Below are 71,893 nucleotides of genomic sequence, written 5' to 3'. Positions count from 1 at the left end.
GGGAGAGGGAGCGAGCGGCTTCAAGCGAGCGCGTGTCTCGTCCTCGTCCCCGCGCGACCAACCCTCTCTAAGAGGGCCCTGGTCCTTCCTTTTATAGGCGTAAGGAGAGGATCCAGGTGTACAATGGGGGGTGTAGCAGAGTGCTACGTGTCTAGCGAAGGAGAGCTAGCGCCCTAAGTACATGCCGTCGTGGCAGCCGGAGAGATTTTGGCACCCTGCTGGTGTGATGTCGTGGCCGTCGGAGGAGTGCTGGAGCCTGGCGGAGGGACAGCTGTCGGAGCGGTTGAGTCCTTGCTGACGTCCTCTTGCTTCCGTAAGGGGGCTGAGAGCCGTTGTCGTCACAGAGTATGCGGGGCGCCATCATTGCCTATCTGGCGGAGTGAGCCAGATGGGACGCCGGTCTTGTTCCCTGCGGCCCGAGTCAGCTCGGGGTAGGGTGATGATGGCACCTCCCGTTGACGTGGCTGGTCTGCGCCCTAGGTTGGGCGATGTGGAAGCTCCTCCGAAGCCGAGGTCGAGTCTGTCTTCTGTGGCCGAGGTCGAGTCCGAGCCCCTGGGTCGGGCGAGGCGGAGACCGTCGGCTGAGGTCGGGGCGTAGTCCGAGCCCTGGGGTCGGGCGGAGCGGAGTCTGCCGTCTTCTGGGGCTGAGCCCAAGTCCGAGCCCTGGGTCGGGCGGAGCGGAGTTCGCCGTCTTCCGGGGCTTAGCCCGAGTCCGAGCCCTGGGTCGGGCGGAGCGGAGTTCGCCGTCTTCCGGGACTTTGCCCGAGTCCGAGCCCTGGGTCAGGCGGAGCGGAGTTCGCCGTCTTCCGGGGCTTAGCCCGAGTCCGAGCCCTGGGTCGGGCGGAGCGGAGTTCGCCGTCTTCCGGGACTTCGCCCGAGTCCGAGCCCTGGGTCGGGCGGAGCGGAGTTCACCGTCTTCCGGGACTTAGCCCGAGTCCGAGCCCTGGGTCGGGCGGAGCGGAGTTCGCCGTCTTCCGGGACTTAGCCCGAGTCCGAGCCCTGGGTCGGGCGAAGCGGAGCTTCCTATGGTGCCTTCGACCGGGCCTGACTGCCTGTCAGTCTCCCTCTGTCAAGTAGCACCGCAGTCGGAGTGGCGCAGGCGGCGCTGTCCTTCTGTCAGGCCGGTCAGTGGAGCGGCGAAGTGACGGCGGTCACTTCGGCTCTGCCGACTGGGGGGCGCGTGTCAGGATAAAGGTGTCAGGCCACCTTTGCATTAAATGCTCCTGCGATTTGGTCGGTCGGTGCGGCGATTTGGTCAGGGTTGCTTCTTGGCGAAGACAGGGCCTCGGGCGAGCCGGAAATATGTTCGCCGCTGGAGGGGGGCCTCGGGCGAGATGGAAATCCTCCGAGGTCGGTTGTCCTTGTCCGAGGCTAGGCTCGGGCGAGGCGTGATCGAGTCCCTCGTATGGATTGATCCCTGACTTAATCGCACCCATCAGGCCTTTGCAGCTTTATGCTGATGGGGGTTACCAGCTGAGAATTAGGAGCCTTGAGGGTACCCCTAATTATGGTCCCCGACAGGTGTCTTCGCCCGTTGTCTTGTCTCTGTTGGACCGACGACCACGGCGAAGGCTTCGAGCGGAGGGTGACGTCTTCGCCTTCGCCCCAACATTTGCCCTCCGAGGGACCAGTTCGACTAAGTCATCTGGTGCCGAAGACGTCGCTATATGGTGGAGACGCTGCCCTCGCTCGAAGTGGTTCCGCGGGGGTTTTTGACATGACTGTTGATTGACACCGTACTGTTGGACTGCGGGTTTCCCGAAGCGCCGCGCCCTGTGTATAAAAGGGGGCGGGGGGCGGCGCGTTTTGAACTTCATCCTTCCGCGCTCCGTGAAAACCCTAGCCGCCTTTTCCACCGTCTTGCTGCTCGTCTGCCCTCCTTGTTCCTGTTCGCCGGAGATCTAGCACGAGTGAAGCAAACCGCCCGCCGCCGTCGACGGTACGTAGCGATGCCGACCTCCTCTTCTTCCGCTGCCGCTACGCCGCCGGCCGACGCGTCGTCTGAGGAAACGCTGAGCACTTTGGCGGCGGAGGAGTTGCGCGCCGGCGATACGGTGGATTTTGGTGTGTCGCGGATGTCGTCGGTCCGCATGCAAGATATGCAGCGGCTGGGTTACTTTGGCAGCGGAGTCGCCCGTGTCCCAGGGACGGAGGAAGTCCCCGCGCCGGAAGGTGAGTTGATTGTGTTCGAGGCGTTCTTCGCCGCCGGTCTCCGCCTGCCTGCGCACCGATTTGTTGGAGAAGTTCTGCGTAGATTTAGCGTTCAGATCCATCAGCTGACTCCGAATGCCGTGGTGGCACTGTCGAAGTATGTCTGGGCGACGACTTCATACGGCGGGCAGCCATCGGTCGAAGTCTTCGCGAAGTACTATTGCCTGCACTGGCAGAAGAGGATGATTGGGGATGAAGTTGCCCAGTTTGGGTCCTGTACATTTACGCCGAACACCGGCAAGACCACGATGGAGGTAGTGGAGTTGGTTCCCTGCGCCCGCAACAAGTGGGGCAATTGGCAAGATTTTTGGTTCTACATTGCGGAGGGTACCGTCGAAGACCATCTGGGGCTCCCCGTGTCTGAGATGTGCTCGCATTTCTACGCAGCATACCCGCCCTTTGAAGTGGCGGAGGAGGATGCGGACGAAGGGGCCCTTCGGTGCGCCGCCGGCCTGAGCAGTGGGCGGGATTTGGTTGAGGAATTTATTGCATACGGGGTATGGCCTTTGGCGCATGGCTGGGCGTTGGGCGAAGTGTGCCCTCGCCGGATGCCTTCCCATGGTGGGAAGCTGGTGCGAAGTCCTGTCTTCGCGCTGGATCTGCATAGCCGCGATCCGGCTGCCTTTGTGCGTGAGGCGGAGGATGGGGCGGTGCGGATCGTTGGTCGGTACGTGCCGAGGACAGAAGGCCAGCGTAGCTGGGATATCCGTGGGTCGAATGACCGTTTGAACAGGGTTTTTGAATTGAATCGACTGTCGTGTGGCGGTTATCCCGGCCAGGACGATGTGGATCGTCGCGGGAAGAAACCGGTGGTAGAGTCTGGAGACGACCCCGCACCGGCGGCCGCCCCGTCCTCTAAGAAGAGGAAACTAGGTACTGCTATGGGAGGAATTGGGGTTTCCGATGGTTTTGCTAGAGAATTGATGAGGACATGCGCGGCCCCGGGGGGAAGGATGTCTTCGCCCGAGCTCCGGGAGTCTTCGACGCGGATGCTGAGGGTTACCGGGGGTTGGTGGCCTAGGAATGTTCCTATCCCCCGTGCGGCCGGCGAAGACTTTTTTACATCTCGCATGGTTTGTGAGTGGAAAGTGTTTCCTTACGGGCAGAATATTGCTGCTGTTGTGTCGGCAGTGATGGACAAGGATCGCCAAGGAGCTGCACAGAAGCGTCAGGCGGTCGTCAGGCTTCATGAAGCCAGGCCGAAGAGGCAGCGGGGGGCTGCGAAGGCTACGGCCCCCGGCGGAGGTCAGCCGCCGTTGGCGGCGAAGTCGGTCGTCCCTGCATCCAGCAGGGCGCCGGAGGCTGCGGCTGCCGCCGGTGGTTCCAAGGCTGCGAAGGCTGCACCGGCGTCCGGCAGGGTGCCGGAGGCTGTGAAGTCGGCTCGAGGGTTGCCGCCGCCGGGCAAGCGCGTCGCTGACTTCACCACCGACATTAGTGTGGACGAACATCTTGTTGGTAAGGCGCTGGCTCGGTTTTTTTTTAATTTGTTGATACGTCGCTGGGTCGGACGAAGGCCAACTTATCGTTGTTCCGCCTGCCGCGGCGACCACGGAGGCTGCCGTAATGCCAAAGGTGAAGGGTGGTGCTCTTAGTGCTGGCGGCGAGATGCCGGCACTTGCTGCTGTGAGGGACGAGGCGGGCGCTGTGTCCCGCCGGCTGGAGGAGATGAAGGAGGCACTAAGTCAGGTACAATGAGCTAGACTTCTGTTTGGGTTTTTTTGGCTTCGTTGGGGCTGTGGTCTTACGTGTGTTTTGCAGAATTTGTGTGCTGTGTCTTAGGCGGCGCGTGGCGAGAGGGTGGACGATTTCGGGGCGTTGAACAGCGCGCTGCCTGACCCGGAGTCGAACCCGGCAGAGGCCGTGTCCGAGGCCGCCCTGGAGCCGCCCCCAGAGACTGCCAAAGGCGTTCCTGATGCCCCCGCAACCGCTGCGGCCGGCGAAGGCCCACCCCTGGAGACCGCCGAAAACGTTCCTGATGCCCCCGCAACCGCTGCAGCCGGCGAAGGCCCGCCGCCAACTGCTGTGCCGAGGGTTGAAGATCCTGCGACGGTGGCGGTGGAGGCGACGGCGGAGGCTCCCGCAACGGCTGGGTCCTCGCAGGTGGCGTAATGGGTGTGGGTAGTTAGGGAATTTTGGATATGTTGCTGAATCTTGGTTGCTGCGCAGGTTCAAGATTTTGGGCCTGCGCACGCAACCGCCACTACTAATTTTTTGGCGGCTTCGACCGTGGATGATGTTAATAAATCGGATGGGTCTACATCTAAGTTTTCTGATTTTGGTGACTCCGGGAGCTCGGTTGAGTGGACTGAGGAGTCGTCGGATGAGGATTTGGACTACTTTGCGGCCTTGGATGCGGCAGCGGCGGAGGCGTCACCACGCGCTGCGGATGCAGAAGATGTGCCTGGTCCGAGTACTGGGCGTAGGCGGCGAAGGGCGGTTGCGAAGCGTAGAGTGAGTGGGGCGGACGGCGGTCGACTTCGTGTGAGTAGGGCCGGCCGGCAGGAACTGTTGTCCTTGCCGGCCGCCGTGAGTACGGGTGAGGGGGAATTGTGGAGTCTTTTTGCGGGTGAGGAGCTTAGGATAATGTTATTCAACTATAGGGAGATGGGAATTATTCCGAATGCTGAGCCGATGTAGAGTGTGATGCCCTCGCTTGTACATGTGTAATGGCTTGTATGATGAAGTTGTGTGCCCTCGCACATTTGGTTATGCTAGCGAAGGCGTTACGCACTTGGTCGGGTGTAATTGCTATGCTGGACTGGTGTGCGTGTAGTCGGTCTTTGCGCGGACTGTTGCACGGACAGGTGTAATTGTTATCGCGCTAGCCCGGCTGCGCCCGTAGGCGACTTTTGCACGGATAGTCTCCGCGGTAGACTTCGGTTTTTTCGCACTTGTTGTGCTAGTCCGGCTGCACCCTTAGGCGACTTCTGCACGGTAAGTCTTCGCGGTAGACTTCGACTTTTCGCACTTTTTGTGCTAATCCGGCTGCACACTTAGGCGACTTCTGCACGGTAAGTCTTCGTGGTAGACTTCGATTTTTCGCACATTTTGTGCTGATCCGGCTGCACCCTTAGGCGACTTCTGCACGGTAAGTCTTCGCGGTAGACTTCGATTTTTCGCACTTTTTGTGCTGATCCGGCTGCACCCTTTGGCGACTTCTGCATGGTAAGTCTTCGCGGTAGACTTCGATTTTTCGTACTTTTTGTGCTGATCCGGCTGCACCCTTAGGCGACTTCTGCACGGTAAGTCTTCGCGGTAGACTTCGATTTTTCGCACTTTTTGTGCTGATCCGGCTGCACCCTTAGGCGACTTCTGCACGGTAAGTCTTCGCAGTAGACTTCGATTTTTCGCACTTTTTGTGCTGATCCGGCTGCACCCTTAGGCGACTTCTGCACGGTAAGTCTTCGCGGTAGACTTTGGTTTTTCGCACTTGTTGTGCTAGTCCGGCTGCACCCTTAGGCGACTTCTGCACGGTAAGTCTTCGCGGTAGACTTTGATTTTTCGCACTTTTTGTGCTAATCCGGCTGCACCCTTAGGCGACTTCTGCACGGTAAGTCTTCGCGGTAGACTTCGGTTTTTCGCACTTGTTGTGCTAATCCGGCTGCACCCTTAGGCGACTTTTGCACGGAGTTGTCGCACGCGAGGGTGGCTAGCGCTGAGCCTCGCGGTGACTTCGTATTGGTCGAATGTCGAAGACCGTCGTCGCGTTCTTTTTTTGACGCATGTTTTTGCGGGGGATTTTTCACTTGTATATTACATGGCTCCGCCTCGTTAAAAACCTCACCCCCCGGGAGGAAAAGAGTGCGGGCCAGAATAAGATTGTTTTTGCGAATTACAAGGGCGAATCAGCCCTGATGAGTCAAACAAAAAATTTGCGGAGGTTGTTGATGTTCCAGAAGTGCTCCAGGTCTTCGCCGTTTGGCGTTGTGAGCCTGTAAGCGCTGGGGGAAGCTTTCGTCTTGACTATGAAGGGGCCCTCCCACCTGGGCTCTAGCTTGCCCCTGGACTATGTCCGAGCTGTACGGACGAGTACGAGGTCCCCTTCGTTGAATTTCCTTGGGATGACTGCATGGTCGTGCCATGCTTTTGTCTGGGCTTGGTATTTGTTTAGAGCTTGTAGGGCGAAGACTCAGTCTCCATCGATGAGATCCTTTGAAGTGGGCTCGTCCACGTCGGGGACGGCTGAAGGAACTGTTCGCGGGGACCCATGTTTTGTTTCTTGTGGGGTCATGGCCTCCGATCCGTATAGAAGGCGGAAAGGAGTGAACCCGGTCGCCCTGCACTCAGTCGTGTTTAGTGCCCAGACCGCCTCGGGTAACAAGTCGGCCCACCTGCCCTTTTTTCGTCGAGGAGCATCTTTTTGACAGCTGTGAAGATTTTTCCATTGGCGCGTTCCACAACTCCGTTGGACTGCGGGTGATAGATTGAGGCGAAGGCGAGCTTGGTGCCGATGGAGAAGCAAAAATCCTTGAAGTCTTGGCTGTCAAACTGCTTGCCGTTGTCGACTGTTAGCTCGGATGGTACTCCGAAGCGGCAAACAATGTTTTGCCAGAAGAATTTTTGGGCAGTCTTTGATGTTATTGTGGAGACAGCCCTTGCCTCGATCCATTTGGTGAAGTACTCGACAGCGACGAAAGCGAACTTAAGGTTCCCCTGAGCCGTGGGTAGGGGCCCGACGATGTCTAGGCCCCAGCGCTGGAGAGGCCATGTGTGGGCGATCAGCTTTGTAAATTGCGAAGGGCTACCTGATCGAGGGGAAAACTTCTGGCAGGCTTCGCAGGACCTTGTGACCCAATTTGCGGCGCAGATCATTGCGGGCCAGTAGAAGCCTTGGCGGATCACCTTAGCAGCTAGGGCCCTTGGCCCTGCGTGAGAGCCGCAGGTACCACTGTGGACCTTGCGGAGGATCTGGATACCTTCGGTTTCAGTGACGCATTTGAGCATTGGCTGACTGACCCCCTTCTTGTAGAGTTGGCCCTCAATCAGTGCGAAGTCCCGGCTTCGATGTTTGAGACGCTTGGCCTCATTGATGTCGGTTGGGTGATAATACCCCTGTAGGAACAGAGTTATTGGTGCCCGCCAGTCTTCGGTCATGATAAGGTTGACTATTCGGTGGCCCTCGCTGTCATTGGTTATTTGGAGCCCTTCGGGGCTCCGGACGGCTGGTGTGCCGATGACGTGGTAGAACACGTCGGAGGGCAGGGACTCGCCTCTGGCGGCAGTCTTGGCCAATGCGTCGGCCTCTTCATTCTTGGCCCGGTCCACATGCTGCAAAGTGAATCCCTTGAACTGTCTCTCGAGACTTCGGATGGTCGCGAGGTATTGCATGAGTGCGGGGTCCTTTGCTGCATAGTCTTTCTCGACCTGGCCGGCAACTACCTTGGAGTCTGTTCTAATGATGCAGGTGGTGACCCCAAGGGCCCTCAGCTTGCGGAGACCGAGGATGACTGCTTCGTATTCTGCTATGTTATTTGTGCATCTGTCGGATTCCAGAGCGAAGCTAAGGCGAGCCGCATATCTGTGCTTGACTCCGGTTGGCGAGGTGATGACTGCCGCGGCACCTGCCCCCGTATGGCACCATGCGCCGTTGCAGTGGATCATCCAAACCTTTTCTGCGGATGGGTCCGGCTGTGTTATTGGCCCAGTCCAGTCGACGACGAAGTCTGCCAGGACTTGTGACTTGATGGCTGTCCTGGGCTCGAAATTGATGTGGTAGCCGGAGAGTTCGGCCGCCCACTTGGCAATCCTCACTGATGCTTCCGGGTTTCTGAACAATTCGCCGAGTCCCCTGTCTGAGGTGACCTGGACCTTGAATGCTTCAAAATAATGGCGCAATTTGCGCGAAGACATAACGACTGCGTAGGCAATCTTCTCCAGTTCCGTCATGTTACATTTGGACGGCGTCAGCACTTCGGAGACGTAATAAATTGGGCACTGCCTGATCACGCCCTCAACTGCCTGCTCCTGCACCAGTGCCGCGCTGACCGCATGCGGCGAAGCCACAACATAGAGCAGCAGAGGTAACGAAGAGTCGGGGCTTGTAAGGACTGCCAACTCCGACAGGTACTGTTTTAATGAGGCGAAGGCCGCTGCCTGCTCTAGTCCCCAAGCGAAGTCTTTTGCACCACGGAGAGTTTTGAGGAAAGGGAGACTTCGCTCGGCGGACCTGGAGATGAATCTGTTGAGGGCGGCCAATCTCCCCGTCAAGCGCTGGACATCTCTGGCGGACTGCGGAGGCGTCATGTTTATGATGGCTTGAATTTTGGTTGGGTTGGCCTCGATGCCGCGGTGTGATACCAGGTAGCCCAATATTTTGCCTTGGCGAACGCCGAAGACGCACTTTTCCGGGTTTAGGCAGAGTCGTGCGTCTCGCATGTTCGCGAATGTCTCGGCGAGGTCAGTGAGATGGTCCGCCTTGCTCTTGCTGGCGACGACGATGTCGTCCACATATGTGAATATGTTTCTGCCAACTTGCCCTTCGAGCACTGTCTTGGTAAGCCTGGAGAAGGTGGACCCGGCGTTCTTGAGTCCCTCCGGCATTCTGATGAAGCAATATGTGCCAAAGGGTGTTATAAAACTGGTGCTGGCCTTGTCTTCCTCCTTCATGTATATCTGGTGGTAACCGGAGAAGCAGTCGAGGAGTGACATGACTTCGCATCCCGCCGCGCTATCGACTATTTTGTCGATCCGCGGCAACGGGAAGTTGTCCTTTGGGCAGGCTTTATTGAGACTGGTGAAGTCGATGCACATTCGCCACTTTCCACTCTTTTTCTGCACCATTACAACGTTGGAGAGCCACGTGGGGTAAGCCACCGGCTCGATGAATTTGGCTTCCAGGAGGCGGTGTACTTCTGCCTTGGCGGCCTCTGTCTTCTCGTCGGACATCTTGCGAAGCCGCTGTTTTTTCGGCCTCACCGAGGGGTCGATTCCCAGGCTGTGCTCAATTATGGATCGGCTGACCCCGACCAGGTCGAGGGCTGACCAGGCGAAGACATCTTTGTTCTTGGACAGGCAGCAGAGGAGCTTCTCCTCTTCATGCGAAGTGAGGTCTTCGCTGATAGTGACTGTCTGCTTGGGCGTGGCCTGATCGAGGGGGACAGTCTTGGTCCCGTCGTTGCTCTGGAGCTGTGCCTTGTCGTGCTGTTTATCGGTTGGGCTGGCGGGCGCGGGGACCTCGCGCTGGGCCGTGAGGCAGTGCACGTTTCTTTGACTGGGCACGAAGTCCCGCTCTATGTTGCGCGCAGTCTACTGATTGTCGTAGACCGTAATAACGCCCAACGGACCTGGTATCTTCATGCATAGGTACAGTCCGTGAATGGCTGCTTCGAACTTATTGATGGAGCCCCGGCCCATGATGGCGTTGTACGGATATACCATATCCACAATATCAAAGGTCACTTGCTCACTTCGGGCATTGGGTGCTACACCGAAGGAGAGAGGCAGTTCTATTTTGCCGACAGGAAAGGTGCCCTTGCCGCCGAAGCCATACAATGGGTTGTCCGAAGGCTTGAGCAGGCTGTGGCTTATGCCCATGCGATCGAAGGCGTGGAGGAAGATGATGTCCGCCTGACTGCCATTGTCGACTAGGACTTTGTGCATGTCCCAACCTGCCACGCTGCAGTTGATAACCATGGCGTCGCTGTGGGGGGCGCTGCGCAGGTCGACGTCTCGTGCGTCGAAGGTTAGCGGTATGTGGGACCACTTTGTCTGCACGACTGGGCCAGTGATGGCGACGTGGTTGACGCTGCGGTAGTGGTCCCGCTTCTGCCGCTTTGTGTCGAAGTCAGTGCTGGACCCCCTAGTTATCATGTGAATGACTCCGCGATACGGCTGATCCGCGAAGTCTTCCTGCTTTGGGGCGTGGGGGATGTTTTGATGTTGTTGGTGTGGTGGTGGGGGTGGGGGAGGTACGATTTGTACTTCCTGATGGTGTTGGTAAGCGTGGTGCGGTGGATGCGGGGCGGGGGCGTGGATATATGGTGGAGGGGGATGCTGATAAGTGTGCGCGACAACTCTGGGGTTGTCGGCTGGCTGCGCCCGTGCCATCCTGTCTTTGGTGGCCTTCGTTTCTGGGCAGTCTTTGGTTTGGTGGGCTTAGTCTTCGCCATGGAAGAGGCAGTAGAATCGGCGCGGCGGCTGCGCACGCCCCCGACCCCTACCGCGAGTTCCATTTCCGCGGCCCTGGGGGGGATATTCCTAGCGACGAGGGGCCTCAGCAGCGGGGTGCTGGTTGGCGATGTTGTGCACTTGCTGTTGATTGCGGCCGTCTCGACCGGAGTCTTGCTGCGGAGTCCTCGTCCACGTGCGGCTGGACTGTGGAGCATCTTTAGGCTTCCTTTGGGACTCAACCTTGCGCTGGTGGAGCTCTTTGGATTTGGCGTATTTTTCAAACAGCTGATATAATTCCTGGAGGTTCTTGGGTGGATCTCTGATGCAGTGGCTATAGAGGACGCCAGCGCGAAGGCCACTGATAGCGTAGTGGATAGCGATCTGGTCATCGACTGATGGCAGCTGTGACTTGAGTGTTAAAAATTTGCGGTAATACTCCCACAGAGTCTCCTTTTCCAGCTGCTTGTAGAGCGAGAGTTCGGCCAAGGCGTCGGTGTCTGGGCGGTACCCTTGGAAGTTGAGCAGGAACTTGTCCCAGAGACTTCTCCAGGAATCAATGGACAGCGGAGGCAACCTGGTGAACCAGGTGAGAGCTGGGCCTTCGAGGGTGATGATGAAAGACTTGGCCATTGTGGCGTCGTCCCCTCCGGAAGATGCAACGGCGACCTGATAACTCATTATGTATTGCGCTGGGTCGGTGCTGCCGTTGTACTTGGGATAGGTCCCTGCCCGGAAGTTAGTGGGCCAAGGCATCACTTGCAGGTGTGGCGCCAGGGGACTTCGCTCGTCGAGGTAGTTGACCCCTTGGAATGGCGCGGAGTGCGGGAAGGTGTGGTCGCGCTGGGGGAAACGCGGGTCTTCCGGTTGTGCGCGCTGTTGCGGGGGTGGCCCATGTTGCAGGCCGAGGTGGCCTTCGCGCGTGTCTTCCAGTTGTGTGCGCTGTTGTAGGGGTGGCCCGTGCTGCAGGCCAAGATGGCCTTCGCGCTGCATCAGCGCGATCTCCCGTTCGAGGTCCTGGGCCTTCTGCTCTTCGTCGCGTATCATTTGCCGCACCTTGGCTAGTGCGGACACGCGCTGGCGCTTGGCCTCCAGTATCTCTTTCTGCCTCTGGAGATTGCGGTTCTTGAGGCGCAGGGCGCACAGCTGTAGCTGTTCTTCCGCTGAGACGCCGAGGACTTCACCGTCCTCGGTGAGGTCCGCGCCCTCCAGTGGGGCGAAGCCTGTGGGTGGCTGCGATTGTCCTTCAGGGCCGCAGGTGCGGAGAGTGTCGTCTTCACAGGTGCGGCGAGTGTCGTCTTCAGTGGCTTCTTGGTGGGTGGATTGGGTGAGGGCGAGGGCCTTGCCCTTTCTTGCGGCAAGTAGCGCTGCCTTCGCAGCCTCGTCAGCCTTCGAGTTAGCTTTCTTGGGTGCCATCGCGGGTGGTTTTTTCGTAGCACGAACGGTGGGCGCCAAATGTTGGAACTTGCTCTCTGCCGCAAGGGGATCCAACGGGGGGAGTAGTGACGTAAACAGGGTTCTCGCGTAAGATGGCAATAGCTCTGTTAACCTAGCCTCGCACGGGCACTGTGCGGGAGTATTTATAGGTATCTGAGCGCCCTGCGTCCTGTGCTAAGGACGCATGTGCCCTCAGACACCTAGGTTATCCCCAGAATATTCCCATAAAGCAGGGTTACAGACTGTAATTACAGGGATGCCTTTACAAATTAGGCCCGTAACATGCAGCGGCCACGCAGGGCCCGTTACAATGGGCCGGATCACACGTGGGCCTCTGCGCTGGACAAGGCCGCACGGTGGGATGACCTCGTCGCAGGTCTTCGTCTGATGCCGTATGGGGCGAAGGGTGTCTTCGCCCGTTGTCTTGTCTCTGTTGGACCAACGACCACGGCGAAGGCTTCGAGCGGAGGGTGACGTCTTCGCCTTCGCCCCAACACCTAGCAAGATATGGACAGATCTCATGCTCGATTTTGAAGACAAAAACGAATGTTGATCTCTAAAGCATAATGTTGATGATATAATGCTGATCTCTAAAGCATTCGACAAAAGGAAAGGATGATTTCTAAGGAAAAAAAGACAGCATGAGACGAGGACCTTCGAGCGGATTATTTTCAAAAATCCACTCAAAGCTCGGGGGCTACACCCATTGGGTGCACCTTCGGTGCACCCAATGAAATTCGAGTCCTCAAAAATCAAAATGCTGACCTCTAAAGCATAAACTCAAGGCAGAACACCAAGTTTTGAAGAGTAATAACGGAAGAAAACAGTAAAAGATCGTTTTTACTGGGTCACTCAGAGTTCAGGAGCAATGGCCTAGCAGACTTACTTTCGAATTATTCCTTATCAAAGTTAAAAAACGGCAAGTTGGACCTCGGATCTTTGGGCCGGTTATTTCAAAATCAACCCAAAGATTGGGGGCTTGTGGGGGACAGATATCCCCCGGGTCCACCAGAAGGATAAAAGACCTCACGAAAGGCCCGTGGGCCCAATAATTCGCGAGATCATCCCTTCATGGGCCTGGGAAAGAACGCCTAGTGAAGTGGATCGACACAAGATCAGATCGACGCAAGCCCAGACGGCCCGACGAATTCGAGCGGTGATCACAACAGTGACCCGACCTTCCCGCGCAGGAGCCCCATACATCAAAACCGAGCGAGGATGGGTCGACTGAATTATAGGAAGATAGACTCAGTCAGTTCACTATTACTTAGGCACACGTTGTTATCATATTCACATGTAATGCCCCACAGTCGAGTATATAAGGCCTAGGGGGCACCCCTTCAAAGACATCTACCTCATTTACTTAGCCACCCACACCGGCTCTCTACGTTTCCAATACTAGAGAACCTCCTTGTAACCCACCACATAAAGAGCTCACGCCAGGACGTAGGGTGTTACACATCTCAAAGCGGCCCGAACCTGTACACAACTGTCCACTGTCTCTCGTGCATCTAGCACGAACCATCGAGCTACAGTCGGTAACACCGTCCTACTCCAAAAAGCACCTTGAGGGGCAACCCCGGGTGCGCGGTCGGACCCAAAACACCGACAACATGCACCATGCACCTTATACCCAAACCCCTAGCCCACACACACCCCGTGAAACTGAGGGTCGTATCTAATACCATTTGTAACACCCCGTCCACTCTCGGACCGGTGTTACTTACTCCTAGCAGCCCTCTAGCACCATAGACCATCCCCACATACCAACATGAGCGTTTTGTGTGCACTTTAACCTCACTCATGCGCACCCGAGAAAACTTCCCGGTCGGTTACCCATCCCAAGATTGCTCTAGGTCAAGCACGCTTAACTTAGAGGTCCTTTCGAGACATGCTTCCGAAAAATAAGATACACCTTGTTGGTATGAGTACTCTATTAATTCTATTAAGCCTTGAGCCAGGATATCACCATCCACTGGGGCCATGATATCATAGTTGTGCTCCATCAAATTCAAAAAGTTACCATATGATTGAAAGATACAAAATATAATTTTGTACGAAGATGTACTAAGCTCGACCCTATAAATAAGTGAACGGTGTGACCGCTACAGAGGTCGGTCATTTGCTAAAACCACGTTTGTTGTTGTATCTATAGTGAGCCTCCAGAGGTATAACAATAAAGTTGAAGCATATGAATGTACATGCATATCTGAAGTTCATGTTTATTCATATAAAACATATATGTTTCAAACTATGGATTAATCTTATGATATCAAATCTTAGTTTGAATAGGGTTTAACAATCATATTCTAATGCTAGACTTGCCAAACATATATTGTAAAAGGATAATTGTTGGGGGCCTTTGGCTTACGAAGGTCCTCAAAAACAGGATTTAACAATATTTCTGGAAGTATAATGTGTGAGCAGGTGCCTTCGGACTCAAGTCGGTATCGCGGCAGGAGAAGACCAGGATAATACGAAGGTCGATACAGCGCCGAAGATTTGAACAGGAAAGCTTCGGCGTGGCAGCAGAAAATGAAACCGACTTAAAGATGAAAAGGCTATTTAGACCTCGATAGACTACTATAGAATTATTATCAAATGTAAAGGGCATGAATGTAATTTTTGTATGGGCTGTGTCCCGTGCCTATAAATAGGTGAACAGTACCCCCGTACTGGGCAGGCTGATTTGGCATTCGCTTTTGCGTCACGCTTGTACTTTCATCTCCTTCAAGTTGAAGGTACAATTGTAATCCAACGTTATTTCTGTTTACACATGATAATAATATATAATTGTTTATGTTGCTCATTATATTCCTTACAATTCATCCTTCGTCATTATATGATGTATTTATGAAGGTACGCCCTTCATAACCTTCGTCCAAAAACCATTATATCCTATGGGGAATAATGCTTCGAAGGACGAAGGGCTTTACCGATTAACATTTTCTATGTTGCCTTGTTCTTGACTCATAGCATTTGAGAACAAGTCCTCAACATTGGCGCCCACCTCCAGTGAACTCGCTTCCACACTCTGAGTTTTTTGAACACCTTCGGCGATCATAAACCTTCGTTATGGCGCCGAAGAAAGCTTCAGCAACTGGCACTGCAGCTCTCCAACCGCTGGACCACAATCAGGAGACTGTCTCTCTTCGGGAGGCCCGAAGCCAGAAAAGGAAGGCTGTCAGCCCGACACCACCAGAAGACGAGATAGATCAAGAAATCAGAGACATGGAGATGCTCCATCAACAGGTGCAGAGGAAGAAAGAAAAGATGGCCAGGTTAGCTGAACTGCAAAGGCAGATAGACGAAGCCTCTGAAGAAGTTCGTCATCTTGCTCAGGATGAGCAGCACCGAAGGCCTCAGCACCAAGACCTTCATCAGGAGGGTTTCCTCAACGAAGATGACTGGTATGATAATTTCCATCATGGGAATTTTGTTTTCGATGATGCTTCTCCTCTGTCCGTGAGCTGCAGGCTACACCTTGGCCCCCGTCCTACAAACCGCCTCAGCTTCCCGTATTCGATGGCCACTCAGACCCGAAGCAGTTTTTGATGAGCTACGAAGCAACAGTGTCTTCTTATGGTGGCAATGTTGCAGTCATGGCCAAATCTTTTGTTATGGCTGTCAGGAGTGTTGCTCAAACCTGGTATTCCTCCCTTCGACCAGGAACGATCACTTCATGGCAGAAGCTGAAGGACTTGCTGTTAACTAGCTTCCAAGGGTTTCAGACGAAGCCGGTCACTGCTCAAGCTTTATTCCAGTGCACCCAGGATCACGAAGAATACCTTCAGGCGTACGTCCGAAGGTTCTTGCGGTTGAGGGCACAGGCACCAACGGTGCCCAATGAAATTGTCATTGAGACCATGATCAACGGGCTTCGGCCAGGACCGTCAGCTCAGTACTTCGCTAGGAAGCCCCCTCAAACTTTGGAGAAGCTGCTTCAGAAGATGGACGAGTACATTCGGGCCGATAATGATTTTTGCCAAAGAAGGGAGGAAGCTTTCAGGTTTTCTGAAATGACCAGGGGATTTGGAGGAAGGTTCTATCCAAGGCATGTTAGATCAATTCACAACTCTACCCAAAATGATGATCGAGGAAGCCAACAGCAAAAGCCACAGTGCTCCTCACAGGCTTCGGGGCAACAGCAAGGCCCCTTCCGACCACCAGCCCCAAGAGGTAGAGGCGCCAGGGGCTTCGGCGGAAGATTCGGAGATCAACCAAGAAGAATCTTTTGCTTGTTTTGCGGTGAGAACAAAGGCCATACCACCAGGATGTGCCATGTTACCATCCAGAAGCAAAAGGAAATAGCTGAAGCCGCAGTACAGCAAGCTCAGCCGAAGCAGGTCATGCATACTGCTTCGTATCATTCACCTTACATCCCAGAATATGTGGGCAACCACCCTGCAGTTTCTGTTGCTTCGGCGAGTCAACCTCAAGCTTCCTGGCAACAGCCTCCGCCTCCACCTCCGCTACAACAAGGCCAGTAGCCAGAAGGGAGCCAGTATGCTCCACATCAAAGGGACTTCAGAGAGCAGTCCGAAGCTCGTACAGTAAACAGCACTGTGCCAGAGTCAAAGCACATCTATTGACAAATATCCTACCTTAATAGCAGTCTTTCTTATTCAGTCTTCTTTTCTGTGTAATAAAGGACATTGTTTAGATTTCATGTAAATAATTTCGTTGTCTGCCACAAGGAAAATATATTTTCTTCACAGGCCTAAGTTGTTGAAGTTTAAAGATTCATGATAACAGAGAGGACCTTCGGATTATCGAAAATTCTTCGAAGCAACAAAAAGTCGTTCTAAGGAACGCAGAGTAAGTTTGCCGAAGTCATAAAAAGCCGCTCCAGAGGGAGCGCAGTGTAAGTTTTCTGCTCCAAAGTCGTTCCAAAGGGAATGCAGAGCATACAGCGAAAAGTCAACGCTGATACCGCCTAAGTAAAGGGCGAAGCGCGAAAAGTCAACGCGAATACCGCTGAAAGTAAAAGGCGAAGAAGCTCCTAAGGGAGGCTTACAGCGAAAAATAAACGCTGATTCCGCTGAAGTAAAAGGCGAAGAAGCTCCTAAGGGAGGCTTATAAAAGATTGTGTTTTATTGCAGGGATGCGTGTGCATCTTCGGAATAAACATCACCTCACATAACATAACATCATCACATCATTTCGCATAGCATAAGCATCATACATCATGTTGCATATGGCACAAGAGGTGGACACAATATCGATCTATAGAAGAATGTTTTGAAAAAAAGGGAAAAATCATAATGTCACAAGGAGATACATTATTGATCTTCGGAAGTATAGCTTCGGAAAATATCTTCACGAAGCCTGGATATTATTCATCAGAGCACTAGATATTGTTGTGACAAAGAAAGATTTTTCTTCACGAAGCATGAAAAGAAGGGAAGGTGTTTTTTCGTCAAAAACTCAAAAACGGTACGTATAAAATTTCATGCATCATAAAGAATTGAACAATGAAAACAGGTATATTACATTCAAGGTTACAAAATGTTACAATATATCACATTTCAGAAGTTTTTACAATAGTACTTAATCTTCTCTCAAAACGACTTCTGCAGCCTCGTTCAGGAGCCGATTGACGACTTCGTCCATAATAGCTTCAGCCATCTTTTTAATTTCGTCGTCTCCTTTTAGCTGAGGGCCCGAAGACGCTTTAGCAGGATCTGAAGTAGGGCAGGATACGGCTACATTGCTATTACAAATTGCAAATGAATCTTAAAACTTAAAATTGCAACACAATAAAAACTATTAGTTAATACCTAATTGACCTTCGGGCTCTGCGCTCTTTTCAGCAGCCTCAGCCACTTCTCTAGCATCGTGAATGCCCTTTTCACTTTTTCGAATAATTTCTCCGGCCATTTCTCGGCCACCATTATCCCAGATATCGGTGAAAAATTTTCCACCAATCATGCTAGCTTCGGCCGAAGGATCTCTTGCATCTTCGAAGGACAAAGCAGCTTCGGATTGTGCCAAAATTTTTATATGTTCGCAGCCCTTTTTCTCTAAAATGGTGGCAATTCCTCTGGCACCAGAGAAAGCACATATATCTCCACGGCTATTTAAAATTTCTTCGAAGGCCTCAGCTTCGTGGTCGATCCATTCGATGGGACCTTCGGGATTGCCTCTCGTAAAGTTTTCTTCGCTTGAGAAGGCGCCGACCCTGGCGAAGCTAGCCTTTAACTTCTTAACACACTCTATAGATTTGTTATAGCATCTCTTCTTGGACGACCGAAGCTCTTCAACAGTTCCTTCTAAATGATCTGCTCATTGGTCGCTGAGTTCTCGCTTTGTTTCTTCAAGTATGCGTTCTTCCTTGGCTCTGGCTAGTTGTTTACGAAGATCTTCAATTTCGCGCTTCTGTGCTTCAGCTTGACCTTTAAAAGCAGCTTTGTCTTCTTTTATTTTATTTATCAATGAATGTAATATCTTATCTTTTTCGATACCTTCGTTCCTCAGTTCAATTACTTCGGAACGAAGGTTGCTCAGGGCTATAGCGCACCCTTCGTCTTCAGCATCCTTCTGTGCCCTGAGGGCATTGCTAAGTATCAGGCCCTGTAAAGAAAAATTTGTGTGTGTCAATAGATTTAAACAAAGATGGGATCTTTGGTTTCTACAAAGATGCAAAGATCTCATTTGTTGCACCTTTAAGCTATTATAGGCCAGGCTGTCGGCCAGATCATTCTTCGACAGCACCGAGAGCCCGTCTTCCAATAATGGGAATCCGAAGCTCTTGCTCATCTCCCGACAGACAGAGATCTCCTTACTGTCAGGGAGACAATACAAAAAGTCTTCTTCTCCACTGCCATTGAATATTAACGCCCCCTTTGGATACTTCAGTTTTTGGGCGTAGCGCTGGGCCTCTTGCTCTTCTTTTTCTGATAGTACTTTCCCCGAAGCATGACGAACAATGTAATCAAGGACTTTGGGGGATGCTTCGGGGGCAATATCACTGGTTTCTTTAACAAAAGTTGGCTCTGTTACTTTTTCTTCCTCGGTTTCCAAGGATTTTATCTTCACGGGCTCTGAGGACCCAGCTTCGGCTTCAGTTTCTTGCTCTGGGGTTTTAGTATCAGAAATTTCACTTTTCGCCTCGGGAATGGCAGCAATCTTCTTCGGAGGTGTGCTTGAAGATTTAATTGTTTCCAGTACATCTAGCACATTAGCCATTCTCTTTCTTTTCGGAGTCACTGCCGGCACTTTTTGATTTTTTATTGTCTCAACATTTGCTGCAGGACTCACAACTTCTGATGCTTTTTCTTCAGTTGGTTTTTTCACTTCTTCCATTTTTTCTGGGGATGGCGCTTTGGCCATCTCTTTGGTTTCTGGTAGCAGAATCTTCGGTTCTTCCAATTCTATCCTTGTTGGCGCTTCGGCCATTTCTGCAAATTCTGGCAGCAAGGTTGGTTTGGTTGGCTTTTCAGCCTCGGTGGCCGAAGTAGTTTCTCCGGTGAACTCAGGCACCGAAGCTGGTTCAATATAGCGCGGCCGATGTGTGAGGACCTTTATCCTCTTTCTTTTCGGTTCTGGCTCGCTAGGAGCAGTTGCAGCTTCTTCTTTCGCAGAGGTTGTGTTTTTTCTTTTCTTTCCTCGAATGGGATAACGATAATCAGGGTAGACGAACCCGATTGCGTCAAACACCCGATTCAGCCTTTTCTTTTTTCGGCCTCCGAAGGCTGCTGACAGTGCAGTATCTTCGGCCTTCGAATAAGCTCCAAGCAGTTCATCACTTAAATTTTCAATGCTTTTTAACCAGTCATCATCTGGCTCGACGAATTTATCTCCGAACTTAAAAGTGTACTTCAGCCTGATAAGTCCACCTTCGTCGGCCTCTTTTATGGTTTCTTGTGGCATTTCCCATTTCTCCGCAAGTGGCCATACCCTGAAGGCGATGTGCTCTTGTACCAAATCTCTCGATCCAATAAAAGAGCAGATAACGCCGAAGGCTCTCTGGCATTCTTCGGCAGCTTCATTCATTTCAACCTTCGGCCTCCGAAGGCCGAAGCTTTGCCAAATAGGGCGCATAATTATACCTTTGATATCTTCTCGTACTGACAGGTCATTCTTCACATAAAACCATTCTGTCATCCAGTCTCCGGGCCATCTCTTCCGAAAGGTTGGCACCGGACAGCTTGACCCGGACCGAGAAACGAAGCTGTAGCAGCCAAAATTATTGTGATACTGTTCCTTACCCCAAGGTTTTGTTTCGTATGATAATTCATGTATATGGCAGAAGCTTTTTGCATCAGGCTTCAGACCTTGGCTCCTCATGGCCCACACAAAGATATTCAGCCTTATGATTGCCTCGGGGGTAAGTTGGTGAAGATAGACTTCGAAGATTTTCAGCACCTCCACGACGAAGCTGCTCAAGGGAAATCGCAGTCCAGCTTTCAAAAAGCTTCGGTACACTACGACTTCATTCTCTTCAGGGTGTGGACAAGTCTTCTCCCCTTCGTCGGCTCTCACAACGGACAAATCCCGGAAATACCTTCCTCTCATGTTGACAAGATGATTCTCTTTGATAGTTGATTTACCATAAACTGAATGGCTTGGTCGCCAAGGATGATCTTCGGAGTCTTCACCACCACTGTCCACATCATAACTGTCACTGTCACCAGTATCTTCAGATAAACCTTCCAAAATTTCCTTGGTGATTTTTTCTGTATTGGTCTTTGACATCGCTATAAGAAACCCCAAGTTTTTCTCTTCGTCGAGACTCAGCTTCATTTCAGCAGCAGCCTTCTTATCTCCAGACATCTTCGGAAACACTAAAAACTATTTTCAAAGCCGAAGCTTCAAAACTGAAAACTTAGCAAATCTTAGTGCACAAGAGCTAAAAATTGAGTGAGCGGGAGCAGATGGCCAGAGAGCGTGCCAAATGAGTTTGCGGTATGACTGTATTTATACGCTCAATGCGTTGAAAATTGAAAGACCCCGCCTGTCAGTGAATGTTGCTATTCTAGCAAAGGGAAGGTGTTTTTTCGGACCTTCGGCGTAAAGCCTTCGTCCATGTCGCAATTTAAATTTATTATTTTAAACAAATTTATATTGCGAGGGGCTACTGTTGGGGGCCTTCGGCTTACGAAGGTCCTCAAAAACAGGATTTAACAATATTTCTGGAAGTATAATGTGTGAGCAGGTGCCTTCGGACTCAAGTCGGTATCGCGGCAGGAGAAGACCAGGATAATACGAAGGTCGATACAGCGCCGAAGATTTGAACAGGAAAGCTTCGGCGTGGCAGCAGAAAATGAAACCGACTTAAAGATGAAAAGGCTATTCAGACCTCGATAGACTACTATAGAATTATTATCAAATGTAAAGGGCATGAATGTAATTTTTGTATGGGCTGTGTCCCGTGCCTATAAATAGGTGAACAGTACCCCCGTACTGGGCAGGCTGATTTGGCATTCGCTTTTGCGTCACGCTTGTACTTTCATCTCCTTCAAGTTGAAGGTACAATTGTAATCCAACGTTATTTCTGTTTACACATGATAATAATATATAATTGTTTATGTTGCTCATTATATTCCTTACAATTCATCCTTCGTCATTATATGATGTATTTATGAAGGTACGCCCTTCATAACCTTCGTCCGAAAACCATTATATCCTAAGGGGAATAATGCTTCGAAGGACGAAGGGCTTTACCGATTAACATTTTCTATGTTGCCTTGTTCTTGACTCATAGCATTTGAGAACAAGTCCTCAACAATAATCATAATCCTTCATTGTACCTTCTTCCCTCCATAATCTTTGAAGGGGAAAAGCCTTTAACAAGTTAACTATGTTGCACGGTTGTCGTTCTTTCATAATTTTGATAGGTCCTCAATATTTGGCGCCCACCATGGGGTAAACTCATAAATGACTACGATCATGCCTCCATGAAGAGAAAAGATTGTTAGCATAAATGATTATGCTAACAATGCTGAAGAAAGACCACAACGATGATGTCAATCACCGAATCCAAGAGAAAAGGGAAGCCCTAGAGTTATTGGTTGACTAAGATGATGTTGATGCAGAAATTAAGAGGCTGGAATCCATTCAAAGGCACATGTAAAACTCTCCTCATCGAAGTTTCACTATTCACTGATATGAGCTTGACCATATCTCTTCGTCTTGTAATAGCCCTTGCTCTTCTCTCATTTCTTAAATTTGTCCTTCTTGTATTCCTTCTTGCTCCCTTGGTCTTTCTTGTTTGGGCAGTCCGCTATGAAATGGCCAGTTTTGCCACACTCATAACAAGCGCTCTTCATGACTTTCCTTTGAAACTTGTCACTTACTCTGACAAACTTCTTGAAGCTTTTGATGAACATGTAAGCATCTTCATTAAGGTCATCGCTTGAGCTCTCAAAGGCCTTCTTGCACTTGTGTGTCTTGACTTCTTCCTTGCCCATGGATGCTTTCTTGGTTGAATCTTGTTCATTTGCAACCAAGGCATTTAAATATTTAATTGGTCTTGTTGGCGCTTCTTCGGACTCATGTTGTTGAATCTTGGCAAATAGTTGATGAGGAGTCATTGCCTCATAGCCATCTCGATTCCTAATTATCCTTGTGAGACCTTTGTTCTTTTCTTTGTAGGCTCTCATGAATAGCTTATTGACCTTTGAACCATTCCAATCATCGCTTCCAAGCACCCTAATCTTGTTGACTAATACCATTGGCATATCGAACTAGGATTGAAGTGACTATTCCTTGATCCAATCATACCTAGCCAACTCACTTTCCAAGGATCTGATCCTATGCCTTTTTGCTTTTGGGTCACCTTCATGTGACATCGTCAATATGTTCTAAATCACACAAGTGTCTTCTGAAAGGGAAATGTGCCCTTGGGCCATTTCTATAAGATTTTGGTGATTAAGTGCCCAACACACATTAAGGGAATGAGTATATGCCAAAGGGTGGACAAAGTGCAAATCAATACCAAGGTATGATTCTAGACTTAGTACATTGGTTTTTGTGTACTAACATATTTGTCTAAGTGCTAGAATCAGAGAAAAGACAATTGGAAAAGACTTGGCTCGAGCAGCCAAGACTCTGCTCAGTCTGGTGCACCGGACTGTCCGGTGGTGCACCTGACAGTGTCTGGTGGTGCACCGTCAGTGTCCGGTGTGCCAGGCTGGCTCTGGTGAAAAGGCCGCTCTCGGGATTTCGTCAGCGGCGTACGGCTAAAATTCATCGGACTGTCCGGTGAGCCAACGGTTGGCCGAGCCAACGGTCGGCCGCGCAATCCGCGCGTGACGCGTGGCCAGGCCAAAGGTATGAAAGGGGCACCAGACTGTCCGGTGTGCACCAGACAGTGTCCGGTGCGCCAACGGCTCCAAATCTTCAATGGTCGGTTGTGCCAGAATAGGAAAGAAATCCGCACCGGACAGTGTCCGGTGGTGCACCGGACTGTTCGGTGCGCCAGTCCATAGAAGGCAAGAATTGCCTTCCTGGAATGCTCTCAACGGCTCCTAGCTGCCTTGGGGCTATAAAAGGGACCCCTAGGCGCATGGAGGAAGACACCCAAGCACACTTTGAGCATTCTTGATCATTCACACTTCGTTCTTGCGCACTCATTTGACATTCTTAGTGATTTGAGCTCCGTTCTAGTGAGAACTTTGAGATATTCATTTGAGCTCAAGTCTTGACCGTGTGTGTGTGCGTATTGCTATGGACTTGTGTGTGTTGCTCATCCCATCCTTACTTACGTGTTCATTTGTGATCATCTTTTGTAAGGGCAAGAGACTCCAAGTTGTGGAGATTCCTCGCAAACGGGATATAGTGAAAAGAAGAGAAATACTGTGGTATTCAAGTTGGTCTTTGGACCACTTGAAAGGGGTTGAGTGCAACCCTCGTCCGTTGGGACGCCACAACGTGGAGTAGGCATGTGTTGGACTTGGCCGAACCACGGGTTAAACCATTGTGCCTCTCTGTGTTGATCTTTTGTGGTTATTGTGTTTCTCAAGAACTTCTCTCTAGCCACTTGGCTTTATTGCTGTAACACCTAATCAAGTTTGTGGCATTAAGTTTCAAGTTTTTACAGGATCACCTATTCACCCCCCCCCCTCTAGGTGCTCTCAATTGGTATCGGAGTCGTTCTCTTCAAGAAAGGGACTAATCGCCCGAAGAGATGGATCCTAAGGGAAAGGGGATGGTGGTCAACGACAATGAGAAGGAGTCCATCTTCAACGAGCCAAGGGACGACAAAGTCAATGACTCCGGCTCAAGTCAAAAGAAGAAAGATGGAAAGAAGAAGAGGCGCATCAGGAAGGTTGTCTACTACGACAGCGACGAATCTTCCTCTTCTCAAAAGGACAAAGAATACGAGGAGAAAAAGAAAACGGTTAACTCGAACTTTTCTTTTGATTACTCTCGTATTCTGCATAATTCAAATGCTCATTTGCTTTCCATTCCACTTGGTAAACCCCCACACTTCGATGGAGAGGACTACGGATTTTGGAGTCACAAAATGCGTAGCCACTTGTTTTCTCTTCATCCAAGTATATGGGAGATAGTAGAAAATGGGATGCAGTTTGATAGTTTCGATAACTCCATGTTTATCAATGAACAAATCCATAAAAATGCACAAGCTACTAATGTTCTCTTAGCATCCTTGTGCAGGGAAGAGTACAATAAAGTGAGCGGCTTGGACAATGCCAAGCAGATCTAGGACACCCTCAAGATCTCACATGAGGGGAACGACGTTACCATGCTCACCAAGATGGAGTTGGTGGAAGGTGAACTAGGAAGGTTTGCAATGATCAGGGGGGAGGAGCCAACCCAAACATACAACAGGCTCAAGACCCTCGTCAACAAAATAAGGAGCTATGGAAGCACGCGATGGATGGACCACGACGTCGTCTGACTTATGCTAAGGTCCTTCACCGTCCTTGATCCTCATCTTGTTTACTCTATTCGTGAGAATCCCAGGTACATCAAGATGACGCCCGAAGAAATACTTGGGAAGTTTGTGAGCGGGCGAATGATGATCAAGGAGGCAAGATACGTTGATGAGGCGCTAAATGGCCCAATCCATGAGCCTCAAGCCATTGCTCTCAAGGCAACAAGTAGCAGGGAGACGCTACCTAGCAAGGTGGCGCAAATTGAGGCGGTCGGGCTAAACGAGGATGAAATGGCCCTCATCATCAAGCGCTTCAAGACGGCGCTCAAAGGTCGCAAGGAGCATCCCAACAAAAGCAAGACGAAGGGAAAGCGCTCCTGCTTCAAGTGTGGTAAGGTTGGTCATTTTATTGCTAATTGTCCCGATAATGACAGTGACCAGGATCAAGGAAAGAAGAGGGAAAAGAAAAATAACTACAAGAAGGCTAAGGGCGAGGCACACCTTGGCAAGGAATAGGACTCGGATTGTTCATCATCCGACTCCGACAATGAAGGACTCGCCGCCTCGGCCTTCAACAAGTCGTCCCTCTTCCCCAACGAGCATCACACATGCCTAATGGCAAAGGAGAAGAAGGTAAATACTAGAAGTACTATTACTTATGCTTCTTCAAGTGATAATGAATCTTGTGATGATGAAATAGACTATGCATGTTTATTCAAAGGATTAGATAGAACTAAAATTGATAAGATCAATGAATTGATTGATGCTTTGAATGAAAAGAATAGACTTTTAGAAAAGCAAGAAGATCTTTTATATGAAGAGCATGATAAATTTGTAAGTGCGCAAAATTCTCTTGCTTTAGAAATTAAAAGAAATGAAATGCTTTCGTGTGAATTGTCTACATGCCATGAATCCATCTCTAGCTTAAAAAGTATCAATGATGATTTAAATGCTAAGCTAGAAGTAGTTAACAAATCTAACTCTTGTGTAGAACATGTAGTAATTTGTAATAGGTGTAAGGACTTTAATATTGATGCTTGTGTTGAGCACCTTACCTCTATTGCAAAATTAAATGGTGAAGTGGCTAGTCTTAATGCCCAACTTAAGACTAGCAAAAGTGAATTTGATAAACTAAAATTTGCAAGGGATGCCTACACGATTGGTAGACACCCCTCAATTAAGGATGGGCTTGGCTTTAAGAGAGAAGTCAAGAACTTAACAAGTCATAAGGCTCCCATTCCCGCCAAGGAGAAAGGGAAGGCTCCTATGACTAATAGTGCTCAAAATAATCATGCATTTATTTATGATAGGAAATTTTCTAGAAATGTTCATCATGATAGGAGTTGTAATGCTTATGATTCAAATGCAATGTTTGCTTCAAGTTCTTCCTATGTGCATGGTAGAGATATGCCTAGGAAAAATGTCATTCATCATATGCCTAGGAGAAATGTTGCTCATGTTCCTAGAAAAATAGTTAATGAACCTTCTACAATTTATCATGCCTGCAATGCTTCGTTTGCAATTTGTAGAAAGGATAAAAAAGGTGATTGCTAGGAAATTAGGGGCAAAATGCAAGGGAGATAAAACTTGCATTTGGGTCCCTAAGGATATTGTCACTAACCTGGTAGGACCCAACAAGAGTTGGGTACCTAAGACCCAAGCCTAAATTTGCCTTGCAGGTTTATGCATCCGGGGGCTCAAGCTGGATTATCGACAGCGGATGCACAAACCACATGACGGGGGAGAAGAAGATGTTCACCTCCTACGTCAAGAACAAAGATTCCCAAGATTCAATCATATTCGGTGATGGGAACCAAGGCAAGGTTAAAGGACTAGGAAAGATTGCTATTTCATCCGAGCGCTCTATTTCTAATGTGTTTTTAGTAGAATCTCTCGGATATAATCTGTTGTCTGTTAGTTAACTGTGTAATATGGGTTATAATTGCTTATTCACAAATGTAGATGTGTCTGTCTTTAGAAGAAGTGATGGTTCATTAGCTTTTAAGGGTGTACTAGACGGTAAACTTTATTTAGTTGATTTTGCAAAAGAGGAGGCCAGTCTAGATGCATGCTCAATAGCTAAGACTAGCATGGGTTGGTTGTGGCATCGCCGTTTGGCACATGTGGGGATGAAGAACCTTCACAAACTTCTAAAGGGAGAACATGTGTTAGGTCTAACAAATGTAACCTTCGAAAAAGATAGACCTTGTGCAGCTTGTCAAGCAGGTAAACATGTGGGAAGCTCTCATCATATCAAAAATGTGATGACCACGTCAAGACCTTTGGAGTTACTTCATATGGACCTCTTCGGACCCGTCGCCTACCTAAGCATAGGAGGAAGTAAGTATGGTCTTGTTATAGTTGATGATTTTTCCCGCTTCACTTGGGTATTCTTTTTGCAGGACAAAACAGAAACCCAAGGGACCCTCAAGCGCTTCCTAAGGAGAGCTCAAAATGAGTTTGAGCTCAAAGTGAAGAAGATAAGGAGCGACAATGAGTCCAAATTCAAGAACCTTCAAGTGGAGGAGTACCTTAAGGAGGAAGGAATCAAGCACGAGTTCTCCGCTCCCTACACACCACAGCAAAACGGTGTGGTAGAGAGGAAGAACAGGACACTCATTGACATGACAAGGACGATGCTTGGAGAGTTCAAGACCCCCGAGCGGTTTTGGTCGGAAGCCGTGAACACGGTTTGCCACGCCATAAACCGGGTCTACCTTCATCGCCTCCTCAAGAAGACTTCGTATGAGCTTCTAACCGGTAACAAACCCAACATTTCATACTTTCGTGTATTTGGGAGCAAATGTTATATTCTAGTGAAGAAAGGTAGAAATTCTAAGTTTGCTCCCAAAGTTGTAGAAGGGTTTTTGTTAGGTTATGACTCAAATACAAAGGCGTATAGGGTCTTCAACAAATCATCGGGTTTGGTTGAAGTCTCTAGCGACGTTGTATTTGATGAGACTAATGGCTCTCCAAGAGAGCAAGTTGTTGATCTTGATGATATAGATGAAGAAGATGTTCCAACGGCCGCCATACGCACCATGGCAATTGGAGATGTGCGACCACAAGAACAAACGGAGCAAGATCAACCTTCTTCCTCAACAATGGTGCAAACCCCAACTCAAGATGATGAACAGGTTCATCAAGAAGAGGCGTGTGATCAAGGGGGAGCACAAGATGATCATGTTATGGAGGAAGAAGCACCTCAAGTCCCTCCAACTCAAGTTCGAGTGACGATTCAAAGGAATCATCCCATCGACCAGATATTGGGTGATATTAGCAAGGGAGTAACTACTCGCTCTAGATTAGTTAATTTTTGTGAGGATTACTCTTTTGTCTCTTCTATTGAGCCTTTCAGGGTAGAAGAGGCCTTGCTAGATCCGGACTGGGTGTTGGCCATGCAGGAGGAGCTCAACAATTTCAAGAGAAATGAAGTTTGGACACTAGTGCCACGTCCCAAGCAAAACATTGTGGGAACCAAGTAGGTTTTCCGCAACAAACAGGACGATCACGGGGTGGTGACAAGGAACAAGGCACGACTTGTGGCAAAAGGTTATGCCCAAGTCGCTGGTTTGGACTTTGAGGAGACTTTTGCTCCTGTGGCTAGGCTAGAGTCAATTCGCATATTGTTAGCCTATGCCGCTCACCATTCTTTCAGGTTGTTCCAAATGGACGTGAAGAGCGCTTTCCTCAACGGGCCAATCAAGGAGGAGGTGTACGTGGAGCAACCCCCTGGCTTTGAGGATGAACGGTACCCCGACCACGTGTGTAAGCTCTCTAAGGCGCTCTATGGACTTAAACAAGCCCCAAGAGCATGGTATGAATGCCTTAGAGACTTTTTAATTGCCAATGCTTTCAAGGTTGGGAAAGCCGATCCAACTTTATTCACTAAGACTTGTGATGGTGACTTATTTGTGTGCCAAATTTATGTCGATGACATAATATTTGGTTCTACTAACCAAAAGTCCTGTGAAGAGTTTAGCAGGGTGATGACTCAAAAGTTCGAAATGTCAATGATGTGCGAGTTGAACTACTTCCTTGGGTTCCAAGTGAAGCAACTCAAGGACGGCACTTTCATCTCCCAAACGAAGTACATGCAAGATTCCAATGGGAACTGACGGACACGTCGACCTCAACAAAGGAGGTAAATCCGTTGATCAAAAAGCATACCGGTCTATGATAGGTTCCTTACTTTACTTATGTGCTAGTAGACCGGATATTATGCTTAGTGTATGCATGTGTGCTAGATTTCAATCTGATCCAAGGGAGTGTCACTTATGTGCTAGTAGACCGGATATTATGCTTAGTCGCTACGCCTTGCTTCGGAATCTGGTATCCAAAGGGGTCTACCTTTGACTTGATTGGATATTCAGACTCCGATTATGCTGGATGTAAGATTGATAGGAAGAGTACATCAGGGACGTGCCAATTCTTAGGAAGGTCCCTGGTGTCCTGGAGTTCTAAGAAACAAACTTCCGTTGCTCTATCCACCATTGAGGCCGAGTATGTTGCCGCAGGACAATGTTGCGCGCAACTACTTTGGATGAGGCAAACCCTCCGGGACTTTGGCTACAATCTGAGCAAAGTCCCACTCCTATGTGATAATGAGAGTGCTATCCGCATGGCGGATAATCCTGTTGAACACAGCCGCACAAAGCACATAGACATCCAGCATCACTTTTTGAGAGACCACCAGCAAAAGGGAGATATCGAAGTGTTTTATGTTAGCACCGAGAACCAGCTAGCCGATATCTTTACCAAGCCTCTAGATGAGAAGACCTTTTGCAGGCTGCGTAGTGAGCTAAATGTCTTAGATTCGCGGAACTTGGATTGATTTATAGCATACATGTGTTTTATGCCTTGATCATGTTCTTTATGCATTTTGTTGTTTATTTATGATGCTCAAGTTGTACAAGCACTCCCAGGACCTCACAAGTCCATCTGCAATTGATGCACATATTTAGGGGGGAGTTATGCTACAACTTGATCCTTTGAGACTAACCATGTGCTTGAGTGTTCTTAAATTAGTCTCAAAGGTGGATTGAAAGGGAAAGGTGGGCTTGGACCATGAAAGACTTCCACTGCACTCCGATAAGAGGGTAACTTACTCCAAGTTCATCTCCATGACTCTTATTGCCTTTTGCTCTTAATTGACAATTTTGGTGAGGCAATGGGGTTTAAAGGGCCAAGATTGATCCCGTTTTGGTGCTTGATGCCAAAGAGGGAGAAAATAAGGCCAAAGCAAGAAATGGATTAGCTACCACTTGTGAATTTTGAAAATAATAGAGTTAGAGTTTTTGTTTTGGCAAAATTCTCTTAATGTCTCTTCTTGTCAAAAGTTGGTCTCTTGTGGGAAGAATGTTTGATTATGGGAAAAAGGGGGAGTTTTTGAATCTTTGATCAATTTCTCTTGGAATACCTTTCTCTATGCCTCAACAAGTAAATTTGACTTAGAGATAGGAAATTGAATTTGATTTGCAAAAACAAACAAAGTGGTGGCAAAGAATGATCCAAATATGCCAAATTTGAATCAAAACAAATTTGTGTTCTCATTTGCATTGATGTTGCACTTCTTTTAGTTGCTTTTTGTTGTGTTGGCATAAATCACCAAAAAGGGGGAGATTGAAAGGGAAATGTGCCCTTGGGCCATTTCTATAAGATTTTGGTGATTAAGTGCCCAACACACATTAAGGGAATGAGTATATGCCAAAGGGTGGACAAAGTGCAAATCAATACCAAGGTATGATTCTAGACTTAGTACATTGGTTTTTGTGTACTAACATATTTGTCTAAGTGCTAGAATCAGAGAAAAGACAATTGGAAAAGACTTGGCTCGAGCAGCCAAGACTCTGCTCAGTCTGGTGCACCGGACTGTCCGGTGGTGCACCGGACAGTGTCCAGTGGTGCACCAGACAGTGTCCGGTGTGCCAGGCTGGCTCTGGTGAAAAGGCCGCTCTCGGGATTTCGTCGGTGGCGTACGGCTAAAATTCACCGGACTGTCCGGTGTGCACCGGACAATCCGGTGTGCACCGGACAATCCGGTGAGCCAACGGTCGGCCGAGGTAACAGTCGGCCACGCAATCCGCGCGTGACGCGTAGCCAGGCCAACGGTATGAAAGGGGCACCGGACTGTCCGGTGCGCCAACGGCTCTAAATCTTCAACGGTCGGCTACGCCAGAATAGGAAAGAAATCCGCACCGGACAGTGTCCGGTGGTGCACCGGACTGTCCGGTGCGCCAGTCGACAGAAGGCAAGAATTGCCTTCCTAGAATGCTCTCAACGGCTCCTAGCTACATTGGGGCTATAAAAGGGACCCCTAGGCGCATGGAGGAAGACACCCAAGCACACTTTGAGCATTCTTGATCATTCACACTTCGTTCTTGCGCACTCATTTGACATTCTTAGTGATTTGAGCTCCGTTCTAGTGAGAACTTTGAGATATTCATTTGAGCTCAAGTCTTGACCGTGTGTGTGTGCGTATTGCTGTGGACTTGTGTGTGTTGCTCATCCCATCCTTACTTCTGTGTTCATTTGTGATCATCTTTTGTAAGGGCAAGAGACTCCAAGTTGTGGAGATTCCTCGCAAACGTGATATAGTGAAAAGAAGAGAAATATTGTTGTATTCAAGTTGGTCTTTGGACCACTTGAAAGGGGTTGAGTGCAACCCTCATCCGTTGGGACGCCACAACGTGGAGTAGGCAAGTGTTGGACTTGGCCGAACCACGGGATAAACCACTGTGCCTCTCTGTGTTGATCTTTTGTGGTTATTGTGTTTCGCAAGAACTCCTCTCTAGCCACTTGGCTTTATTGCTCTAACACCTAATCAAGTTTGTGGCATTAAGTTTCAAGTTTTTACAGGATCACCTATTCACCCCCCCCCCCCTCTAGGTGCTCTCATCTTCTCTACCTTGGACCTTGCAATATTCTTCCAAACTCAAACTTCCTCTGATTATGATCACCATTTGAGCATTGCGGTGCAAGTCTTGCATCATCTCCGGTGTCATACCTTCACCTTCAGCGGGTTTGTACACACCTATATTCATAATCTCCTAAATACTAGGATGTACACCGATTAGATGGGACTTCATCTTGTTGGCCCACTCGTCATAGTTCAACTCATTTAAAGTTAGAAGCTTTCTGAGGGACGCCGAACAGAAGTTGGGCATAAAATTGCGAGAGTAATCAAATTGCACTCTATGGAATTCGTTACCCTTGCTCTTGGATGATGACTCTTCGGTGTTGAGACTTACTTTCTTCATTACCTTAAACACCAAGAGTTCAACCAAGTCGCCGGTGTAGTCCAACTTCTTCTTCCATTTTCTTCTTCTTCGACCTTTCTCCTTTTTTATTCTTCTTCGGCCTTTTTCTAGGTATCTTCTTCTTTGGTCTTTGGGTTAGCATCTTCCTATTTCATCTCGAGGAACATCTTTTCGGCGATCTTCATAGCAAGGTCAAGGATCTTAGGATCTACTTCCTCTCCACTGGCCATGGTTAATACTTCCTCGAGAATAGGATCTTCGTTGTTCCTTAGAACCATCGACATGATCATTTTCTCACATAGTTAAGCACTAAAAACAAGGATTAGGCTTCAATACCAATTGAGTAGCCTAGAGGGGGTGAATAGGTTACACCTGAAATTTTCACCAAAACTTCGAACTAGTCAAATTATCAGTTCAACTGGTGCAGGCTGGTTCAACCGCTACCAGGGGTGGTTGAACCATTCTGAACTAGCTCAACTGCGAGAATAGATCTAAAATGAGAACAACGCAGATATTAATGAGAGATTCTTTTAAAACAGCAAGTTCTAGGAATAATCTCGATATAAAGAAGATGGATCAGAGTGGAGCAACTCCACAAGACCCTCACACACAAAGAACCGCTTGAATCCTTGCTTGCTAATATGAAGTATATAGGAAGAACAAAGCAAGAACACAAGATTTTTCCCGAGGTTCGGCCACACCACAAAGGTGCTCTATTCCCCGTTGAGAAACCCACAAAGGATCGGATCTTTTCCAACCCTAATCCTCCCCTAGCCGACCATAAAGGTCAAGCCAATCACTTTATTAGCTTTGCTCAAAGAGCGGTGAAACAAACTTCTTGGGTTGTCCACAAATCCGGAGACTCCCAAGCAACCTTAAACTGTCAAGGAACACGAGGTTCCAAGAGTAACAAATCCGCACAAGTTGATGTTTGCAACAATCTCAAATGAGGGAGAAAGAAAGGGGAATGAAAACCAAGTCACGGAATCGAAGAACTCAAACCTTGCACCAAGCGCTCCTTCAATCAATCCAAGAGGGAGTGATTTGGAGTGTGAGAGGGAGAGTTAGAGCTAATATTTGAAGTTAGGTCAGGAGTAAAGGCGTGGAGTGACTGGTGTAAATGAAGAGAGGGAGCACAAGGGATATAAATAGGTGCCTCTCAAAAGCTCCTGACCGTTTGGACATTCTGTGCAAAAGCCAGTTGAATCGCACCTAGAGTCCGGTTGAACCGAGTTCTAACAGAGACGATCCAGGCTCAACTCACCGGCTTAACAACTAGGTCAACTGTCTTAACAACTAGGTCGACCGACTGAACAACTAGGTCGATCGTCCTCACCCCGATTAAGCTGCCCTTGGGGACCGACGAACCAGTTTTGACCAAAGAGGTTCTTGGTCGAAACCTTGGCTGAGGAGCCAGGTCGACCGATGTCACCCCGGTTGAGCCGGCATCAAGGGTCGGCTGAGCCAGGTTTGGTCACAGAACAACTTGGTCGAAACCCTATGAGAAGCTGGTCAGCCGACCTTACCCTGACTGAGCCGCCCCTGGAGGCCGTCTGAGCCAGTTTTGTCCAGAGAACTCCAATGGTCAATCCTGGCTGAACTGTCCCTGGGGGCTGGTTCAGTTGGTATTTGCTAGAGATGTTACTCTTGCCAGTGATCACTAGCAGGTCAACTTTGCACATCACAATCCAAACATTAAGACTTCAAAGTAGATTTTGAATGGGAGAATTTTTTAGCTTAATTGCAAACACTTTACCTTTTATGGATCCCTCTTTATTGAACGATGATTCCTACGACTCAAAAGATATAAAATTTAAATGTATCCTCACATGGAACAACTAGAAAACATGTTGAGATATATAAAGAATGGTGCGGTTCCTTTTAACAATGTGCTTCTTTTTTTCTTTACATTATCACTTGTGCTCCCTCCTATTTGGCAAAAACTGAGTACATACTAGGAGCAAACGTATTAGAGTCTATATTTGTTTTGTCATTTGATCACCAAAACCCTCTAGAGGTTGATTGCACTTATAGTACCTTCGCCCAAGAAGAACAAGGTTGTTCCATCTCATCTATGACAGTGTATCTCCACTCTTAAGGGATTTGCAGGCAATCCCATGGCCTGCTCCATATAAGTTGTAATTGCTTGCTTCATATGATGGATAGTTGGACCCGAGACAGTTTCTCATGAGTATACGTACCAACTGTTATATCCTTCGGTGAAAACACAACAATGTTGATGAAATCATTCATCGTGGTTTTGTAAAAGGCATAGCTCAAACCTAATATTCATACATTCATCCAAGATCTATTATCACATGGGGACAGTCGAAAGAGTGAATTGATTGCAATTTTTCAAGGTTTTCAAGCTAAACCAATCATGGCACATGCATTGTTCCTATGTGTCTAAGAAGTAGACGAATCCCTTCATTGTTGCAAATAGACCACTTGGCCAACCTTGATTTCCATCGTTGCACTCCATACTCTTGTGAACACCTCTTGAGGCTAGAGAAATACACTTCACTTACTTGCATCTTGTAGATCATAAATTGGGTGGGATTGGAGAGCTCTTAGTGTATCGCATTGTTACATCTTATGGCACTAGGTGGGCAACTTGGGTTGGTTATACTCTTGCTACTCCTAGTATTTGTCATCACCTAGATGGTCTAGAGTTAGGGTTTATAGGATCGTTGAACATTTTTTTAGATATTGTTGCTAACCCCAATCATCGTTTGTGAGAGGCTTTTATGCTCATCCCTAGCAAGAGATTCACGAAGACCAACTCCACAAGAATCATGGCTTGTTGGAATGCCTCTCTAGTATGATGTCCATTAGCGCATGAACCATATTGTTTGGACTCACCATATAACAAGGACGTAGGTTACCAACATACAATCGAACCTTATGGATACATCTTGTGTCATCCCTTATCCTCCCTAGTGATTTGCTACTATACTTACTCTTGCAATCACTTTCAATTACTTGTTGCATGTCAATTGTTCAATTAGCCTCATGTAGAGTATAATTAGAGATATTTGCATTTGTGTGATATTTCTGACTACAAAGTAGCTTGCCTTGATCAACACATACACACTCTAGCTTAGGCGACATCAACGTTGGTGATTGGCCCTTGGAACCAGAAGCGGGCGTGGAGCACCCACGAGCCGACGCTGAGCAGCAGCACGCCGACGACGACGACCGGCGCGTAGTTGAAGGTGTCCTCGGCGACGGGGTACGCTACGGGCAGGGAGAAGAGCACGGTGACGGCGGCCACCCACGCGACGGCGACCCAGCCGACGAGGAGGCCGTATCTCCCGAGGTGGAACGGCCCCGGGACGAAGGATCTCCGGGCCGTGGTGACGCGGAAGACGATGGGCAGTCCGTAGGCGATGTACGGCCCGACGGTCGCCACGGACAGCATCGCCTGGAATGCCACCTGGCTCCCCAGCGACTGGTGGATAGATAGAGAAGATAGATATGGACACCAACTCGTCAAGAGTTATGACATCATGCATATATAATCGCGCGCTTGGATTGAATTGAAGTAGCCGAGATAGAGATGGTGAGGCGACGCACGCACCGTGAGAGCCATGGCGAACGCCACGGACACGGAGAGCCAGACGACGTTCAAGGGCACCTCCTGCTTGTTCACCTTGTACCATACGTGCGAGAATGGCACCGCTCCGTCCCTGGAGAAGGCATACCCCATCCTACACACGCACTAGGCGGCCCTCTCAGTACAGTGTTGTACCTACGCTAGCATTTTTTTATAGGGATTAATTACCTTGAGTTGCTGGTGACGCACGCGGAGCCGCAGAGGAAGGTGGTGACGGCGACGATCCCCAAGCAAACGACGCCTCCGACGCCGCTGCCGAACCTCCTGCGGAAAGCGTCGTAGAGGGCCTGCGCGACGGCGTACCCGCCGGCGTCGTTGCCGGGGTCCAGGAGGTACGGGATGTCCGTCATCAGCGACGCCAGGGCCACCAGGTAGACCCATCCCAAGACGCTGGACAGAGCGACGGAGGTGACGATCCCCATCGGCCCACTCCAGTCCGCGTTCTTCGTCTCCTCCGTCTGGCAGGCACACATTGCTTTGTTTGTCAGATTGGACCGGCCGGGATATATACGTAGCGTATTAGCCGTGTTGTACTGTACCATCCCCATGCATGCATACCATGTGTGCAGATGCGTCATAGCCGATGAGCGAGTACTGGCTCATCAGCAGCCCCAAGGCAAGGATGTAGGCCTTGCCGTGGACGCCCATGCCATTGTCTGTGTTCAAATGCGTGAAGATGAACTCCGTGCTCGCCCTCTCCGTCGCAACGGCTGGGATGATGATCACAAGAGCAAATGTACCTACGTATGTATATATGATGATATAGTTTTATCACCAGCATGCAACTAATATCGTATATTTGGTGTTTATATATACCAACCTGCGGTGTTCCAGAACGCTCCGAGATGGCCGAACCATGCCAGGTGTTCATTAGCCCGTGTATGACCAGGATGGCGCCGTAGATGGCCAGCACGACGTACTTGGATGCCATGTAGCCGCCGCCGTTGAGGCCTCCGGTGGCAAGCAGGACGATCACCTGCACAAGCTGCGCCAGCGAGAAGTCGACGCTCGTCGTACCTGCCCACTGTGTGTGTGACATAGTTTAATCAACAAGACTATCATCGGGTGCAGACTCTGCCCTTCGCCGCCAGAGCTGACTGTGCCCAAAGCACGCAAAACCAGGTATGTAGTGTGGACTGTGGAGTACTCTGGCTGGCTAGCTAGCTAGTACTCTCATTTTTTTTACACCGCATTAATTGGAAAAAAGTTTAATAATATAGCCGACTGAGTCTATTTGCAGTCTCTCTCAGTTCATCCGTATAATTATAGTTAGCTCTTCAATATTTTTTGCAAAACCAGCACTTACCATCTCTTGTAAAGTTTTTTTTGGTTCTTGTGTCTAACCCAGCTGCAGTCCGTTTTCCCTATGTCTCCTCTCCACTCCTCTCTCTCTCTTCTGCATCGGCATTTAGCCTGCTTACCACCTCTCGTTATACTTGCTCTTATGTTTGTAATATAAGACAGAAATTTCTAAATTTGGCTCTCGATTTCAAAGAACCTATGTGTAATGTATTGCGTATTATGGAAGTACTTGACTAGATTATGAAGAATATTTTAATTTCAGCATGGATGAAAATACGCAGTGTATACTATATGTGTTGCAGCTAGCTAGTCAGCTATGCACGCATGAATCTGTGAAGCAAGATTGATCAGGCCGGCGTACGACGTACGTACCTGTCCCACGATGTTGAACCTGCACATGCAAGATCGACGGGGCGGCACAATATAAAAGATGAAACTTGGTTAGGCACAGCACAGACGACACGACACGTACGCTAGACGATTGGAAATGTCGCCTAATAAGTAGCTATATATATATCATATTAACAGAAGTAATAAATAATAAAAGCGGAACGCATTGTTTATTTGACACGTACCATCCGGTGAGCCAGGAAGCGAGGGGAGCCCAGTCCTTGCCGGCGAGCTTAGCGCTCCAGTAGTAGAGGCCGCCGGAGGTCGGGTACGCCGAGCAGATCTCCGCCATGGACAGCGCCACGCATGCGTTGAGGGCGGAGACGAGGAACCAGCCCAGCGTCATGGACACCGGCCCGCCGTAGCGCAGGCCGGTGTTGTAGGTGATCGTCACGCCCATCAGCACGGAGATGATGGAGAAAGACAAGGCGAAGTTGGAAAGGACGCTGTACAAGAGAGAGAGAGAGAGAGAGAGAGAGAGAGAGAGAGAGAGAGAGAGAGAGAGAGAGAGAGAGAGAGAGAGAGAGAGAGAGAGAGAGAGAGAGAGAGAGAGAGAGAGAACAGAGCTCAGAACTCCAATCCAGTTCAGAAGCGAAAGAATTAATCCATAGCATATGCAGTTAGCTTACGAGAGGCCTCGCTTGAGCTCCTGCTTGTATCCCAGCTGGTGCAGCCGGACTTGGTCTGGATCCGCCGCCGGGTCGGCGACTGGGAGCTCAACGGAAGAGCGGCGAGAGGCGGCCATGGTTAGTTTCTCCTAGCTGCTATGCTAGCTCTCTCCTGGCTGCATGCACTTCCTCCGCGCGCGGGCGCCGGCGGTGGCCTGCAGGCACCGCTGATAGTTGTAGACTAGTGCGGCCGCAGTGGTGGACAAGACGGATCCGTGACGTAGCTTCTTAACACTACTGTGCTACTAGTAGTAGTAGAGCAAGGAGTCAACACGGAGGACTGGAAATCTGAGGGTGGTTCCAGGATATCATTGGGTTGGAATTTATTTTTGACTGAATCAAAGTGGGGGTATTATCAGCATGATGTCGATGCTCAGGACGAGTTGTAACCACGTGTTTGATCTATGCTATTCCTCCATTTTTCCAGATAGTTTTGCTATGTGTTTATACACAGTATATCTAAGATGGGCGTTTGTTAATGTTTTGTGCCGTAGACTGCAATACTGAGTAAAGTTTTAATATATAGGGATAGAAATAGGTAAGCTGCTAGAGATAGTATCATTTCGTTTACTATGAAATGGTTCCAGCTGGAATGATACATTTATTTACGTTAACATTGATTGGCTGGAATAGTCTCTAGCCTCAATCTAATCTGAGATAAAAGAATGTGATCTTATGCTCGCAATAAGGGGGGAAAGTCGGCGCTGCCATGAGATGAGAAATGTCCTCAGTCTGTACACACACAACCTTTGGAGCGAGTAACAGATGCAGTAACTAGCCTCCCTACCTTGTAACTAGGGCGCCAAAATAGATATGTACACCGACGTCTACACGACAGATGAACGTATAGGGGAGGGTACAAGGCAGGGAGGCAAATTACACGCTGGTACAAAAAAGACAACACGTGGTTGTTGGGATTGTCAAGAGGTCTCTATCAACTGTCTGTCCCTCTCTCTCTCTTTTATCAGAGCTAGTTTGGAAACTCAAATCCCCTCCAGAATTAGAGGAGATTGAGGAAGAAATTATTGCATTCTCCCCTCAATCACCTCCAATACCGGAAGGGATTTGAGTTTCCAAACTAGCCCTAAGTGAAGCTTAATAACCAGGCCTGGTGTTAAAACTGCAGGGTTGGTGGTTACCTGTGCACGCACTATCGGGAGCTTTTTCTCTGTTGGTTGTTACTGTGAGAAACGAAGGAAAATGTACGGCTATATCATGAGGTTTATCTCGTTGATGTCGTCCATGGGGATCTCGAGGCCCATCAGGTCGAGGTCCTGGAGGGCGTCGTCGTCGTCCAGATTCAACCAGCCGCCAAAGTCGGCGTCCAGTCCTGGCAGCTCGAGGTTAGCCAGGTCGGGCATTTCGGCGTCATTCGAAGCATTCGCCGCCGGATCACCACCATGCCTGGCAGCAGCAGCTGCTGCTGCTGCTGCGCTCTCCTCCTTGCCGTTCCCACTGCTGGGAGGCGTTGTTTTCGCTGGAAGCTGTAGACCTCCTGAAGGAGCAGAGATGTTGGCTGCCTTCTGTCTGAGCTTTGTTTTGTTCTTCCTTTCACCCTTTGCGTTGGACGGCGACGGACGGCCGGACCTGAGGCTGTCTCGGTTGTGCCCCTTCCCTTCCCTCTCGCTTCTCTTCCCTTTCGTATTGCTGACGAGGGAGATACCAAGGACGGAGGAGGAGGTTCTCAGAGCTCCTCCTGTTATGCTACCTACAACCTCGTCCAGCAACAGTTCCCGCTGCTTTACGTTGTTTGTCCAGGGATCCTCCTTTGCAAACGACAGGTCCGTCGGGTGACTGCTTCCTCGCGAAGCGTCTGGTGCACCGGCCCTGTGGACTGGTCTCGCTGTTGTATTGTTATCTGCAAATAAGATGCACATAAATCAGGTCCCATACTCCCTCTCTCAGTGTGACTCTCGCCCTTTTGAGAAGACAAACCAAAACTATACCCAAAAAAGTTGAAATTGCTGAAGTTTATCAAAACTATCATAACAAATAAGCACCATCAAAATTAAGGAACCAAACTCAGAATTGCATCCTTTTTGGGACGGAGGTTGTATAAACACAAGTTGCCACAGACAATGCCGATAGTTATTGTTGTGGTGATGCAATACCTTGTGAAGCAGTATCTAGACTGCGTCTGTGAGACGTCGCTGATAAAAACATGTCCTTGAAAATAGGCTCATCAAAGCAACTTGTCCCCGCCTCTTCGTAGTTTTGGCATCGCACTAGTACTCGTTTGACAAAACTTAGAGCAGCATGTTTGCCAGTTCTATTGACATTTTTGCTGCTTGAAACATTTGGACCACAGAAGGCCTGGAGATTAGCAAGAAACGGTCAATCATTTAGCTAAGCATGTGAAAGCATATTAAGCTTCATAACCCAAAGAAAGCAGAGCTAACGAATGTCGAAAAGAACATATTTTTCCTTAAAGAAAAATTATGTCCAGTGCAGACGTATTCCACTTCCTAGTTATAAAATTATATAAGTTCATTAACACTTGGACATCAACCGTAAAACTGGGATGCAAGTTCCAACTAATGACACATTATTCAAGCTGCCCCACTTTCAGTGGTCTGGGAACATCATCCACCAAGCAAATCAAAGTCCTGGACATCGGCCAAGCAAATCAAGGTGAGAGTAGCAAGAACCATTACTCAGGTGCATTGCACAAACTGGTCAGGGTTACGCTCACAGCACAACAATTGTCATTGTTCGATCTCAAGCAAACCATCCAAGTAACTGTGCATGCCAGGCCAAGCAGGCTGAGATACTTTTCAAACTAACATCAGGAGAAAGTGAATAGACATGAACTAAAACCATATTAGGGCATGCACAATCCGTCTGATTGGTTGCCCGCACTATCTCGTCCTAAGCCATCACATGCGTTGACTTTGTGCGAGACGTGTTTGGTTGTCTGCATGCGGGAGACATAGCCTACATGAACAGATTTTAAGGGTGTTTGGCTGCATCCGGCCATACGACTGAAACGGGCGTACCCGACCGCCCAGGCTCCAGCGATCGAGGCTTGGCGCGCCCAGCCATCCAATCAGCCGCAATGTGAAACGACCAAACAAACCTTAAATGTGGGACCCATTGCAGATGGCATTAGTTAAGTAACACGCCACAAAGATACTGTTTCTAGTAGGACATTAGGCAGGTCCCACAGTAAAAAAAATCCCACCATGCCCAACCTCCCCTTTCCACGCAGAACCCTTGCTCGATCCCCAACTTCCCATTCTGTGAACACTCATTCGATCCATCAATTCTGTACACCTTCAGCCCCTCATGCATGGAATGTGGCCTCGCATGACAGGCTCCAGTCCGGACTAGTAACGAGCAGGGCAGCAGGATGCAAGCCTGCAGCAACACGGCAGGGTCGCATGCTGGCCACCTTGCGATCCTGCGGTTGGGACCCAAGGCCTCCATCCAGCACGCTAGCTGCTCTGCGCGAGGTCAAGCTCCTCCCTGATCCATGTCCCAGTGCCACTGGACAAGCGACAGAGGCAGTTCAACGCTCAGGCGTTACATGGTAGATTGGCTCACCGAATTATTGACGCTGTTCGGCTGGTGGCCTTTGCAGCAGCAGCTGCTGCAGCCGCCTGCTGCTTGCTGCTGTAGCACAGTGCACATTTGCAGCTGCAGCTTTCTCAAAAACGGCAGCCGAACAGCTTCATTGTCTCTGCTCTTTCCTCATTCCCGTGGTTGAGTGATTAATTTGATGATTTGTCTGTGGATACCTGCAGCTATATTGTCCTCACCACTGACCACATCCCATCCGTGGACTTCCGCCGGTAGATGGATTTGATGAGGCTACTCTCCCTCTCCCATTTGCAGGTTCTAGAGGAGACGGACACCACACAGCTTGAGGTCCTATCACCAACCACTCTGGACCACATGCTGACGCTAATGCTGCACCCTTCCTGTACACGAGTTCACCTGGCCCTAGCAACCATTCTGGAGGTGACCAACCAACAGTCGTCTGCTCCATGGAGGGAGGAGAAAGGAGAGGGACAGAGAGAGAAAAAAGTTCACTTCTTAGGTGCACTCTAAGCTGAGATCGACTGAGGAAATTTTTCTTTAAGGTGACTTCCCACAATGTTTGTGGTTTATTTTAAGAATGCAATCGTTAACTTAAGGTCACCTTTTAGCTATATTGTGATTGCCCTTAGCTGCACAGCTACAATGTCTAACATGACAAATAAAATGAGAAATAGTTCATATTGGAGATTTGAGGGAGTTACCATATATTTCTCATATGCTCTCAGGAGAAGTCTATCCATGGCAAGGCGTGAGAATTCCCTATTATAAAGTGCACCAAGTTTACATAAGAGTCTGCAACATGAGAATCTGTTTCTATAATAGGTGCAAATGGCCTGAAAATACCTATGCTGAGACTCTTTTGCAGTTGCAACAATGCCATCCAGTTTCAATAGCAAGTTTTTCTTCTCCACAACCTATGATATCAGCAGAAATACTACCATTAATTATGGGAGTGTTATATTGTAGACAAGGTTCAAATACATCAAATGTAATAAAACAAGTCGGTCAATAAATGAAATGTGATGCATTAGCAGAAGTAAAGCAATTAAAACATTATGCTACAATGTAGACATGAATTGAAGAGATTAAGAAAAATAAAATATGTTGATCAAGAAATAAGATACGCGTTCATGCACTTATGAGTACCTCTTTACGAAGTTGGCCTTCTAATTTACAGATTTCAGCATTAATATCCTCGTCCTCACTCTGTGCAAGATCAGGCTAAAATAGAAATAAGTCAAAACCCTGGAAAAAGTTTGCTGATTTCTACATTATTCGAGTAAACCAGGATGTTCAAATTTGGGGATTCATCGAGCAAAGGGAAGTTACAAACTGGACCAAATTAACAATATTACTAAGAATAAAATGCTTTAAACAAGAAGCACATCATCATGAAACATTTTGGAGGTCAGCACAGGAAGAAACTGGTGTCCTAATAAAAACCATGTAATATTCCATATTACATGTTCTTAATCAATTTAGACGCAAGGATAAATATCAAATCTAAGGTGAGAAAACTACCATGCACATGCAATATTCCACTTTCCATATTCGTTAATTAATTCAGAAGAAAAGATAAATATCAAATCTAAGGAAAGAAAACTAGCATGCAATATTCCGCTTTCTTTAATCAGTTCAGACGAAAGGTTAAATATCGAATTTATGTGAAGGAGAGTAGAACAGAGAGGGCTGTGGTGAGAAGATATCAAAATATACAAACCTATCTGGTTCAGACAATGAACAAGCGTACTGTAGAAAATTATTCACATCTTAAGATGACATGTATTATGGCCCTGTTTGGCACAACTTATTTTCAGCTTCTTCACAGATTTAAGTAGAAGTTGTGCCAAACAGGGAGCTTTTGCAGCATATTATCAGTCCAATTGCTTCTCAGAATGAACTAAAAGCAGACAATGGCCCTGTTTGGCATAGTTGTTGTGTGTTGAAAAAGCAGCTTATCTTTTTTTTCTCGAACGCGCAGGAGAGCTGTGCATCGTTATATTAAGAGAGAGAAAGGTCCGAAGTGGACCACAATACAATGCTCGAAGAAGGCAAAAGAACACAGGAAAAAAAGAAAAAGACCAGAACCTTAATACAGACAGGGAACTCTATCCTTATCTCATGCTGTAATAGGACGACCTCAGCTGTCACAGCATTAAGCGCTAGAAATAGCCCTGACCCTATTAAAGGCAGCCAGGAGACCAAGGCTTTCAAGTTGCTTTGCCCCAGGCCTACTCCAACACTCCACTTCATCCATAAACAGTCTTTGAATGGTGCTCAAGGAAGGACTTGTTCCATCAAAAAGCAGCTTATATGAGAAGCTGGTGAAAAGCGGCTTCTGCTTATTGTCTCCTTTTAGTTCATTTCTGCTTATTGTCTCCTTTTTAGTTCATTCTGAGAAGCAGCTGAACTGATAAGCTGCTTCAGAAGCTCCCTGTTTGGCACAACTTTCGCTTAAATATGTGAAGAAGCTGAAAATAATCTATGCCAAACAGGGCCAATAAGCGGAAGCTGAGCTGCTTTTTCAACAAGCAGTAGCTATGTCAAACAGGGCCATATTATGGAGAGTACACATACACCAAGAAGCGAAACTTAGCATTAATATTACCTTGGTGCACTGCTCTATAGCACATCAAAGAACATAAAAAGATTACATGGTGAAATCTCAATTTAATAATAGAAAAAATATTCACTATAGTGTGTTGGCATCAGAGAAAATAAATGTGGCATCACCCCTGCAAACACCTATCCAAATAATTTTCAAATCAACAGAGAAGCAAGCAAGTAAATATATTGATATGCTTGCTTACATGGATATCAAGGCAGTAAAGCGAGGCATGGCGGTCAATACCGTCTCAAGCAAGGCGGCGACAAATGTTCATACCAAGGTAAGGAAATGCAAGACATCAGTGTGAAGGGGGAAGAATAGGAAAAAAGAAAAGAAAAAGTAGTAGTGGGCTGGCCTAGCGGCCTAGCCCACCAGGCAGCCCATGTGTGATGTGTCCCTCCCCTGCCTATATATCACAATCCAGAACATTACATAGCCACCGCCCTCTCACGCCTCTTTCGTTCTCCAGAACCGTCTTTCAGCCTCCGCACCTGCCCCATGCTGCCGCCACGATTCCCGCTTCCCTCTGTCCTCTAGATGCGCCGCCATCGCTCACCTCTCCGCTTCCTTTCACTTCCCTAAGTCCCTCACTGCTGTGTGCCCTCAGACCAACCACGACCACCGTCCCCTTCCAGATCGAGCGATTGACAAGCAAGGATGGAAAAAAAATCAAGCGAACAGCAGCGAAATCAGGCAGATGGCACAATTGAGCTGGATAGAAGCAGAATCAAGTGGGAAATGGCGCAATAGAGTAAGGCGATGGGAAGTAACACCATCATTGTAACAGAATGTGCATATCAATAAGTAATAAAGCTGAGAAGTAACATAAAACCCATAACATGGTAACTAAAACATATAGTAGAAACATTATGGTTGTAGTAAGAAAACAACCTACCACAGGTTCAATAGATACACCAACTTCACTCAGCTCAATGATAATCCTATCATTGAAGCACATCTCACTGTACTGAAACTCAGGCCACACCTTGGTTTTATCCATGACATTGCCACTTCTATTTGACACATCATTATATTTCCAGTCAGAATCCATTGTCAGACCATTTGGGCCCCTCCTTGAAGCTTCAAAATTCGCTAAAGGTTCTAACTTATAATTATTTGAGTGAGGCTTCCATCCTCCTCCATCAAAATGAATTTCATGTGTATCAAATGCATAGCCCTCGCTTATGTAAGTGTTGTTGGTAATACTATCGATCCTATCTTCATCAATCAATGCTTGAATAAGTCTTTGGCCAACTGAAGACCATCCTGGTACCCCAATCCCATGGACAAGTTGATCGAGGATAGGTTCAATGCAGCTTGCCTCCCAGCCAACCCCTATGTCATTATCCAACTGATTCAAGCCAAAACCATTTGGAAGAGCAGCGTGATCATCTTTGTTGCTAGCGGCTGGAGTTGAGGGGTGTGAAATGTATTCAAGACCACCCTGTATTGGGAAAAATATCAAGCATAAAACTCAATTGAAATCAAGTGTTGAAATGACTTCTACCATTTCTACAAACAGAAACTACCAGAAATGCATTGACACCAGGGCAACTTTGTTAGTACAATAATACTGCACGGACAGAGTTATGAAAAGGTACCTTATATTTTTGGCATTCACCCCCTTCCATTGACCTACTTGAAGAGGAATCATCTGGTAAATGTATCTAACCAACAAAGTATTGACCAAGGAACAATTAATTAATGTAGTGAAGAGTAAAATACATCTGTTGGCGCAATAGAAAATCACCCACATTACCTGTTGACTAAGATATGTGATGTCTTCTGCAGTCAAAAATGCGAAGAAAGGTTCAACCTGCCGCCAGAACGTGCTTGCACAAGCAGATCCTGCAACAAGAAAAATAACATTCAAATATTCAATAATTTTCCAATGAAGGAAGATAAACAGAATGTGAAAGTAAAGTCAATACTTAGGGCAGCATTTGCTGAAGCAAGAAGTTCCTCATGATCATCTTCAGATTGCACTGAAAAGTGAACAGCACAAGTTCAAGGGTATGGTTCAAAAGGAACTGTTTCAAGTTGCATAAAGCACTCTGATTGATACCAAGAGACGCTATACCAGGAGAGTCTGACTGCACACTGCTACTTGTATGCCTAGGCCGTGCATTACTTTTGCGCTCAGATATTTTCTTCATCAGTGGTCTCCCAGATTTACTACAGGGAGAATTCAGGGTTAGAGTATTTAGCCACATAAAACTGCTTTTCAGCTAAGGAAACAAGTTACCTCTCAGTTCTCTCTGAGACTGTCCTCACACTTCTTTGTTTTGTAATCGGAGCATTTTCAAGCTTGTCAATGGATACAGGAGTCCCAGGCCTGGTCAGAGTAAAACCCGGGACAACTCTTGCTTGTCTCCTTAAAGCATCTCCAATATCCTCATCAGCAGGCAACTTATTCCTTTTGGAAGGATGCCCAAGCATAGCAATCTTCTGAAAACCAGAGCCATGCCCATCATCCAGTTCACCAGCCCTTTTGCCCTTGTCCCTTAGCTTTTTCTCAGCAACTACAGGCTCATTGCCTTCAGGTCCAGTTGAGAGCCCATGATCTCCTCGTTTTGTTTGTTGAAGGCTATTTACAGATGCACGCCTCGGTAAACCTGCACAATCTTCATTGACAGGACTGTCCAGCGAACCTGGTACCAGTGCACTATCAGTAGTGATTATAGGGACTAAATTTGACTTCCTTGCTGAACGGGATATCTTCTGAGGCCTCTGCCCACCCCATTGGATCGGAGGAGATAATGAATGTGTTGATTTTGTACGTTTATGAATGCCAGATCCACCAGCAGAAATTAACTTATTTGTACCAGACGGATGTTCCCAATCATCAGAACTAGCTTGTGATCGATGAATGTTTGGATATGACTTCAATATTGACCCTGAATTTGATCGGGGTCCCCGCGCAGATCCATTCGCCTTCGGTAATGATGCAATGTTACATCCACTGTCGTCTTCATTAGGCCTGAAAAATCAATGTGTCAAGGCCTGATTTTGTTCATTCAAGTGTGTGAACTGAGTTGGCGGTGAAGGTGAAATACTAATCACAGTTATGATGAAAGAATTAGGACTCAGTGTGCAGCAGAAGATAACTTTCTTAGTTTAATGTGGTAAATGATAAAATAGAGGAGCATAGAGCAGAACAGGTAAAAAAGCACATCTTACTTGTTAATGGTTCTCGGGTTGGGCGTTTCTTTATCTAATGCAGCTTGACGTTCCCTTTTGTTAGTAGGATGGAAACCATTGTCTTGATCACTCCTATTTAAGGGTCGCATAACAAGACCATTTTGTGTAGAAAGCAAATCTGCTTTGGTTGTGCCAGATGCAACAGTTCCAGACCTGCACAGAGTTTCATATAGTGATACCCAGAGAACAGAAAGCAAAATGGAATCGTAACAAACTTTTTCATTAATGATTTAAGGAACTGCCCCCTCCATCCCAGAATGATAAGCGTATTTTGAACAAGAAGTAAATTTTACAAACTTTGACCAACAATTTGTTAGATTATATACAACTTGCACCAATAAGTTTGTATTCAAAGTGCTTCTAAAATGGTATTAACTCTTTAGCAAATGACAACATATTTTAAAAGAAATTAAGGTCCAAAGCTACATTGTATGACTTTCCCTGATCAAATATGCTTATCATTTCAGGATGGAGTATGTCCCAAAGCTTTATTAATTTAATCACGCTGCAGAATCTTCAGGTATAAACTTCTTAAAATGTTCCCCACTATCTTCGTGCGATAACAGTTAAGTTGCCTCTCAAAAGAAGCTTAAAGGGATAAAATATCAGAATCAATATAGAACTAGAAATATGAACTCCGAGCCTAGTTGGTTAAATTTCTGACCTGAAACTAGAACTTGTCATTCTCGCCCTACCGTCATTAGTAAACTTGTGCTGCATGCCTTGTTTTGACTCTCGGTCTACATCAACAGTCCTCAAAACACCAGCCAGTGACATGTCTGCCTTAATGGTAGAACGCTTTTTCTTCATTTTTGGCTTTTCCCAACCATCGATAGTAGTTGCCAAACCTCTGATTTTTTCTTCTGGAACTGCAGAACTGCCATTGGTGGCTTTACCAGGATCTGAGATCCTATCAGTAGGTCCGGGGCCTCTTGATGGACCAGCTGTTCTTGCATCCATCTAACAAATCAGATGTACATCAGGTAAATGGTACAAAAATCCCTGGTAGGCTAAACAAGGGCACAAGGCACCTAATGACATGATCTATATGTACAGGAAGTAATGAAGTATCATCAGTTGCAAATTAACAATGGCAATAGGATAAATTTACCATGCTAAAAACAGCAACTAAGCCACATTGCCAAATAAGGCCTAGATTGACACGCAACAAATTTCACATATATAAATGAGTTCAAAACTTGCAAAACCCAATTGTATCATTTCGCAAACAACACTAACTATCTAACTTAAGATAAAAGTAAAACACTAAAAAAGGGCAGACTCAGTATCGGAGGCTCCCAACATGAGTAGAGTCTGGGGAAGGGATAAACCAAGGCAAGTCTCCCCCCACAATGCGGAGAGGCCGCTTCGAACCTGCGACCTGGAGACTCGGTGAGACAGCTCTCACCACTGCACCAAGCTTGCCCTTCATACAAGTAAAAATAAACTACATGAACATTTGGAATCAGGACCAACCTCCACCATGGATGTACGTATTCTCCTATTTTGTCCTGCATTCTTTGTCCTCTCTTCTCTCTGAAGCCCAGCTTCCATATCATCTGCATTTAAATGGCTCTGAGGAACATTTTTAGGGGTAACTCCTCCAGATGATAACACACTAGATCGTTCATTAGATGAACTGTCTCCTCGAGAACGTTTTCGCACAATATTGGGACAAAGTTTATCAATCTTCGCCATAGCACCACCAAAAGCTCTAGATCTTTCCCTGCAAGAGAATTCCACAGTGGACAATTAGACAGGAGCACATAATTTATACCCCACATAAATATCACCATATACTGGAAAACTTTCCCCATACAACTTTCCCCAGAAGGTAAAAACAGCATCATTATAAAATCTTGTGTTGATAAAAGTTGTGTTTCTTTGTAAAATTGATATTACATTCAAGTATCTGCTACCCCGTTTCATCAGATAAGTTCATCGCAAAAGAACAAAGTAACTAATGAAATAATACCTGGCCTTATTTGAATTGTCGTTAAGATTACTCCTCATACGTCTGATCTCTTCGATAGCATTTGGTAAATTTCTCCCTAGAGATGGAAGTGATGTTGAATCTTCTGCAGAGGTTCCAAAAATGGAACTTATTGATTTCTTTAGATCTAACCGAGATGTTTTGTGATCCACAGTTGCCGGTCTCAAGTCCAGTGCAAGTGACTGAACTAGATTGATAGAGTTCACTGCCGCTGACCTTGATGAGTTTGATGCTGAAAACATCGCATAGCCATCACCGCCTTCACGGAAGCTTCCTGACCTTTCCAATGAAGCAGCTGCATAGGACCCACGTTGTGCATTGAAGTATCCATGCCCATCAGGGCTACCAGACACTAAATCTGATTTTGTACTAGATGCCATTGCCCCCAATTGAGGCAATTTTCATGCCACTAACATGTTGAACACAACCTCAGGTGAAAATAACCAGGTCTTGCAATCATAAAGCTAGGTAGTATAGAATCCCAAATCACTGTACCTGTCAATACAAACTTGAAAATGATTTATTTATGTCATTCCAACTATTCAATTACACAGCATACAACATGTCCAAAACTAAGAAGTAAAAGCTAGCTTTCAGACAAAAAAAACTTTCATAAAATTTGTACCAGCATTCACATTTAACATAAGGTGTCAGATGTTATAGCTTAATTTATTCCTTTTTTGTCTACTAACCTAGCAAAAAATTGTTTTCCCAATACTGCCACCTTCTAACTATGAACTACTTGATTAATGCATGCAATCTGCAAAAATAAACTGAATCCATTCTAATATGCCAATGCAGCACTATAAAACTAAATGCATCCATCAAAATTCCATAACTCTTAACAATTATGACCAACGCTGCATGAAATATAGAAGGATGCAAGTTGTGCAAGCAGCTCCGTGAGGCATTGACCAACCCTGCTGTTTTCCATACAGTGGTGATCATAATTGTAGTGTCGTGAAATATAGATATAGATGGATGCATTTAGTAACATACTGCTGCATTCGTGAAACTAGCCTCAGTAGAATTATACAACTTAATTGCTTTACATAGGCATATATAAGCAAAGCAGCCGTGACATTCGGTTTCTTTTAGCAGATTGTGTGCATTTATCAAATAGTTCATAGACAGAATGTGGTAGCATTGGAAAAATATATCCTTTTTTGCTAGGTTAGTACAGGGGGGTAGAAATAAGTTAAAAGCTACAACATATGTTACTTTATGTCTTAAATAAACAAAGTCAAAAGTCCCTCTGCATATCCACCACGAAAGTTTGCAAACTGACAGCTAATTGCTAGTTCAGAGAGAACCAAACAAATAACTAACTTTATGCTACTAACAACTGGCCTGTTCTAGTGCTCAATCCAAATGTACCTCCGGTGGATCAACAAATCATGGTGAAACTAGGAAGACAGATATATGTTATTACTACAAGTACTGATCCAAATAAGTACTTATTATCATTCATGAATAGAAGCATGAATTCAAATTAGGAATAGAAAGACACATATCAAACTCAGGTGAGGAATGGTCAACACACTGGCATTTCTAATTTAGAAAATGGCTCAATAGAAGTATATACTACATGATCATTGTGTATTCAGAGTTACCCCTAGTAACACAAGAGAGGTAGGGATCATACAGGAAAAATGTGATAGAAACTGCTCCATTTCTGTTTAGTAGCATGAATTTTAGTAAAAGGGGTTCTTAGAATTTTCAGCCTACAATTGTGCCTAGTTTTTCACTAATTCTGCTAATTGACATCCACACTCAGCTACTATTACGTAATTTAGGGCTTCCTAATGTTATATGCAGCCCTGAAACCATTCTTATGTTGCATCTTGCTGGCTGCTAGATTTTTTCTCAGAGCAACCCCAAACCGGGGGTCGGATCTAATAGAAAGACATGGGTGTCCACATGTACACAATAACTTTCGAGAGAAGTTAAAAGTTACTAGGCATCGAATGGCCAAATAGCTTGAGGTAGTTTGGGAACTCGGTTTCGCACATCAGGTAGGGAAGAGAAGGGGTGAGAATACCTGCTGGGCGCTCTTCGCTGGCGAAGATATCGGCACCTGGTGTAGGGCGACGGCCAGGGGCAGATCTAGTAGAGGGACATGGGTGTACACATGTACACCCAATAATTTTCGCAAAAGTTAGAACTTACTAGGCATCGAATAGCCAAATAGCTTGAGGTAGTTTGCGAACTCGGTTTCGCACAGCAAACAGGGAAGAGAAAGGGGTGGGAATACCTGCTCGGCGATCTTTGCCGACGAAAAGATCGGCCTCGGCACCTGGTGTAGACGGCGGCGGTTGCGGGAGCCCGACTGGAACCCGATTTGGGAGGGGGAGGCGCGATCTAGTCTGAGACGCTGTCGGCGGTGCGAGCTAGGCGGCGCCGGTGGCCACGACGTACGGACCAGGGGATACGAGGAGGAGAACGGGAACGACGAACGCAACTGGTGAAGAACCGTGAACAGTTGGCCAAATATACTTGTTGGAATTTTTACATTTAGGGCATGTACAACCTATTAATAATTATCGGGTATCTTATAATTTCTTTATAGTTTTAAATAAAAAATACAATAAAAACTTGTCTCTACACGATTCTCTATGCATATTATCTTTCAATTATATTTATGATCCAATGGCTTAACATTGTATCTTACGGTCTCTTAGGTGCTGTTTAGTTCACCAAATGTAATGTAAATGTTAATGTTAACGATTCACGCTCGAATACCGGTGGTAATAAATTTGAATAAGGCGATATCCATTTGTAGTATGATATCGATTACGGTTGGACTTAAACAAACATGATTTAACTTTATGGGTTACCCATTATATTACCAATATGTGAACCAAACGGTTAATTGTCTCTTAGGGCCTGTTTAGGAGAGTTTCACTTTAAAAAATTTTGCTTTGGTTTTTCGGCTTCACCATAAAACAACTCTAATAAATTTGTTAAAGTGGGTTCAATGAGTGTTTGGTTTGCACATAGACTCCAACTTCTGTAATACAATCGATATGTGTGAGTTTTCTTTATTACCCTTGATGATTAGTGGATGTCACGAGAGATCGAAGCGAAGCGTTGTGTTGTTTAACCAGTGATGTGGTGGGTAATTTCAACTTTATAAAGAGGTATGAAAACAGTGTTTGTGAAGCACTATCTGAGGAACTTCATGAATTCCATGAAGGTGGCCTCTAGTTTCATTTTTTCTCAGAGCTAGAGCTCGTGAAGCTAGACCTGTTTAGTGACAGAAGCTAGAATGATCCAAAGTTTTTAAAGTAAAGCCCTCCCAAACAGACCCTTATATTTTAAAAACCGATCCAAGGTCTCAAGGTTGTACATATCCTAATGCTTCTTGTGTTCTCTATTAACTATTCTGACTCCGATCAATTTTCTTGTTCTCTTTTACTCTTTTCATTCATTCTATGTACATACAACTAGTGCACTACAATAAGGTGTAATTGGAAGCATGGTTTTTTATACCACACTATTTAGAGTGCAATGTCATAACCAAGTATTCAATACCACACACTATTTTGAGTGCAATGTCATAACCAAGTATTCAATACCACAGTTTTAGAATCCATAAGATTGTTTGAAGAGATAGTACTCCCTTCGTTTTTAAATATTTGTCGCCCGCTAGTTTGTTTTTAACTAAAATGCTACAAATATAAAAAAAGAGGGGGTATTTTTTACAATAAGTCTTATACAAAACAGAAGTCTCATATTGGACCATATCATAAATTATATTTAAATCACAATGAATTAAAAAGACCAAAACATCCTAACTACATCTAGCTGTCATGGTTTGATGCTCTAGAACCTGTTGTTATTCTTGAAATAAAAAAACAACCATATTTCATAGATGTAAAAGTGTAACATTCAAATTTAAAACATGTAAGAAAACATATTTTATGTCCTCGTTGAATTCGGATTGTGGCTAAGCTTCCCTACTGTTGAATATAGTTTATGATCTTTAACTGGATAAGTTTCACAAACATTGACTAGACCAATGAAAAAGAGAAATCCAACTCTCTTTCTTTATGTCCTCCTTGTCGTATTGTGTGTGTTGTAACTAAGGACCACAACAGATTGTGATGAAGGCAACAAAAGAGATATGGATATTTTTTGTAGGAAGAGAAAAGATGAAGAAGAAATGGAGATTGTAGAGCGATGGCTAGGTAGTGGTTCTTCTCATGAGCGTACTACGTACACCTATCCACACTTCCATTCTTACGAGAAAGAAACATGTTGAAAAACTCCTACGAGGGCATAAAGCTAGGTTAGGAGAGAATTTCACATGGAGAAGGAATTTTTACAAGCTTATATAAGTACTTTATGATAGCAATGCCCTCATAAATGGTAGAGAAGTTAACTTCAATTGGAGAACAATTCGCAATGTTTCTATTCTACCTGCCAACAAATGCAAGTAATCGTTTAGTCCAAGAACGATTTTAGCATAGTGGTGAGACTGTAAGTCGGTATTCCGATTCTATTCTTAAGGTCATTGTTTCATTGTTATCAAAGTCGATACAACTTCCACTGTTCACACTCCAATCCATATTTCTAGCAATCCTAAGTTTGTATCATATTTTAAGGTAGTTTTAGTAAAGTTTTTATATGTTATCTGCTTGTGTACTATTGTTACTAACATCACACTTTTAGAACTGCATTGGAGTTATTAATGGTACTCATGTATCTATCATTATTTCTCCTAGTTTGCAAGATTCATACCGCAATATAAACTAGAAAGGCTGATTTGTAACAAAATGTAATAGTTGCATGTGACTTCAAGTGTTAATTTGTGCATGTCAGTGTTGAATGTGAAGGATCAGCTTCGAATGCTCGGGTATTGCAAGATGCACTAGTTCATGGTTTTTATGTTCCGTTTGGGAAATTTTATCTAGTGAAGCATGTTATGCTAACACTCCGAAATTTATTGATCCATACCGTAATGTATGGTATCATTTACATGAACAAGGGGGAGTAATCAAAGACCAAGTAATACAAATAAATTATTTAATATAAGACATGCACAACTCTGTAACCATGTTGAACAACACATATTAGTGTTCTAAAGATATGTTTTCTATATTGAAATGTGCATCTTACTACCCTATTGATGCACAGAGAGATATTGTACTTGCTTCTTGTGTTATCCACAACTTCATATGGAATAATAATAGTTCTATCAATGGCTAAATTAGAATGGTATTCAATTCATTCATATTGAGATAGTGGGTGTCCCAAAAGGAGATGAGGAATGCCAAGATGATGTGTTATCACTAAATGGACGTCGACGTGCAGGGAATAATAGAAGGAATCAAATTGCGCAAGCTATGTGGAACGATTATGTTGAATAATTGCTAAGAAATAGTTTCTGAGCAAGATATAGTTTGTAGTATCGTTTTTAAGCACAATATAGTTTATAGTATCGTTTTTAAGCAAGTAATGTTTTGTGGTACCAGTTTGTAAGCAAATAATGGTTTGTAGACAAACCTAATATTAGTTTGAAATCAGTCCTCTGATGAAAGCGTCTACAAGATCTAAATCATCACAGCTCATAAATATCTCTACCTTCTCTATTACCTTTCAAAAAATATTGCTTTAAGATGACAGGCTTGATGAAGGGATAAATTCTTCGACTTTGTCATATATTTTGCCATATTGTATGGATCATTGTTGGAGTCACTATTTTCTAGTTTTCTTTGCTTCGATCAAGGTTCCCTCTCTATAAAGTCCTTATAGGCCTCTAGATCTTCTCTTCGCAAAGCAATCAACTCAGCCATCGAAGCATCATTATTTCTCTTAAATTTCTTTGAACCATTTTTACCCTAACAGTTTGTGCCTCACTACAAGTGTGTGCGTCCCTAGTAGTTTATGCCTCCCCAACATTTTGTGTCTCTATAGAAGTCGAAAATTGACAATGAGTCAATGCCTCCCTGGCTTCTTCTCCAACCATTTCTCTATATTGACTCTGATGGACATCATCGTTGAATCCAATATAAGTGTATGCTTCTTCTTGAAAGAAACCACTCCATGTGCCTTGCACAGAAGGTATGGTTGGACTAGGTGTACTATGTTCACCCTTCTCCAAGATAACATGTTTGGTTTAGATGTCTTCTCTAAACATCACCTACAATGCTTCCTAGCAGCCACTTTACTTATGGAATCAACATAGTTAATATTTGGCAATTCATCATAACATATTTTTGTAACCAAATGTAGAAGTAGACTTAATATTACCATTATAAATATCTTCCAAATTATCATAATAGGGGGAGATTTACCCTTCCATCTATATAGATTTTCTAGTAGCTCATCCCATTTCTTTGATATTGTGGTAGCCGTCTTTAGGTTGGTGTCCCAACCGAATCCACTTTTTTATAAGATAAGCTTCACTGTATTATAATCCTTCTTGAGCCTTTGTTCTCTATCCTTTAGTTGAGACATAAGGAAGTTCGATGGCACAAATTTCTTATTCATATGTTGTGTCACATCATTCCAAATTTCTTTTATCCAATCATTTTTACCATGATATCTAGGTGAATTGAACTCTTTAAGGATGCTCATAGAAAACTAGTTCGTGCTTCACTCCATTATGCCTTTTTTCTTTTGTCCCTAAGCATTTTAGCATATCAACTCGATGTATATTTCATATGTTACTCATTTGTGATAGATATCTCAATAACATCATAATGTTACTCGTATCATATAACTATAAAAAACCAAACATAATCGCATGCCTATGTTCAACCTAGAAACAGGGATAGATGAGGTGGTCACCTTTACAAAAAGGGGTGAGCAAACATGAATCAAACTAGTATTTTGATGCATAATAGAGTTGATGCATTGTTTTCTCTGTCTAAGACTGATCAACATTTAAAAGGTGAGCAAATAGAAAGCAAACTACTAAGCCAAAATGAATAGGATATAAGGAATCGTGAATTGGTTTGACCATATTGATGTTGGTACATTTATGTTTCTATGAGAATCACATTGTTGCTTGATTGATCTTAACACTCATATCTAGATGACATTCAAGTAAGGTTCACAACATTGAAGAAATGATGCTCAATGAAATGTGACTTGGAGATAGTCTGATATGGTGAAGACATGCAAGGAAAGGGTTCGAGAGACTAAGGAAAGGTGAAGGTCAAGCAGATGACTTATGGACCAAGGTACCATGACTAAGGTAAAGAAGAGAGTACTTGCAAAATGTCGACAGACTAATCAGATTATGAAGAGCCATACAATGATGAAGATCACAACATTAGAAGATGTGGTTAGAAGTCATTAGTTTAATTCATATGTGATGAGATAATTCAAATCATATGACACGGGGGTTGCTAGCTCAATACAAGTGATGAAGTTTGGGTTATTCCAGTGTTTGGATATGTTCTTGGTGACCATTACATCATATTGGAACTCATAAGGTAAGAAGATTGCTTAGATTTGAAGGTTGGAGTTCCAAGTGTCTATTGGAGAATTAGTTTGATTTTTATTTCGGGTTCTTGAGTTTAGGAATCGGCGTACTATCAAGATGGATCCACAAATGAGTATTGGTACTTGCACTAAATCTCAAAATCCTTGATTCAAAACTTCTATTTTACCCTTGTTAATCCTTAGGGGAAGTATGTAGTTCAACCTTTTTAAAGTTTATCTTGGCCAAATTGCTCTTTGGAAAATCTAGGTTTAACTGGGGTCCCAGGGCGGTTCAACTGGTATTACGCAGCAAACATCTCCGGAAAACCACCCCAGTTTAACTAGTATTAATACTGGTTCAACCAGTATTTGCACGTTCAGCCCAAATGACTAGATCTATTTTGGTGGGAGACTATATAGACATTCCTTTCTCTCTCAAACCTTAAGAACACTCAAACCTAGACCCATTGATGGTTGCACTCTCTTCATTTAAGTGATTTCACTCCATTCTCACGCTCCAAGTGTTCCTCCCTTCAATCTGTGGGAAGAGTCTAAGTTTTTAGATCTCAAACGTGATTTGAACTCTCATTCTTTAATCTATCTCTCGAGCTTTGGTGCAAGAACAAGTTCTTTGCGGATTCATTTCTCTTGGAGTTCTAAGCTCCTAGACGGCTAGGCGTTGCTTGTTAGTCTCCAAAGCTTGTGGAAGACCGCAAGAAGTTTGTATTACCGCTCTTTTGAGCAATCTCTAGTAAGTGACCTCACTTCGATCTTTGTGGTCGATGAGGGAGGATTAGGGTTGAAAGATACCCGGCTCTTATGGGTGCCACAACGAGGAAGTAGGGCACCTTGGTGGTGTTAACAAACCTCATGATAAATCTTGTGTCTATTGTGTTCTTGATTATTATGATTGTTCTTGTTCTTCATACTCACATTACTTTGTGGAAGATTTGCCCATAAACTTGTGGTGTGTAGGTTTTGAGACGTTTTCCTTTTAGATCTACTTCCTACAACTCTAAGGAACATCAATGACATCACATACATAAAGTTTATTTGGTGATTTTAGGGATCAATTCAATTTATTTCTCGTTTAGAACGGTTGAACCACCCTGGTGGTGGTTGAACCGACTGCACCAGTTGAAATGTTCATTCTCAATTTGTTTCAAGTTTTTGTTGAAATTTTTAGGTGTGGCCTATTCACCCCCTCTAGGCCACTTTCAATTGGTATCTAAGCTTAATCCTCGAAATTAGCGCTTAACCGCGTGAGGAAAAGATCATGTGAGGGGAGCTAAGAAATAAGTACAACCAAATCTTCTAAGATGTTGAGGTTGCATCAACTTCATCATTATATGGAGATGTTGATCCCAAGGAACTAGACCTCGCCATGAAGATCGCCGAAAGGATACTCCTCAAAATGAAGGAAGATGAGGCGAAGAACAAGATTGAGGAAGAAGAAAATGATCGATGGAGACCAAACGAGGAATCCACCTCTTCACAAGGTTCACCTTTCAAATCCACTTCTCACATGTGCTTTGTCACAGATGAGAATGACAATGAAAGTGAAAGTGAGGATGAGGAGGAAAATAAAAGCGATAGTGAAGATGGGGATGATCTTCAACAATTCTTCGCTCAACTAAGCAAGAAGAACTAGATGAACTTGCTCAAACTTATGAAAAGAGAGGAAGAACAAAAAGAATTGCTTCATAAGCAAGAAGATATCCTCATCGAAAAATCTAAGACTTGGAGAAGTTGACCAAAGAGCGTGAGAAGCTAAAGTGCTCGCATGATGATTTGGTCCAAAGGTATGAAAATATTTCAATTGAGCAAACTAGTTATACAAATGCTTTATCATGTGTTGCTCAATTAGAAAAAGGAAATACCATAGAAAAGTTAAATCTTGAAAATCTAGCTTTGCATGAAAGACATGATATGCTTTTGTGCTCTCATAATGAATTTATGGATTCACATATCATGTTAAAAATGGCTCATGAGGTTGTGTTAACTAATTTGAAGATGCTTATGAAGATAATGGACTTTGCACCATCAAGAAAGATGGCCATTAAGAAAGATGAAAGTAAAAGACAAGTGCATTGCAAGGACAAGCACATCATTTGCTACAATTGTAGTGAAAAAGGTCATCTATTCAAGGTTTGTTCAAAGGGTAAAACTCCTAAGCCTAACTGGTCGATTCATTCGTATATGCTTATGAGACCAAAATTTGACTCTTGTGCTAGAAAGGTGATGGGTTCACCACATTCTAGAACAAAGGCTATTTGTGTGCTTAAGTCCTTATTTGCTAACCTTGAAGTACCCATCAAGAGATGGGTACCAAAATATACTTGCTAAGCTTTGGAGGTACTTGGAGATGATATGAAGCTTTGGGGTGCTTGAGCGGGTAAATTCGATTCTTATCTCAAGCTATCAGTCTTACATTGGCTATTCTTTTAAGATTGACCCAAAGATGAATTGAGTTGTTATATCACTAACTTCATATTCATCTCAAGCAAGATCTTGTTTTGTAGGGGATAAAAGGATTTACCTTTGTGGAAATCAAGCAAAATACCTACAACTAGGTGAAATTCAAAGTATTGTAACATTTAACTCTTAAGTGTATGTTGCTCTCAATTGTTATACTCCTTTTGTGTCTTGTGTGGTCACATAGGAAAAAGAAGGCACTTAAGAAAGATCTTAAGAGGTTTTACCTCTCTTTTGAAAAGATCCAGTCATATGGTAGATTACATATTCATCATTCTTATACATGGAAATCTACATGATTTAAATTGGTTGTAAGTATCTTGTGGCATATTTCAAAGTATTTATCTTATTAGTGCCATGATCTAGACATAAAGAGGATTATCCTAAAATCTTAAATGAATAGTGTGCTAAATAAGAAATTCAAATTCTTAGAGCACTTATCAAAAGGGAAATTCTCTATATGACTAAAATTGTGTGACTAATGTTTTTATCTAAGTGATTTATGTAGTTTCACAACATGACAATGGGTTTCTCAAATGGAGTGTGTAATTCAACATTCAAAGAAGATCAACCCAATACTCTGTGATGTATTCCTTCTTGTTTAATTTGGATTTGGTTCTTCTACATTAATCAGTCATCATGCTATGAATTAAACTTGCCCTTTAAACTTAATTAAATAATCATGCTATCTTCATATTGTTTTAATTGGTATTATGCATGATGCTTGTAAGGGTAATTCAATTCATATCATTAGGTTTCCTTATTTTAGTAACCTTCTTGTCATTTATATACCAGAGGTTGCTAAATAAGAACTGAGTGCTTGTGTTACTAACGCAATCTCTTGATTAAGCTATTTCATGAAAATCCATAAGGAGTTATTGTGGTCACTAAATTGGTTAAATCACAAGCTTAAAGGTTTCTCTTCGCCTAAAGCAAGATTAGGAAGTGCCTCTACTAATTATATGAAATACCTCACATAAGGCAAAACACAAAGGTATGTGGACTATTATTTTCATTTGGTATCTAATCAATAGCGGTCCCTTTCAATTAGCATTCTTTCAATTGGTAATAACCTTACATTTAGACACATTTTATCTGCTTGAACCTTCCCCCAACTGAACTAATCCTTAGTGGTGGTAGCATTAGTTCTAGGGAATATTATGTGTTTCTACCCATGTTGCAGTAACAAATGAATGTATAGCACTAGTATTAATAGCACTTTTGTTGGGTGAGATTTGACTCAGAACATACTTACTGCCATGTCTGCTGCATCCTGGATTGCTTCGGTCTCCAAGTGATTTACCTTCCCACGGTTGTATGTCTGACCATGACTGTCTGTTACATCTTGCGGTGCACCTTGTCTTGCTGGGGCATTGGGAGTTGATTGCTATTGTGATGTCTTCTTCGGGCAATGCTTTGCCTAGTGGCCTTGCTCTCCATAATGAAAGCATCATCTCCCTCCTCCTTGTGCTAGGGTTGACTGGTTGCTCTGATTAGCTACTAGGGCAGGAAGGCAGTGTGTCTGGTTGTTCTGCCTTTGGTACTGGTTACCACCCTGCGCGTTGGTCTAATGGTACAGGGGCTACTGGTACTACCTCTGAAACTGCTGCTGTTGATGGTGTTGGCTCTATTTTTGGTATCCCTGAGAATGACCATGCTTGCATTGTTGGGATGGGTTTCCTGAGAAACAGGGACAACGGCTGCTCTCGATCTGAGGTCCACTCATCTTGCGCTTCCGATCTTCCATCTCCTTGCGCTTCCTCTCGATCATAATCACTCTATTGATCAGGTACTAGAAGGTGGGGAAGGTGTGGTTCATCTGCTAGTAGTGCAGGGGTCAACCAAACCTCTCATGAATCTATACTACTACCTCTATTCACAAATATATGACACCGTTGACTTTTTTTTTGAAAACTTTGACTACTCGTCTTATTCAAAAATGTAAAATTTTAAGTCAAGCACAAACTACCTTAAGTGATAAAACAAATTACAAAAAATAAATGATAACTCGTTGTTGGTCACTTGTTCTCAAACGCTGTAAATCAAGAACAAGGCAACACAATTATTAATTATTACGGACCTTCCGCCTTCGTCTTCCGAAGCAATATCTCCTAGTGGGTATAATGCTCATCAGACGAAGGTCAAGAAGGACATACCTTCATCATTCAATATGTGAAATAGGAACATGGAATGATAAATATGATAACTGCATCTAATTAATTCATTTATATTTGTATTCCATAAAACACATAAGAATATCAACAATATTAATATTATGATGATACCTTCGACTTGCTCAAAGGTGTGAATGCGGGAGAGTGATTACAATCCAGCATGAACAGTATGGAGTTACTGTTCACCTATTTATAGGCACGGGACGCAGCCCGGGTGAAATTACATCCATACCCTTGAACGTTTATTCACAAGCAACTAAAGCTAATAAGGTCTATTTAGTCTTTTCCTTATTTTCTTGGTTTGAGCCGAAGCTATTGAGCTTCGGCATTCTGCATCATTGCTTGTACGCAAGGTCTTCGTCTTGAGAAACTGAGCTGAGGTTGATAATAGCTTCGGCAGGCCTTTATATTATCTTGTCGAAGGTGTTTTTATCTTGAGGACCTTCGTGAAGAACAAGACCCCCAACACTCGTTATTTTTTGAATAAGATGAGTGGTCAAAGTTTTTTTAAACGTCAACGATGTCATATATTTATGAACGGAGGGAGTACCTTTTAGCATCAGTGCTAACGTCTTCAGGTGCTTAACGAGATAGCTGCAGAAATTTGTCCATGTACCCACTAACAGACATGGGTTCCTATTTCAGTGCCAGAAACTCTTTTTTCTTCACGATCATCAGTCCCTCTGAAACATGATACCTATGGAAGTTGTCTCTAAACTCCTCCTAGGTGATGGCTTGGGGTTGGCATGGGTGGCGAGGTAGGACTCACACCAGGATTGAGCTACTCCACTCAGTTGGCGGGGGCCATACAGAACTTTCTCTCTGTCATCACATTGAGTGGTATGCAGTTCCCTCTCCACTGCAAGCAACTAGTCTTCAACATCCATAGGGTCAATAGAGTGGGCTAAGGTAGGAGGGTGCCCTCGCATGAACTCACAACGTTTGTCCCATGACATCTGTAGAATCTGCATCTACACCTATGGCTGGGGTCGCTGTTGAGCTTGTTGCATGGTAGCTAGAGTCTGCCCAATAAAATGCACTGCTTGAGTATGCATCAAGAACATCTGCTCCACTGTCAGCTAGGGTGGTGGTAGTGTGGGTGGTAGCTGATGGTGCTAGGGTTCATCCTCATGCTGGGGACGTTGCTCCTACTAAGTACGCCTGCCTCCTCTATGTGAAGGTACACATAGTTCTTGAAATCTGCGGAAGGTATTCACAACATCATCATTGGTCTTGAAATCTTTCAGCTTAAGAGAAGGTACACATAATTCTTCATAAGACTAAATGAGCATAGCTTTCACTGATTCTCAACATGATCAAACACAGTTTCTCAAGAGGAAAGTGGAAGTAATTGGTTTCCAGACAAAACAACTAATTTTATTAACATCACTACCTAAACCAAACTGCAGGGGAAAGCCACATTTTGGTGACAATCATTACAAACATTCGAATCAAACATGGGTTCATCATGACAAACATAGAAGCATTTGATAAGCAAATTAATTAGACCGATTGAGACTAAGACACCAGACTTAAAGATTTATTATAAACTCCAGCGCTAACGATCTAAGGATCCAGATTTATGCTAGTCCGACAGGCGGGGGAACCATAGGTGTGGTGACAACATGGTGGGGAGCGGTAAGGGTGCTGGATCCCGGTGTGAGCGGGAGAACCACCCTCCTAGTGGCGGTGCTCCGTCCCCTCAGCACGCAACTCCATAATCTTCGCACGAGCACGACTCATCACGTCTACAGAGTGATCCAACTCGGTGTTAAGCACAACTACTAGGTTGACTGTGGTGCTCAACCTAGGGTGGTCTTCACCAACAGGTGAGACGACCATGCTCTCCGCACTGCCCATGGGACAACGAGGGTAGTACCTGAGGTTAAGACATCGACCACCCCAACGAACAAAGATAGTACAAGGAAAGTGCACGCTGTGCAGCATCCTGCATGGCCGCCTTTGCAGTGTCCTTCTTAGAGATGTAATAGTGCTCTGAGAAAGCCTTTGCACCCCGAAGGTCGTCCTCCAAACGATGTACTAGGTAGGTAGCCTCCCAGCGGTCTGAGTACCTCCCGCGACTGTGCTGGTCGACTACACAACGGTACTCGATCGACTAGGTGTGCCGGTCAAAGGCCTGGCGCAATAGGGTGTCAAGAGCATCATGAAAGTGACAACCGCAAACAACGTCATGGGTGATGGGTCGGGCGTCCCATCCCTCTAGCTCCTACTCCTTCGAGGGCTTAGTGTTGTGCCCTGAGATGTCTCCGTCGGGGTCTCCTCTAGCAGACAAGGGTGCCCTGTGGTGGTGCAGGGGGCGCTTGCAGCTAGGGAATAGGGGAGGGGTGCCACACGGACCCCACCTCCTACTAAGGAAGGGAGGAAGAGCCCTACTACTCCCTCTCCTAACATTGGCAATCCTGCTACTCCCTCTCCTAATGTTGGCGCTCCTACTCCTCACGCAGGCAGTGGTGTAGCCTCTCCAGGTGATTCGACTGGCCGGACATTGTGTGACGAAGTGGGCACTCCGCATGGCAAGACGACAAAAAAGAGATCACCAACTTGCGAGCGGTGTGCCTAAGACATACCATCTACAAAAGACACCGTAAGCATAAGAGTGAGAACATAACTAATATGACAAGTACATAAATCATAGACAGAACCAAAATAATTTTTTATCAAGGTATAGTATGACATAGAGTTAGTCAAGATGACTAATTTTTGAAATGACACCAAAGGTCAAGGCGAGAATAAGGGTCAATAGTCCTTATAATGGCCATTGCTAGTCTAGGTTAGCGGTCCTATAGTTAACATGACTTTGATACCACTTATGTCACACCCGGTTTCATAAGGCAAATCAAATGTGAACCATGTATGTGCTAGGATCAGAATTCATGTACACAACGATTACACAAATGAACATCATTGCACGCATAGTGGTCGAATAATAACATAAAGAGGTATTAACTTATTACATCATGTTGTCAAAGACATCCACATACTCATCAACTTAACGAGTAATCAAAGTGTTATTGCGAAACGTAGTAAATATAAGGCCTTCACAGGCAACTGACTCGAGGTTGCCACTAATCTAGTCTAAAACTCCTCGAAGTCCTAAAACTCTAGGAAGTCCTCCATGTTGCCATCATCCTTGCCTGAGCAGTGGTTGTGGTGTGGACAACCTGGTGTTTTGTGTTAAAGCAAGGGTAAGTACACACCAACGTACTGAGCAAATGTCCTATTTGGCTGAAGTGGACTAGCTTTATGTGGAGTAAGGCTGAAAGAAGGTTGCTTTTACTTAGTAAAGTTTTACTCATTAATATGAGCCAAGTTTTATCATAAAACCTACTTGTTATCCCAAAAGACATCTCCTCGTAGAAGAAATATCATAGTGTATCAACATTATCATCATAATTAAACCACCATCATGAATGAATATAGAGTATCTCTAATCAAAGGAGCTCCGAAGGTCGCTCTTAACCACGAGCACAACTGATATATCAGTTTCTAACCCTCTGTAGAGGTCGCACACTTTACCCACGAGTCATGATACCTTCTTGCCTCAGGTTGTATAGACCCTTAAACACTTCCAAGGTTAATCGGCAAGGTTTCACTATGTAGCATTTACAAAGATTCCCAAGAGGTCATAGCCGCTCGTTAGGTTTCTCTAGTTTGATAAACATAGTACCCCTCCTCACAAGGGGGTGACTAACAAAAAAAAACAAAACGAAAGAACCTCGACAGCCAGCCCCTATAGAAAAAGTACTATGCTCGGAGCCCATTGACGACACGACGGCGAAGCAGAATACACCTCAAGTTCTTGTAACTAATTAGTTAAGGGTGTCCCATACCACCCTCATGGTTGCACTGTTTTCCCAGGTGGTCATCCAACGAACATGTCCTTATGGGGAAGTACTCGGGAAACAACCTGAGCCTTCTTTAGTGTCACAAGTTCACCATTATATCCAAAATAGAAACATCGTAACATAAAGTAGTCACATCATGTTCATTGATTAAAGTAGAGCACTAGCATAAAGCTAAACATAATAAGCCAAAAGATAATCAAGGACAAGGGAAATGGAAAGCTAGTCAATCCTTAGGTTTCAATTATGTAACACAGGGAAATGAATTATCATGTGAATAGGACATAAATAGGTCGGAGGACACTTGCCTTCACCAAGTTGCTGTTTAGGGACATCTCCTGCAACTCCTTCAGGAAACACTCGTTGTCTATGCAAAGCAATCATTCATTCAACACACTTGGGGAATAACAAAGGAACAATACACCAAATATATGTAATAGAGCAATCACAGGTTTAACAGAAAGGTACATCCAATGTAAAGTGTTGGGGGCCTTCGGCTCCGAAGGTCCTCAAAAACAGGATTTAACAGTGTTTCTGGAGTATAATGTGTGAACAGGTATCTTTGGACTCGAATCGGTACCACAGTGGGAGAAGCTCAAGGAATACGAAGGTTGATACAGCGCCGAAGGAGTGAGCAGGAAAGCTTCGGCGTGACTGCAGGAAAGGAAACCGACTTAAAGATGAAAGGGCTATTTAAACCTCGGTGGATTACTATAGAACTACTACCAAATGTAAAGGGCATGGATGTAATTTTATATGAGTTGTGTTCCGCGCCTATAAATAGGTGAACAGTACCCCCGTACTGTTCACACGGATTTGACACTTGCTTTTGCGTCACACTTGTACTTCCATCTCCTTTTAAGCTGAAAGGTACATTTGTAATTCGAACTTATTACTGTTTCTTCACGATAATAATAAGTTGGTAATAATATACAATTATTCATGGTATCCCTCATATTTTTTATGTTTCGTTCTTCATCATTGCATGCTGTATTTATGAAGGTACATCCTTCATAACCTTCGTCCAAAAATCATTATATCCTAAGGGAAATAATGCTTCGAAGGACGAAGGACTTTATCGATTAACGTTCTCTGTGTTGCCTTGTTCTTAACTCATAGCATTTGAGAACAAGTCACCAACATTGGCGCCCACCTCCGGTGAACTCACTTCCATTTTTCGAGCTTTGAACACCTTCGGCAAGCACCACCTCCGTTATGCCGCCGAAAAAAGCTTCAGCAACAGGGGCTGGCACGCTGCAGCCGCTGGACCCCAACCAAGACGTCCTTTCTCTTAGAGAGGCTCGAAGCCAGAAGAGGAAGGCTGTCAGTCCAACACCTCCGGAGGATGATCTAGATCAGGAAATTCAAAATCTGGAGATCCTTCAGCAGCAGGTCCAACGCAAGAAGGAGAAGATGGCTCGTCTAGCTGATCTTCAGAGACAGATAGATGAAGCTTCTGAAGAGGTTCGTCATCTTGTTCAAGATGATCAAAGCCGAAGGCCTCCACGCAGAGAGCTTCATCAGGAAGGCTTCCACAATGAGGATGACTGGTATGAAGATTTCCATCATGGAAACTTTGCTTATGATGATGCTTCTCCTCTCTCAACAGAATTGCAGGCTACACCTTGGCCACAGACTTACAAGCCACCTCAGCTTCCCATATATGACGGACACTCAGACCCTAAGCAATTCCTAATGAGCTATGAAGCAATTATATCTTCGTACGGTGGCAATACAACAGTCATGGCAAAATCCTTTGTCATGGCTGTCAGGAGTGTTGCTTAGACTTGGTACTCTTCTCTTCGGCCAGGGACAATCACTTCTTGGCAGAAATTGAAAGATATGCTGATAACTAGCTTTCAAGGGTTTCAGATGAAGCCGGTCACCGCTCAGGCTCTCTTCCAGTGTACCCAAGACCATGAAGAGTACCTTCAGGCGTATGTCCGAAGGTTTCTGCGTCTAAGGGCACAGGCGCCGACAGTGCCCAATGAGATTGTCATTGAGGCCATGATCAAGGGGCTTCGGCCGGGGCCATCAGCGCAGTATTTTGCCAGGAAGCCACCACAAACGCTGGAGAAGCTGCTCCAGAAGATGGACGAATACATTCGAGCTGACAATGATTTTCGTCAAAGAAGGGAGGAGGCTTTCAGGTTCTCTGAAATGACTAGGGGCTTCGGAGGAAGATTCTATCCGAGGCATGTCAGGTCAATTCACAACTCTACTCAAAATGATGATAAGGGGAGTCAGCAGCAAAGGCCACAGTACTCCTCACAGGCTTCGGGTCAGCAGCAAAGCTCCTTCCGACCGCCAGCTCCAAGAGGCAGAGGCGCCAGGGCTTCGGCGGAAGATTTGGGGATCAACCCAGGAGAATATTTTGTTTGTTTTGTGGTGAAAATAAGGGCCACACCACTAGGATGTGTCATGTTACCATCCAAAAGCAAAAGGAGATAGCCGAAGCTGCAGCACAACAGGGTCAGCCGAAGCAGGTCATGCATACTGCTTCGTATCATTCGCCTTACATCCCAGAATATGTAGGCAACCACCCTGCAGTTTCTGTTGCTTCGGCGAGCCAGCCTCAAGCTTCCTGGCAACAGCCTCCGCCCCCACCACCACCACTGCAACAAGGCCAGCAACCAGAAGGGGGCCGATATGAACAACATAAAAGGGACTTCAGAGAACAATCCGAAGCTCGCACAGTCAATAGCACTGTGCCAGAGTCGAAGCACATCTATTAACAAATATCCTACCTGGACAGTACACTTTTCCATTCAGTTTTATTTTCTGTGTAATAAAGGACATTTTTTAAATTTCAAGTAAATAGTTTTGTTGTTTGTTACAAGGAAAATATATCTTCTACACAGGCTTAAGTTACCGGAGCTTGAGAATTTGCAATAGCAAGGAGGACCTTCGGATTATTAAATTTATTTTAAGACACGGTATGAATTCTTCGAAGCAATAAAAAGTCGTTCCAAAAGGAGCGCAGTGTAAGTTTTTTGCTCCAAAGTCGTTCCTAAGGGAATGCAGAGCTTACAGCGAAAAGTCAACGCTGATTCCGCCGAAAGTAAAAGGCGAAGAAGCTCCAAAGTCGTTCCTAAGGGAATGCAGAGCTTACAGCGAAAAGTCAACGCTGATTCCGCTGAAGTAAAAGGCGAAGAAGCTCCTAAGGGAGGCTTACAGCGAAAAATCAACGCTGATTCAAAAAAGATCATGTATTTTATTGTGTGGATGTGCGTGCACCTTCAGAATGAATACCATCTCACATAGCATAACATCATCACATCATTTTGCATAACATAGGCATCATACAACATGCTGCATATGGCACAAGAAGGGGGCATAATATCGATCTTCGGGAAAATGCTTTGAAAAAGGGCAAATCATGCTAAGTCACAAGGAGAAACAATATTGATCTTCAGAGTATAGCTTCGGAAAATATTTTCACGAAGCTTGGATATTTTTCATCAGAACACTTTGGATATTGTTATGATAAAATGACAATCCTTCTTCACGAAGCATGAAAAGAAGGGAAGGTGTTTTTTCGTCGAAGACTCAAAAACGGTATGTGTTTAAAATTTCATGCATCGTAAAGAATTAAACCATAAAAAACAAGTATATTACATTCAGGGTTACAAGATATTACACATATTACATTTCAAATGTTTTTACAATAGCACCTAGTCTTCCCTAAGTACTACTTCTGCAGCTTCGTTCAGGAGTCGATCGACAACTTGATCCATGATAGCTTCAGCCATCTTTTTAATTTCATCGTCATCTTTAGGCTGAGGGCCCGGAGACGCTTCAGTAGGATCTGAAGGAGGACAGGATATGGCTACATTACTATTACAGATTGGGAGCGAAGTTTAAAATCAAAAGTTACAACACAATAAAAACCATTAGTTAATACCTATTTGCCCTTCGGACTCTATGTTTTTCTCAGCAGCTTCGGCTACTTTTCTAGCTTCGTGGATCCCTTTTTCGCTTTTCTGAATGATTTCTCGGGCCATTTCTCTACCACCATTGTCCCAGATATCGGTGAAAAATTTTCCCCCAACCATGCTAGCTTCGGCTGAAGGATCTTTTACATCTTCAACGAACAAGGTGGCTTCGGATTGCGATAAAATCTTTACATGTTCGCAGCCTTTTCCCTCCAAAATGGTGGCAATCCCTCTGGCACCTGAGAAAGCGCAGATGTCTCCGCGGCTATTTAAAATTTCTTCAAAGGCCTCTGCCTCGTGATTAATCCATTCGATGGGATCTTCGGGGTTGCCTCTTTTAAAGTTTTCTTCGCTCGAGAATGCGCCGACGCCGGCGAAGCTAGCTTTCAACTTCTTAACACACTCCATAGATTTGTCATAGCATTTTTTCTTGGACGAGCGAAGCTCTTTAACAGTTTCTTCTAAATGAGTTGCCCATTGGTCGCTAAGTTCTCGCCTTGTTTCTTCAAGTATGCATTCCTCTTTAGCTCTGGCTAGTTGTTTTCGAAGATCTTCAATTTCACGCTTCTGAGCCTCGGCTTGACCTCTATAAGTAGCTTCGTCTTCTTTTATTTTATTCATCAAGGAATACAATATCTTATCTTTTTCGAGACCTTCGTTCCGTAGTTCAATAACTTCGGAACGAAGGTTGCTCAGGGCCATAGCACACCCTTCATCTTCGGTATCTTTTTGGGCCCTGAGGGCATTGCTAAGTATAAGGCCCTGCAAACAAAAATGAATGTGTGTCAATAAGTTTGAGCAAATGAAAGATTTTGGTTTCGAGAAAAAACACAAAGGCCTCATTTTTTGTACCTTTAAGCTATTATACGCCAAGCTGTCGGCCAGCTCGTTTTTCGATAGCACTGAGAGCCCGTCTTCTAGTGTTGGGAATCCGAAGCTCTTGCTCATCTCCTGACGGACAGAAATCTCCTTGCTGTCAGGGAGACAATACAAGAAGTCTTCTTCTCCACTGCCGTTGAATATCAACGCCCCCTTTGGATATTTCAGCTTTTGGGCGTAAAACTGGGCCTCTTGTTTTTCCTTTTCAGACAGCTTTTTCCCCGAAGCATGTCGAAGAATATAATCAGGGAATGTGGGGGATGCTTCGGGGGCAACAGCACTGAATTCTTCAATAGGAATTGGTTCTGATATTTTTCCTTCTTTCGTGGGCTTTGAAGGCCCAGCTTCAGTCTCAGCCTGTTGCTTTGGAGCTTCGGCATCGAAGACTTCAGTTTCTGCTTCGGATGTTTCAGCAGCCTTCTTCGGAGGTGTGCTTGAGGATTTAATTGTTTCTAGAACATCTAGCACATTGACCATTCTTTTTCTTTTCGGGGTCACCGCAGGCACCTTTTGATTTTTTATTATCTCAACATTTGCTGAAGGACTTAAAACTTCTGATAGATTTGATCCTTCAGCTGGTTCTTTTACTTCTTCCATTTTTACTGTCGATGGCGCTTCGGCCATCTTTTTGGTTTCTGGTAACAAAATCTTTGGTTCTTCCAATTCTATTCTTATTGGCGCTTCGGCCATATCTGCGACTTCTGGCAGCAAGGCTGGCTTGGTTGGCTTTGCAGCTTCGGTGGCTGAAGAGGTCTCTCCGGTGAACTCAGGCACCGAAGCTGGTTCAATATAGCATGGCCGATGTGTGAGGACCTTTATCTTTTTTCTTTCCGGTGCTGGCTCACTAGGAGCAGCTGCAGCTTCTTCTTTTGCAGAGGTTGTGCTTTTTCTTTTCTGCCCTCGGATGGGATATCGATAGTCAGGGTAGACGAACCCGATTGCGTCAAACACTCGGTTCAGTCTTTTCTTTTTTCGGCCTCCGAAGGCTGCTGACAGTGCAGTATCTTCGGCCTTCGAGTAAGCCCCAAGTAGTTCATCACTTAAATTTTCAATGTTTTTTAGCCAGTCATCATCTGGCTCAATGAATTTATCTCCGAACTTGAAAGTATACTTCAGCCTGATAAGTCCACCTTCGTCAGCCTCTTTTATGGTCTCTTGGGGCATTTCCCATTTTTCCGCGAGCGGCCATACTCTGAAGGCAATATGCTCTTGGACCAAATCTCTTGTTCCAATAAAAGAACAAATAACTCCGAAGGCTCTCTGGCATTCTTCGGCGGTTTCATTCATCTCAACCTTCGGCCTCCGCAGGCCGAAGCTTTGCCAAATAGGGCGCATAATTATACCTTTGATATCTTCCCGTGCTGCCAGGTCATTCTTCACATAAAACCATTCCGTCATCCAGTCGCCGGGCCATCTCTTCCGAAAGGTTGGCACGGGACAGCTTGACCCAGACCGAGAAACAAAACTGTAGCAGCCATAATTATTGTGATACTGTTCCTTACCCCAAGGTTTTGTCTCGTATGATAATTCGTGTATATTGCAAAAACTTTTCGCATCAGGTTCCAGACCTTGGCTTCTCACGGCCCACACGAAGATATTCAGCCTTATGATTGCTTCGGGGGTAAGTTGGTGAAGATATACTTCGAACATTTTCAGCACCTCTACGACAAAGCTGCTCAGCGGAAATTGTAGTCCAACTTTCAAAAAGCTTCGGAACACTACGACTTCGTTTTCTTCAGGGGTCGGGCAAGTTTTCTCTCCTTCGTCGACCCTCACAATGGATAAATCCCGGAAGTATCTTCCCCTCATATTGACAAGATGATTTTCTTTGATACCTGATTTGCCAAAAACTGAATGGCTTGGTCGCCAGGGGCGATCTTCGGAGTCTTCACCACCACTATCCACATCATAACTATCGCTGTCATCAGTATCTTCAGACAGACCTTCTAAAATCTCTTTGG

General features: G+C 45.5%; 1 protein-coding gene and 1 pseudogene across 4 annotated transcripts; both read right to left on the bottom strand.

Annotated features, from left to right (window-relative positions):
- Window positions 1-34,959: 34,959 nt before the first annotated feature.
- LOC103650762 (amino-acid permease pseudogene) lies at window positions 34,960-38,307 on the bottom strand (annotated as a pseudogene). Its single transcript, NR_163557.1, has 8 exons — window positions 37,792-38,307; window positions 37,348-37,608; window positions 37,145-37,163; window positions 36,291-36,494; window positions 36,029-36,210; window positions 35,639-35,928; window positions 35,435-35,564; window positions 34,960-35,305 (listed from the first exon to the last, which is right to left on the bottom strand). The product of NR_163557.1 is annotated as an amino-acid permease pseudogene (transcript).
- A 208-nt stretch (window positions 38,308-38,515) lies between these two features.
- On the bottom strand, window positions 38,516-51,665 carry LOC103650763 (uncharacterized). 3 transcript variants are annotated; one of them, XM_008676333.4, is made up of 17 exons: window positions 51,427-51,665; window positions 51,214-51,278; window positions 49,155-49,667; window positions 48,656-48,905; window positions 47,844-48,139; window positions 47,159-47,332; window positions 46,224-46,958; window positions 46,059-46,153; window positions 45,910-45,963; window positions 45,738-45,826; window positions 45,580-45,645; window positions 44,874-45,422; window positions 42,517-42,591; window positions 42,214-42,284; window positions 42,072-42,129; window positions 39,942-40,143; window positions 38,516-39,688 (listed from the first exon to the last, which is right to left on the bottom strand). In XM_008676333.4, the coding sequence occupies exons 3-17, from the start codon at window positions 49,550-49,552 to the stop codon at window positions 39,039-39,041; spliced, it is 3,762 nt and encodes a 1,253-aa protein (XP_008674555.1). In that variant the 5' UTR covers window positions 49,553-49,667; window positions 51,214-51,278; window positions 51,427-51,665; the 3' UTR covers window positions 38,516-39,038. The 3 variants fall into 3 exon arrangements, with proteins under 3 accessions (XP_008674555.1, XP_008674558.1, XP_008674557.1); XM_008676336.4 differs by having other exon boundaries at window positions 42,517-42,576; XM_008676335.4 differs by having other exon boundaries at window positions 49,155-49,680; window positions 51,427-51,654.
- Window positions 51,666-71,893: the final 20,228 nt, after the last annotated feature.

The sequence above is a fragment of the Zea mays genome, chromosome 3 (genome assembly GCF_902167145.1).
Source record: "Zea mays cultivar B73 chromosome 3, Zm-B73-REFERENCE-NAM-5.0, whole genome shotgun sequence".
Taxonomy (NCBI): Eukaryota; Viridiplantae; Streptophyta; class Magnoliopsida; order Poales; family Poaceae; genus Zea; species Zea mays.
The sequence above is the reverse complement of the archived record's forward strand: the minus strand, read 5'-3'. Positions and strand labels throughout refer to the sequence as shown.

Coding starts and splice junctions, on each gene's coding strand:
- LOC103650763 (XM_008676333.4), bottom strand. CDS start 49,552: ATGGCATCTAGTACAAAATCAGATTTAGTGTCTGGTAGCCCTGATGGG. Junction 48,906..49,154: donor GACAATTCAAATAAGGCCAG/GTATTATTTCAT, acceptor ATTCTCTTGCAG/GGAAAGATCTAGAGCTTTTG. Junction 48,140..48,655: donor TACGTACATCCATGGTGGAG/GTTGGTCCTGAT, acceptor CTGATTTGTTAG/ATGGATGCAAGAACAGCTGG.